At 25.0% G+C, this 54,156-nt stretch overlaps 2 protein-coding genes across 4 annotated transcripts; one reads left to right on the top strand and one right to left on the bottom strand.

Moving 5' to 3' along the window:
* Window positions 1–2,843: 2,843 nt before the first annotated feature.
* On the top strand, window positions 2,844–38,990 carry LOC129971591 (C2 domain-containing protein 5-like). 3 transcript variants are annotated; one of them, XM_056085503.1, is made up of 31 exons: window positions 2,844–2,936; window positions 3,837–3,931; window positions 4,037–4,123; window positions 4,980–5,020; window positions 6,066–6,196; window positions 6,316–6,411; window positions 7,505–7,660; window positions 8,510–8,570; window positions 9,235–9,351; window positions 17,137–17,696; window positions 18,530–18,609; window positions 19,733–19,841; window positions 21,439–21,553; window positions 23,196–23,441; window positions 24,917–25,021; window positions 25,151–25,240; window positions 25,334–25,391; window positions 25,851–25,904; window positions 26,529–26,603; window positions 26,727–26,792; window positions 27,295–27,390; window positions 28,891–29,007; window positions 29,837–29,959; window positions 30,649–30,732; window positions 31,372–31,461; window positions 33,558–33,645; window positions 33,861–33,926; window positions 34,013–34,065; window positions 35,454–35,579; window positions 36,466–36,612; window positions 37,554–38,990. In XM_056085503.1, exons 2-31 carry the CDS (start codon window positions 3,842–3,844, stop codon window positions 37,677–37,679), a joined length of 3,453 nt encoding a protein of 1,150 aa, XP_055941478.1. In that variant the 5' UTR covers window positions 2,844–2,936; window positions 3,837–3,841; the 3' UTR covers window positions 37,680–38,990. The 3 variants fall into 3 exon arrangements, with proteins under 3 accessions (XP_055941478.1, XP_055941477.1, XP_055941479.1); XM_056085502.1 differs by having other exon boundaries at window positions 2,848–3,168; XM_056085504.1 differs by having other exon boundaries at window positions 2,850–3,168; window positions 17,551–17,696; window positions 37,554–38,986.
* Window positions 38,991–39,568: 578 nt separating this feature from the next.
* Window positions 39,569–53,481, bottom strand: LOC129972979 (putative RNA polymerase II subunit B1 CTD phosphatase RPAP2). Its single transcript, XM_056087313.1, has 11 exons — window positions 53,286–53,481; window positions 52,792–52,894; window positions 51,818–51,916; window positions 48,027–48,089; window positions 46,992–47,122; window positions 44,748–44,924; window positions 42,465–43,158; window positions 41,182–41,321; window positions 40,942–41,022; window positions 40,049–40,117; window positions 39,569–39,814 (listed from the first exon to the last, which is right to left on the bottom strand). The coding sequence occupies exons 1-11, from the start codon at window positions 53,345–53,347 to the stop codon at window positions 39,640–39,642; spliced, it is 1,794 nt and encodes a 597-aa protein (XP_055943288.1). The 5' UTR covers window positions 53,348–53,481; the 3' UTR covers window positions 39,569–39,639.
* Between the last annotated feature and the right edge of the window lie 675 nt (window positions 53,482–54,156).

Below are 54,156 nucleotides of genomic sequence, written 5' to 3'. Positions count from 1 at the left end.
ATGCTTGAAGACTTTTTAACAATGTTCAAAAAGGATTCAATGTTCAAATGTTCATGGAATGACTTCTATATTTTTAATTCGATTTCTGTAAATTTGAAGCTAGCTGTAGAACCAGAATTTCTTTCGAAGATCTTCAACATTAATAATTCTATGTATCAAAAATTGATTATAATTGAACTCCATTATAGAACATTTAATCCAAATAACATTTAAAAAAATTATTTACGTACTTTATTTATTTACTTACTTGAAATGTGATCTCTAATAAAAAGGAAACGAATATTCAATAAACTAAATACGTTTTCTGAGGAGGCAACAAGAAACGAAACCGGAAATCGCTAATGAGAGAAAACACAGAGAAATAAATAAAGAAAAACACTGGGGGGGGGGGGGGAAGGTGCACTTTGAATGAGAATTAAAAAAAAATCAACTGTCGGTATTTAAAGTCTGGTCTAGTTAAATTACGACTCAGGAGCTTATAAATTTAAAAGGAGAGAGATATAACTTTGACCTTGAAATTAGTCAGTCAATTGTGTTCGCAGTCGGTTTTCATAAGCTGCCGTTGCTCTGACTTGCATTTTCCTGGTTTAGTGTGAATCACCTTCTTTTTTTTCTACTCCTTATTAATGTTCTTTTTATCGGCCTCTCAGTAATGAAATGCACAAAGAGCATTGAGCCTCTCGAAGTGGTAATAATAATATAATAATAAATAAATTAGATAAAAAAATAAATAATAAAAAAAACGGAAATGCAATTTTAAAGATTAATTTCAGTGTATAATGCAGATCCGCAACCCTAATGGGTGAGTTACTACTTGTTCAAAGCGGTATTGATTTCATGATCTTCTGATTAAAAGCAGCGCGCTTCAAGTTAGGTTTTGTATTCAAATTAATTTTTGCCGTTTGAAAGTAATGTCATTCTAGTTGATTTCATTGAACCTATAAAAATGCCTCCAATAGAAAATTGGCTTTAAAATTCTTTAGTTTTTTTTATTGAAATAATTATGTCAAATCTGGCAGAATAAATATAAATTTTACCAAGATTTTCATTTAAACATGATAGTGTTTTTAAAGTCATTTTTTTCTTCTTTTTTTAAAGTTTGAATAAATCTATATATCCCTGTAAAAGGAAATCATCCACTTTGAAGAAAAAGTGCTCCTTCTTCTTTTTAAGCAAAAATTTTATTCTATTTCGAAAATTTTAGCATTAACAAATAAATTTTCATAAATGTGCTTTTATTAATTATGAATAAGATAAGAAATGTTTAAAAAATAAATTTGATTCAATTGCACGTTTTTGGATTTTAATGTTATGATTCTTATCTTTTAAAGATTTTATTAAAAAAAAAGGTATTAGAATTATTTGTTTGTTTTTTTCATATTTATTTATTTTTTATCTTAATTTAAAACTGAAGGACATTTTTAATTCCATAAATAATTTTAAATGACTGCACAGTTTATGCTACTTTCAAGGATTATTTAGTTAATTATTCTCACATTTACCAACATTTTATCAGCAAATAAATTACCATATTTCATTTATCTCTATTAATTATCAGGTGGTTAATTAGTAAATAGTCTAATTTTAAATACCAATTACTTAAATAGTAAAATCAATAATTGAAATAATGATAATAAATTTGTAAATAATGAAATCTAATAATGACTAATATTAAATAGCTAAACACGTCAATTTATCTTTCTAATAATAAAAGCGAATGTGCGTTGGGTCTTTGTAGGGCAAATCCTTTGATTTATAGGTACTAAAATTGTTACAAATATCTTTGAAAGATAAAAAAATGCTGCGTGGAGAGATTTTTCTGAAATTTATTTAGAACTTTAATTAATAAAAAAATAAAAAAGATTTGGGAGTGATTTCGTAATAATTCCCAAAAATATAATTACAAAAAAAAAAAAAAATTAAGAAATTGCCTTTTTTAAATATCAATTTAGTTGTCAAGAAATTCGTTTCTCAAATTTGGCAATTTTTTTAAAATATTTTTTTCTCAGTTTTCTACAATACATTTATTTGTTAAATAGAACTCAAATTATTTTAATTTCTTCATCAAATATTTTATCGCAGAATTTTCTTCTATTATGAAAAACGAAAGAAAAAGATTCTATTTAATCGCTGTTTATTGTACAATAGGAATATAAAAGTGAATTTACATTACCCCGAAAGACAATGTGAAATTAAAGGTGAAAAATTTCGGTTTTAATCATAGAACTGGCTCTATGGTTTAAATAGTAAGGTGGGTTCACATGCGGCCAAATAGAAAGTCAAGCCTACTTCAGGAAAATCACGTAACCGCAATGGGACAATGGCAAATGGTTGTCGGGACAACCATTTGCCATTGTTCCACCGACGTTTTCTCAACTTTCGTACAAGGACAATACAGGGACAACAGTAGAGAGACAATAACTGCGCGCAACCATTGGCCTCGTGTGAACCCACCTGTGCTATGATTTCATAGGACTTGATTCCACGAAGATGATTCATGCATACATTGAACAGAACTGATGTAAGTCTATTAAAGTAACACTGATTTAATAATCTTCTAAAATTAAATGGGTAAAAATACTTTGTTGAAATAATCATGTGATCAATTTATGCAAAATAATTTAATTAAAATTAAATGGAACTAGTATTTTCGCCGAACCAACTGATCACCAAAGACAACAATTACAAGAAAGTGCCGCAATTACATTTGAAAAATAATAAGAAGAAGATGCTATCTGCAATTATTTCATGCAATGGATTACGTCAAGGCCATACTAAATTATCAAAAGCTATAACTTAACTGGGATTGTACCGGTTTGAGACGCTGCATTAAAATAAATAAACAAATCTTTCCTTTTCAGTGTTCTTCCTGTTTTCTGTGTCAAAAAATGGGAACTTATTTCTCCATTTGAATTTTAGTTTCTGCAAACATGCATGTATGTTTTGCTCTATCATATCTTGCATGACTTCTCCAATATTATACTTTGTTAAATACTATATGTTTCGATTATACAGTATTCATTTTTCCTTTTTTTAAAATAAAAAATATTACCAATTCATTTCGCTTTCAATGACATGAATTATGTTAGCTACCGAAGTACTGAGAAAGGAGATAGGACTGTTCACAGTCATGCAATTGTTCATTGAATCTGTGGTAGAATACATTTGGTAAGACTTGTTATTACTTAAAAAAGTTTTATAAAAAATTTAGGACAATTCTAATAACCGAATAATAATTGAGAAATTTTATAATCTTTTTAATTGTATGCCTATAATTCCTACTTACTACATATCTTGAATTTTATATGCATTTCTAAATTTAGATTTTATATGATAGTGAAGATTTTAAAATTTTGTTGGAATAATTTTTTATTAGTACTATTAATTTTCATTTATCATGAAGCTATATTCTTTTATAAAATATATAGCCAGCTTTGTTATGTATGAGCTTCTTTTAATTTTTAGTAAATAATTTCCTGACTGTAAGGCTAATGATTTTAAAGCCTTTTTAACATTTTCCCTAAATCTGTGATGAAATGAAGTAATAAAAACTTATTATAATGTTTAGTTGAAATATGGTATTTAAAAAGTCTTTTCCAAATCACTATGAGAAGTACAAATCAGACTTGTTTGATATAATTCTAGGATTTAAAATATTTTCTTATTTAACATCTGAAATCTACTGCAAAATTTTTTCACTGTGTTATTTTACTTTTTTAATATCACATTAATCAGTTTAATAATATATTTATACAATTTAAATAATATATTAATTACTATCATTGCTTGTAATTAAAATTCTTGAGAATAATTATGCTAATATGTTTGTTTTATAGAAAATATGCCTGGAAAAGTTAAAGTACGAATTGTAGCAGGAAGGAACCTTCCTGTTATGGATAGAGCAAGTGATACATGCGATGCATTTGTAGAGGTTGGCATTTATTTTAAATTTTATCATTAAATTATATATAATTTTTTCTAAATATCTTTTGAAATTTTTAAAAAACAGAAACATTAAATATTGTTTTATTTGTAGATTAAATTGAGCAACACAACCTATAAAACAGAAGTTTTTAGGCACTCTCTTAATCCTGAATGGAATTCTGAATGGTTTCGATTTGAGGTATGTTTACTAATAAAGTTTTTTTTAAAATCATGTTATTAAAATAGAAATTTTATTGACTGTTTATGACTGACAGCATTATGACTGTTTTAATTTTACTATCAGTATTTAGAAAATTGTCATTGTTTTAAATACTGAACCATTCTTTAAGAATATTTTTTTGCTTTCACTGCCATTTTTACAGTATAATTTTATGTTGTATTTTTTAATTTCAGATTCCAATTTCCAAATCTTTAATATTTTGCATTTTAGATTGAAATTCATATTTTATTTATATATCTTTTATTTGATAAATATTATACGTATGTCTGGCTAATGACAATATATTTGTCAACTTGTAAATCGAGTTTCATTTATTTTATTCTTTTTTTTTTTTATACTTTTTAAATTGGCCTTTAAATTATTTTTTTAAGCTGAATTTTATTCCATGAAAAAAACAAAACATTAATCCTTATGTACAATAATGTGTTTGTTCATAATATACTGAATGCCACTTTGTAAATTCTGCTTCTAAAATTAAGGTGCAGTCTGTTTTTGATGCCTCCATTAAAAGAAGGAAAATGAAGATAAAACAAGATTTATATGTAAAATCATGCATGAAAATAACGAGCCTACTAGTAGTTCTGCTTTATCCTTTTAAAAATAAATTTTTATAAATTATTATGTACGAAGGAGAAATAATTCATGCATTAAATAATTAGATAGCAAGCAGATAAACTAAATACCGTTCTTTTATTTACATTTGTTTGTTAAATGCAAAAGGAGAAGAAGAAAAAAAAAAAAAAAGTAATGATTTTTAGAAACTATTGTGTAGATATATCTTTTTATATAATTATTTATGACTTTAATTCTTTAGGTTGATGATGAGGAATTACAAGATGAACCATTACAGATAAGGTAATCATCTATTTCAAAATATAACATTGTCATTTTTTTTAAAAAAGCCTGTTATTAAATTAATGGATAAATTTTGAATAATTTTGTTTCAACATTGAAATGAAATTTGTTGCATAAGATGAAATTCTGAGATGAGGTTGTTTCTCCATGAAAATAAAGTAATGATAAATAAAAATACATTAAAATGCATTTATTTTTCATTTTAATACAAATTGCTTCTCATAAAAATGCATGTATGGATGAAATAGGAAAAAATGGAACAATATGATATAATTTCTGTATAGGACTTTAAAATATTATTCATTTGCTAACTATTTGTGAAAATCTTTATAATATCATTGTTAAATAATGCTTTTAGTTTAATTATAGATTAACTTAATAATTTATAATATAAATATATAGTACAAATTTTGTTTCATAACATATGTGACAGATTTTTGAAATTGTTGAATGTAGCTATTTATGATTTAAATAACTAATTATACATGCTATATATTATAAATGCATGTTCAAAAGATCCATTATCTCTTTTTGTGTCCATAAAATTATTTGTATTGTTTTATATTTTATTATTTGTTATTTGTTTTGATAATTTTTTAAATGTATTTTGAAATAAGAAAACTCTTTAGATAGTACATTTATGTATAGCATACTTATTTATCTCAAGGTTTCTTGAACTCTTTTTACTTGCAAACTATCTTTGAATGGAAAATAAATGTATCTCCATCTTCCTCAATACATGATGATACTTCAATACATGATACTTCCTCAATTTTGATGCAATTCAAAAATTGCAAAATGATTAAGAAAATGAAAAATTAATTTATGGTTATTGAAATCAATTAAAAATGGTTATTTAGCATTTACAGAACTTCTTAAGGGAAAGATGATTAAAAGAACTTTGCTATCTATGATATTAACTTATTGCTGATAAGAAACAACAGTGTATAAAAATTATACTTTTCAGTTTTTTTTAAAACAGCTTTCTGAAATATACTTTAAAAACCTTTATATAAATTAATGTTTCTTAAAACTTTTGTTTTAGAGTAATGGATTATGATACATATAGTGCTAATGATGCTATAGGAAAAGTTTACATTGATTTAAATCCTTTACTATGCAAAGAATCAGGGTCTTTACTCTCTGGCTGGTTTCCTATTTATGATACAATGCATGGTAATTATATTCTTACATTTTGTATTTACTTGTATCCTTGTTTAATTTAGTAATATTAATTTGCTTTTGTGAATCTGTTTTTCATATAATTATTCATATATTATATTTTTATTTTCTAGGTATTCGGGGAGAAATAAATGTGATGGTTCGTGTTCATTTATTTAGCGATTCAAATAAATATCGAGAATCATCATGTGGGGTGCAATTTTTTTACAGTGAGTATAAATTTACTTAAACATGATTGTTATAATATTCTTATTTTCCATACTCTCTTGAGCTGAATTGGCAATTAAAGCAATACATTATAATGATATTGATTAATAAGAGTTAATGGCAAAACTGCTATTTAAATTAATTCTAAATAAATCATCTTAGAATTATTAAATGTATTGTGGAAATTTTACTTCAATTCATTTTTAAGAATATAAACTTTCAAACTGATAGAAAATTTTCAATTCATATATCAACAATTATTTACATCAGAATAATTTTTAAAAAATAATAAAATGCTTATTGATTGTGTATTTCATTTTGTAACCATTGCCTCTTAAATCAAATATACATATTAACAATTGGTTAGTACTCTAGAGCACACATGCACACACACACACCTATTAATCTAAACATATAGTTGTATGGACATTTGCACATGTCTTAAAATAGAGAATGAATTATATATTGTAAAATCATGAAATTACATAATCTGTGCAAATAAAATCATAAAAATAATTTAAAAAGTAAAAAAAAAAAGGAAAAAGCATACTTTTTTTTTAGATATTACTATTACATCAATTTTATTTTTAGTTTTAGTGTTTCAAATTTATATCTTTTAATATAATGCTATTATTATTTAAATTTCCTTTCATTTCATACTTGATATTTTATGCTATTTATATTATTCAAAATTAATAAGAAGTTAAACAAATTAATATCTGAAGAAATTAGAAAGTTTTAATTTTCAATTGTTGGAAAACTAGAAAGTTTTTGTTTTCCCTATTTATTCCTTATTTCCTTATTTCACGTATATATTAAGATATATATCATGAGAAATAAGTAATATTTATTTTGTTTTTCTCTCTAATTAATCATTTTACTTCTAAATTTTGTTTGAGGAAAAACTTTTGAACACATTTTCTCCTATTAAATGTAAAATCTAACAGCTTATTAAAGTGTCTTGGATTCAAGAATAGTATATCTATTCTTATCTGAAGTTTATTAGTTCTTTATTACATTATATAACTAATAGTATTCTTCTGTTAAAAAAAGGAATTTTATTAAATATGTTCTATTATTTTTTGTATCTTTAAGGCAGTAGCATTCCTTGGGGCTTCAAAGCAAAAGCCATTCTTGGTTTTGTTGAAGAACTTGTTGTTAATGATGATCCTGAATACCAGTGGATAGATAAGATTCGCACACCCAGAGCTTCTAACGAAGCTAGACAAACTCTGTTTTCTAAGTTGTCAGGTAAATGCACTTTAAAATATTATATTATTATGAAGTTTCTTAAAAGTGAAATAAGCATATTAATAAACATATGAAAATAAATTTTAGTTAATACTTTTGAAATTAGTATATGCTTTTTGAAAGATGAACATCTCCTCATTCCTCTTAATCCTTTCTGATTCTGATATTTCTAAATTTTTATAAGAATCTACAATTTGATTTTTTTTTATTTATTTGATTGATGACTATATCTTTATTCGATTTTTTTAAAAATTATATCAAAATGTAAAAATAATCATTGATTTGATATGTGATTTTCTTAATAGATATAATTTTTTGATTTAAGCTTAAGAAATCTTGAATTACTATCCAAAGCTACTATCATCCATTAGTCGTTTTTCTTTTTATATTTGTTAATGAAAAAGAGTAGTGAATCGATGTTCAAAGTAAAATTAGTTAATAATTATTTAATTGGTTAATTTAGAATAACTTTTTTTAAAAGTAAAGTGTTAAAAAAACAACCTTCTACTTTTTCATAGAATTTCTTTGATCTTCTCCATTTATTTCTGTTAAAAAATATTTCTTTTAAATGGAACTTTGAATAGAATAACGGTATCATTGTGTAAGTTTTATTTTTAAAAAACTTGTTTATAAAATTCTAAAATTTTTTTATATTTTTTATTTAACAGATTCTGTTTTTGTGTCAATTAGGAAACTTTATTTCCTAAGTCATTTCCTAAAAGTACTCAAACTAATTTCTGTGTCATATGTTTCTTAAGATGATCAGCTTTTTTTTTATCATTCTCAAAAAATTTGTGAAATGCATTTTTGAAATATTCTTTTTATAATTGTATGTTTATTTTTATTTAGGTGAAGTTCAAAGAAAAATAGGATTGAAAGCCTTAGAACTAGGAGGCAATGCTGTTATAGGGTATGAGTAAATGTATATATTATATGTACAAAAATAGTTCTGTATGATTGTATGTATACAACAATGGTTCTGTATGATTTTCTTTGGAAATCAGAATTCAATTTTGCTGTACTTGGTGTTGTTAATTTGTATCTAGACTAAATATTTCTTGTATATCATTGCATTGTTGTTCCATTTGGAAGGAGAGAAATATTTATTTACAAATTAATGTAGCTGATATAAATGTAGCTCTGTAGCTCTTATTTGATTTATTTTTAAAATGATTATCTATGTTGATCTCCAACAAACTTCAGTGCTGGGTTTTTTCATAGAAAATGGTCTGAAATTTTAATAATGGTGTCGCAATTACCAACTGGCATCACTTTTCTATATTAGGTATTATTCAGTTGAATATTAAAGCATGATTTATAAAACCTTTTGATTAGAATGTGTATAGAATTTCAAAATTTCTCGCATTATAACATCTATCTTATTTTAAGAAACGGATTCCAACAATATTATTGGTAAGTACAGCCATGTGTTGCAATTTGGTGGTATTGTAGACAGTTGAACTTTTTACTATACCTTAATATTTATAACTTGTTATTCTATCATAATTCTAATAAAGTGCATCATAACTATTTCATCATAATGAATTTAAATTATAATGTTTCTGATATTATAGTTATCATCAATGCTTTGACTTGGAAGGAGAGTCTGGAATTGTTGTTCGAGGGATTGGGACAGCTGTGATATTAACAGAAAATGTAGTATCAACTTCTCAAACTGAAGCTTTGAGAGAGTAAGATCATTTAAAAGATATCTTGAATTTCTGATAAGATTTTTAGTGTTAGCATAAATTTTATTTTTTATATCTCCTTAACATTTTTATATAGGAGTTCTTTGATCAAAATGTTATGCTTTTTTAAAAATTAAAGTTATGTTTATTTTATAATAAATCACATTTTTAAAATTCTTTTTACATTAAGTTTTTTATTACATTAATACCTAAGTTAAGACATTTCGTTAGTATATATATTTTATGTGTATTTTAGGAGATTTTTTTTTAAATTTAAAGTTTTACATTTGTTTATGAATATTTATAAAAAAAGAGGTTTAGAAATTTTGCTATAAAAATATCGATTACTAAGTTTTACTTAGTTCAGAACGAAATAAAAAAATGCTAATAGTGTTAATAATGCATTGCATTATGTCAGTATTTATTTTGATTTTTTAAAAAAAATATTACATGCCATTGCATACACATATTGTAGGTTTTGTTATATGGTTTACAATAAATGTGTTCCTAAAAATTATTCACTATTATTTAAATATCTTTTATTTAACAAAAGTCTCCAGAAATGTAGTCATATGAAAATATGAGCTATATCAAGCCTTAATTAGTTTAAATTTTCATCACTCATTAGTCTTTAAATGCGAGTCTCCATTCATTAGTACATCTTTGAAGCAAAATGAATTTTCATAAAACAATTGTCTAAATCAATCTATACTTATCACTCACATCTGTAATATTTCATGGTTCGCTTTAATTAATACTTGCTTACAACATTATGTATTATGTCTAATTTTTCACTCTAAATAAATCATTTTATATAAGAGTTTTTTTTTTTTTTTTTTTTTTTTTTACAGAAGAGATGTTTTGAATTGTAATTCTCTGTCCAAAGTATGATTATTTCAAATTGCTTAATTTATGGTTTTATTTTTGTCCTTTGTTTATTTTAATTGCATTTAGTATTTCTGAAAAAAAAAATGTTACTTTAATCTCTTAAAAATTTTACCAAGACAGAACTAAGCAAATATTAATAAATCACATTTATTTAAAATTTTGCAATAAAGATTAAAAAAATATCAGAAGCTCTTGCACATTTTCCTTAATTTGTAGGCCATTTTCCCACATTGTTTTTATTTATAATTATCTTTTCAGCTCGGATTAATTTTAATCATTGAACTGTAGGGAACGTTTAAAAAAAATTAAAAAATATTTTGAATATTCTTTTGATGATGTTTGATCTTTCAAAATTTATTTTTTAGGTATGCATTTTCATCAAGTGTAGGACTTCAGAATAGTATTTGATATTTATTACATCTAAAACTTAAATCAAAATTAACTTTTTTTTGCTACTTTTTAAAAAATGCCAGCTTAATATTTTCAGCTTATGAATATAGAATAGATGTATTTCAATTCATTATTTCAATAACATATTGTAATCAGTATTTGCTTTTACATCTTAATCATTTTAAGCATTAATTTGATGCAGTTCAATGCATCATTTTGCTGATCTGCACTAAGACTAAAAACATTAATTTATAAGGTAAGTAACAAATGTTCTTTCGTCGCTGCTGCTTGAATTGCTTTTGGATCCATTAACACTGGTATTGGAACTTCTGCTTCGTAGAAGAATTTGCTACTTTTCCTCCATTTATGCATGAAAAATTTTACTACTTCTATAGTTACAAGCTGCTAGTGTGAAAGATAACACTCTGTTTATGCTGCTAAAAGAATTGAGTGGTCTTTTTGAACTGTAGACTAATTTTTAATTAATAATAACCATATTCTAAAATTTTTTATAAAATAATAAATGAAAATAAAATAATAGTACTGATGGTAAACAAAGGATTTATATGAGTTCTTTCATGCAAAATTTAAATGTATAACAAATTTATTGTTCCATTATATCTCAATTCTTCGAATCAGTACCAAGTCCCAGATCATCTGTTCTATACTATTCTGTATAAACAAGTGTATTGGCAAGGTTTTAAGTTAATAAATATGTTAATTTTTATGACTTTAAACTGTGAGAATTTTAGATAAGGATTTTAAGAGTATAATTAATAAATTATGCTAATCAATTATTTAAGACTGTATTGGGATAATACTTGGTAAGATTCTAAATAGTTCTTTAGCTTTAAATAAAAGGCCATGTTAGAAAAGACTATTTTTTTTAAAAGTAAAGTGGATTTCAGTGGTAAGAAAAACACAGTTATGCAAATGTTTAAGATTATGGTAATTGAATGGACAAAATTTAAAGTTGCCCAATCATTGTTTAATTATTATTCTGTACACATTTAAAAAGATAAATATTCAACTAAACCATTATTTTATGATTCTGTAATAATTTATTTCCAATTGCAATTCGTAATATGTTAATTTCTTTGTTCATTTTCAGAATTGTTCATTTTCTTTGTACATATGTTGATCAAATTTTGAATGGCAATTTTAGGCAATGATAGTTTTGGTTAATTTTCAATGTATTCATAATGATCATGTCATTCTATATATATATATGGCAGACCTGTAACTATTAAGTCCATTTTTTTAATCTTAACAAAACCAGATTTTAGCTAAGTATGACAAGTGTCTTATATTCTGCAAGTGTTTAGAATACTAATTTTTACAATCCCTAAAAATTTAATAAAAATCTTTTCGTTTAATCTTTTTGTTTAAAAAAATGGATGATTTCCAATTAAATGATTTTGATAATATTTATAATAACTCCCTACTTTCATCATTTTATTAAAATTTTAGATAAGTAAAATATGCATATGCAATTTTCTTTATTTTCATAATTGTGATTATATGTCTTCATTTTCCATTCTTGGATATAAGGAATGTGGGCCAAAATGCTAACTTTTTTCAAAGATCAAATTGTTGGTTATGAAAAGGGCATATTGTATTTTGGATCATCTAAAGAAAATTCAAATAAACTGTATATATATTTACATAAGAAAAAGACAATAATAATCAGAGATATATTGGAGCTTTTTAGATTATTTGAAAAGGATAAAACAATGGTGATTTATGAACGATTGTATTTTAATTAAGAGGATTGTCTTTCTACAAAATGATTGCAATATGGGCTAATTTACATGATTTGATAATAACTCGTACTTCATCTATATTCATTTTATAATTAGGTGACATTTTTGGTTTCTAATTTTAAAATTTTCTCAACAAATGCAAATATCATTATTTCATCCTTTTTTTTTTTTTTTCATTATTAGATAAAAAAAAAATAAAAAAAAAAATAAAATAAATAAATAAATAAATAAATAAAATAAAAAATAATAAATAAATTTTTAAAAAAGTAACATTTACTAAACTAAAGGCACAATCATAAATAAGGAAAGGGTATAGATTTTATATATAATGCATTTTAGTTTTGAGAAGTTAATTATTATACTTTAATTATTATTATGAAATGATTCAAGCAAATTCTTATGGCTGTTCACTTTATAATATTGTTCTGAAGAAAGTATTCATTTTTATGAACTGTGGTTTCTAAATTTAAATTAAGTTTGCATTACTCTGTTATCTTTGAAAAGTATTTGTTTTTGTTAAATTCTTTTAGCAATGGTTTCTTATTTTAAATCAAGATTTAAAAAAAAAAATGGTGTGTTTAAAGGGCAGTTTTTCTTTCCTTTTGTTTGAATTTACTTTTTTGTAATTAATTTTTATATTCAAAAGAAATGAATTCAAAATTAAACAAAATAATTTAAAAACAGCTTTGCAATATATTTCAATATGGTGCCAAGTAAGTATTTTCTGCCTTTTATTCAGCATTTTTTACTTACATTAGAAAAGATATGCATCTAATAAATCTTTTGGATTATAAAATATTTTAGTTTGGGAATGCATAGGATAGATTTTTATTACCATTTAACTTATTTAAAACTCAATTTGTTATGCATATCTATTGATTCAGTAGAAAGTTCAGTGAAGTTCGAATTTGTGCATGTTTTACTTTTTATGATAGTTTTAGAATACTAATATGTTCTGCTGCATCTGAATTTGTATTTTATAACATGGAAAATCACATGCAAAATGTTTGCCCAACTAATTTTTTTTTGAAATTAATCAAATTATTATTTCATTTTTTCTTTTATCTAACTGAATGAAAATTGTTTTGTAGTATTTATTTAATCATGAAGGGAATCGGTTTTCTGTTTAATAAATGGTATTCTAGTAATGTTGAATTTAAAAAAAATCAAACCTCATTTTGTATTCTTGGTAATTTGATAGCTCTGTATACATAAGATTTGTACTTATGAGTTTTGGTATGATTGAGGTCATTTTATATTCTGACTTTATTCTATCAATTTACTTTTATATTAATTTACATCTAGATTTGGCTTTTTTTTTTTTTGCTTACGTTGTTGATTACTGGTATTACATGATAGTTTTTGTATTTGGCCAAATGCATAAAAAAGCTCTTTTCAAAGTAATCACTTAAAAAGTGGAATTCTTTTTAATCTTTTAGTATATTGAATATTATTATGAATGTTTTTGTATTATTACTGAAATTCTGATCATTAAACTAAAAAAAAAAAAAAAAATCAAATTAACATAGTTGAATTTTTATATTTTTCTTAATAGAATGTTTGAAAAAAATAGTGTACCAAAATATTTCAACTTTTCCCCTTTTATTAGTATTCTGGATATACAAAACATAACTGAAATTTTTTATTGTATTAATTAAAGGAAAACCCTGCTATATGAACTTGCGATAAAATCAAAATTCAGAAGTTCATAATTAAAAGTATACCAAATCAAAAAGTGAATGGGCATTGAAAAACTTAATAAATATGCAATAAATAAACAATTTATTATTTTCTTAATAGATAGTGCAAAATTTGTAACAGCATTGCATTAAAAATTCATTAATTATAATTCAGTAATAAAATATGATTATGAAATATACCATTTCCATATAATTCCTTTCCTCTCTAAGTTTAAATAAATATATTTTTTTATTTTCTTTAAAAAATGTATTTTTAAATTTTTTTTATTCTCATATTCTATGGATATATTTCTTCTGATAAACTTTGATACCTTAGTTATAATCTTATCAGCTATTGGGAAAATTTTTCATTTTTTAAAAATGGATCATATATTCAATCCATGTTATTTACTTAGGTCAGTAGTAGTTGGTTTTGCAAAACTGTATTTAATCTGTTAATTTTTATTAAAATTTTTTAAATATTGTTAAAAGAAGGAACAAACGATTGGCATTTGTTTGTTTATAGTAAGCTGATGAATATATCTAATATATTAATCCTTCATATTAAGATTAATAGTAAAAAGAAATTAAAAAAAAAATTAAGGTTTCTAATTTTGCATCTATTTTTTTTTTGTCTCTATTTTGAAGTAAATTGTTTGTGGTCTATTGGATGATGTTACGAAACTCTAATTAAAAATGATTGTAGGTTTGAATATTTTTTTCTTAAAATGACTACATTTCAAAAGAAGAAATACAAAATAATTCTTTATTTCATATTTGTTAATTTTTATCTATTCATAATGTTTTGACTTTTAATTATAAAACTCATTAATTAAGGCTGTATTTTTCTAATACTTAAGCGATAGAAATAATATATTTCATTTTGAAATATAATATTTATAAATGATTACTGTATTTTGAATTGGTATTGTCACATAATATTATATTGTTTTAAAATCTTTCTGCTTGCCTTTTATGATATGTTTTTTTGCATCACAAGTTTGCTGTTTTCTAGTTTTAGAATATTTGAATGCATCATTTGCACTATCATTTCTAACAAGAGTTTTTGCTGCGCCTAGATTTATTTTTCTGAATCATATGATTTTTAAACTTATAAATTACATCAGTAGCACAGTTTTGTATTTTATATCTCTTACATAGAATTTCATTGGTGCTTGCCTTTTCTGATGAGTTGATGAGAATGCCTTTAACAACCTTGCATGAATTTGGTAAGCCTCGTAGCTGCACACGGCGAATATTTTTGGCTTGTCTTTCATTTAACTCTATTTCATTGTTGTGGGAGATGGAAGGATTTAGTTCTGCATTCATTTTCATTTTTGTTAGCTTAGTAATATCCTGAGTAGAAAGAAATGCAAATTTAGTGATTATTTGTTGTACATTTCTGTAACAACAGTAAAAATATACAGTATCTGTTCCAACCAACCTATCCTTTTTTTTTTCTGTATCTGTTTAGCTGTTTATAAAACAATAATAAATAAAGTCAGTCTTTTTATATATCTGACAAAGAGTAGAGTAAAGATTAAACTCTTGTAGAATTTTTTATTGTCAGCAAACAAATCAAAATATACATTTATATGATTAATGACAATCTTAATTTGCCAATTAAGTAGTGAAAGAAGAATTGTTTAATCAATGAATTTTATTAACAACTAACCGCTCTTGGCAATCACCTGTTTCACTAGGAATATTGATTATATTTAAATTCAGATAAATTATTTAGATATAACAATATTGATAATTCCATCAAATTACATAAGAAATACAAAGAATTACATACAAATTACAGACATAAAGCTATATTATTTTAATTGTCTTACATATGCTCTTTAATTTTGCACATGAATCTTACTTACTTTAATCCCATGAATCTTACTAATCCCTGACATCATATTAAAAGCATAATAAGAGGTTCATTTATCTTCTAAACTTCGTGGTAGTGTAACTTCTTTTTATTATTTGTCTTGTAAACTACACAGATATTAAACAGAATCCTTTTTGGGTGGTCAACAATGAGAGAAATAAATATTTGATGAAAGAATTTTAGGACAATATAATCTATTATTGGAAATAAACCACGAAAAATTGCTAAAATCCAGAATATTTGTATGACGATTAAATTGGTACCATTAAAAATTAATTATTAAAATTTTGAAAGTGTGTAAAGTTAATTGCACGAAAATGATCTTACTGGAAGTTACTGCTGAAAAACGCCGAAATTCTGCTTAACTTTTAATTTAATTAAAATTTTGTAAGATTCCTACGAGGTGCACACATCATCTAGGTTTATATATGCGCCAAATTTGGTAGCAGTAGATCAAACAATCTGGCCTGTAAAGTGCCAACATTCATCTTTATTATTAGTAGAGATAGAAATTATCGATTAGTTTTTGTTATGCAAATTTTTTATTCATTGTTGAACATATTTTCTAAAGAAATGGCATTGATGTTAGAAAATTTTACTACCCTTTCGTCTACAATGCCATGCCTGACACGCGCATCGAATTATTGAATTTTTAATTTTAAATCTGCATTCAAGCCGGTTTTAAATATTTAAAAATGCAAAAGTCACTTAGAAGCGCTTCAATATCTTAAATGCCACTTATATTGTTAGAGGAATCAAATTAACAATAAATGTCCAAAATAGAATGTGTCATCTAATTAGAAATTTAAGTAAATTCGTTAGTCTTGGGGTTAAGCAGGCAAAATTATGCAGAAAGAAAAAATGTCGTCTAAAAAATTTTTCCTTAAAAAGTACGCTCTAAAATTTTTAATTGCAAGCATAATGCTTTAAATTTAATTTCAATAGAACAGTCAGTTAGGTTCTGTTTCATCACCTTAAATGCTTGCTTAAGCTTCAACACATTTTTTTTTTACTATGCTGTTCTTTTTATATTGTTTTAAAAAATTTGTTTAGCAGATTTCTTTCTTTCTTTTTTTTTTACATAAAAGAAATCCTCGCTTATGCTATCTGTCTATCCTTTGTTCTTTTTTTATTCCTGATGTATTTCTCTCTTTCGAATACTTCTTCATTGTTCTACCACAAATAGGCATTCACCTTCCAGAGTAGCCTTACGTAGAGTGTCGTCTAGTACTTCTGTAGCCTCTGTGCAAGGCTGTGATCCTCGAAGCTCTCGCTTATTCCCCCTTCTTGGCCCTGCTCAAGTTCGCTCACGTTCTCCATCTCCTATCAAAATTGGATTATCTCCGGGCCCCTTTAAGATAGTTCGTTCAAATTCTTCTGTCTCGCCGAAGAAAATGGCTAAAGCCAGATCTGAACTTTTTTCTCCTGTTTATGAATCTGAGTGTGCCGTTTGTAAAGACACCTCTCAGCCAAAAGAAAAGGCACACCAATCTTTGCGCTGCAGCATTCCTGCTCAACTGAAGCGATTTGCTTCTTTCAAGTCTAGTCACATTAGTATGTCTCAACTGAAGCGAATTTGCTCTGATCCCCTCTACCCCAGGTCCCCAGTGTTAGAAGAACAGATTGCAAGTTCTGCCCCAGGTCCCAGTTCTCCTACTGAGAAAATTTGCCATTCTCCAGCAAAAGGAGCTATTTCTGCGGCACACAGAAGGTCTTCAGACTCTGATCTAAGCACAACTCCGAAAGGTGAGTGAAGTAAATTTTCTTTTAAACAGAAGTACTTGTATATTAACTGCATGCCATTGGCGAATTTTGGGCTTAACCACATGTTTTTGCCAAACATAGTCAATAGATTAATTTGATATCTTTGGTGACTAAATTCTGGCACATGATTAATATACAAGCACCTTAATAGAAATTTTAATTGATATAAAATTATTCACTAAAGTTTCAGCATCTATTTTTTTGCCAGATGCCACTTATTGCAACTCTAAAAGTTGTTTTTTACCATACCACTTGTTTGCTACCATATCTTACAACCATCAACGATGGACTACTTTTGGTGAGTTTTTGAGAATTTGGCACGGTTTTGGCGTGTTTGTTGGGATACCGGGATTGTCGCTATTACATGTGGCAATTTCTGTCCACATGTAATTGCGACAATTTTTTGTTGTATTCCTAAAAGCCGTTTCTTATCATTTCTAGTGTCCATTCAAGATGGTAAATTTTTAATACGTTTTATTTCTTTTTTTCCTTGACATTGACATGGTTGGCGCGAAACCTTACATTAATCTTAAGTTTTACCAAATTATATTTGTCTGCTATTTCTTCCAACTTTTTTGCCTACTCCTTAAGAAGTTTGCTTATCTCTGTTTTAACTGAAGAGATTCCAATAAATTGAAGTATTTTCTACATTTGTTGAATATTCTTTCTTTTCATTATTGATTTATAATGTTTTTCCTTCTATAAAATATGGCTTTAGTAAATTATATCTTATGTAAAGCTTTCCTTGTGTAAATTAGAGCCATAAAAATATATTTTGGATTGAATGTCTATTTTTCTTTTCTTTTGAAATATAGGAGGAAGTTTTGGTGATAATGGTGGTGGATTAAGATCTTTTCAAAGGCCTGCTGTTGCACAAGAAAGTCTGAGCATGCTGGTTTGTAAAATTATTTAATTTTTTTTACTTAACCATGAATTTTTAATTTTTTAAATATTTAATTTATAATTATGTGTGTGAAATTGATAAATTTTGAATATATATTGGACTTAATTTTTGCATTTTTAGTTGAATTCAGATTTATCAAAGAAATTCTTGTTTTCCTGGGAATTTAAATGATTCTTCATTTAGTTTTCATTTGTTTGAAACCACATAGGCCTAATGACTGAGTTTTTTCTTTATAATTTAAGGTTCAAAATCACATTCCATTGAAGAAATTATATGTATGTGAATTTAGCCCTAACTGAATCTGACATTGAGGGTCAAATCGTTTCCTATTTGCATTGTTCTGGTAATTCTGGATCTAAAACAAAACAGTCAATTATCTGAAATTTGATGTCTGGCAGAGTGTTTTTATTCTTGCTATTGTAAATTATCCAATTGGTTTTGAAAATCTTTATTATTTAACTAGAGGTTTGTAGCCTGATATATATATAAATACTGTTTATAGATACAGTTTTTATCATTCTCCTTTTTTTTTATGTTTATTAATTTTACTTCAGTATCACAATATCTGAAACATTGGAAGGACTTAGTAATCAAATTTCTAAAATATTTTATTGATTACTGTTACAAACTGTATTTACAAAAGTGATTCACTTAAAATAAACAAATGTGATTTATGTGGATATAGTGAGATATAACATTTCCTGATTTTCATCTTCACTTCTGTAAAAGTTAATAAAAATTATAGTTAAAATTTGAATGGAAATGATGCAGTGTTTAATGATCTACCATCTCAGGGCTGAGAATGGTAATTCTATTGCAAATTGAGATGGAAATATTCCAAGTATTAAATAAAATAGGGGAAAAAAAGAAAACTGAAATCTTCCAATAAATTGGAAGTAATGAGATTATTTTTGGCTTTTCAGAATTGCAAGACTATTTCACATAATATGCTGCCTTTTAAAAATTGTTTATATTTCTGCTTCATTTCAGAATTTTTTTTCTCTATATTAAATTTGTTTTGATAATTTTGTCTCTTAATTAACTCTTAATGTGCATATAAATCTCTTATTTCTTTGAATTTTTTTCAATATAATAATATTGAAATTTGTTTTAGGAATATCCCTTCATTACTATGCGTCAATTTCCAGTTGGATTCATTCAACATATAGGAGGGGTAGTATCAGCCCGTTCAGTCAAACTTCTTGTTCAGATAAATAATCCAGGTATGTAGAAATTGTAATTTTATGTGTAAACATGTTTGTTCTTCCCATCTACTTTAAAAAAAATATATAAAAAATTAATACATATGCATTTAATTTATATTCAGGATTTTTATTCCTTTCATGATCCAGTAGCTAATTTCTAAACTTTATAGATAATACTTTAAATGATGGTCAGAATTATACTTTATAATATTTGAATGAATATATATATATATATATATAATATAATCTTATACTTTACATGCTCCTCTATTCCTGTCTGTTCCGTTTTCTGTTTCAGAATCAGAAGTGTTCAGATTATAGTTGGTGTAATTAATCTTTCAGTGAAAACATCTTATTGCTCACACAAACAGTTTATTTACAGCTCTAATATGTACACTCTTTGCTTTAAGTCACCAAATAACTGATGAAAGAATTTATAGCATAAATTACACTTTGTCCTCTCATTGCTTGAAATCAAAAAATAATTCTCGGGTAGTATTTATAGCTTAAATAATACTTTAAGTTTTCTTTAAAATCGAAAGTAGCTGAAAAGCCATATCTCTGCATGCATACACAAACTAGATTGCTGCCATTATAATTTTAACTCACTAAAATATCAAAGATAATAATCAGGTAGAATATCAATCTGACACTTTCCAGTCATGTTTAGAAAATCCTTGACATTCTGAAATGTATGAAAAGAAAAATATAGCGTGTCATGTCTAAATTGACCTAATTATAGCTGTTTAGCCTAACTAGGAGTTACATACAAATTTATTTTAAGGAACAAGAAAAAGTAAGACAACAGTGCAAAATTTCAGTTTGCAAATGATCTCTTAAACTCTTTTTTGGAGCCTCAAAATTATCTATAAAATTCATTTAAAATAGTAATTTGCAGTTTTTTTTTTTTTTTTTTGTCGATCAGTTTCAATTACAAAACAATCTTAATTTTTAAAAAAAATATATTACTGTATCAAGAATATTTTATACTGTGTCAAGAATATTCCAGAATATTGATACGATAGGGAGTCCATATGAAATATTAAAATTCGTAATGATTTCAGAAATGCATTTATTGGCTCAAAAAATTAATCGCATTATAAGGCATTTTTTTAACTGGAATTATATATCTGTCTTTAATGGTTTAGAAATTAATGATTGGGAAACGATAAGAATGTGCACCTTGTATATTTCTTTTTTGAATTAGAATGTTATGGATTTAATTTTATTTGTAAAAAGATTTTTAGATTGAAGACGTGCATTATTTAAAAACTATACAGATTTCTTAATTATATTTTAAACTGCATTCAATAAACAAAATATAATTTATGTAATAACTGTATTTATAAAATTTTTTATAATTTGAATATTAATACAAAAATATATGGTTTTTAAAAATTTTGATTTAATAAAAAGAAGTTGATTTGTGCTTCTAAAATTAGTATGCGGATAATTTTATTGAAAATGCTTAAATAGGTCTTTTTGTTTTCCAATATTATTCAGATTTGATATGTTTGTGCTATCACAAGAAATGTGTAAAGTTAAAGTAAAAATATTTTTCTGGAAAAGAGTATCACATCGTCCTGCGTCTATTTTCTTAAATTTGTATTTATAGATGAACCTGAAACAAGAGATGCCTGGTGGACAGAACTGAGGAAAGAAATTCGTTCTCATATTCGAGCTCTGGGGTGCAATGTTGTTCTTGGATACATGGAAACAACAAATATTAGGCAATGATTTTTTAAAAATATGTTTTTAAAAAATAAATTGGATTCTAGAATCTCGCTTGCATTTTTGAAATAATTCTATTCATTATAATAACTGTTTAGATGTATCGCAATTTTGATTAGTTTTTTTTTCCTTTTAAATTATTTATTGATTTTAAAAATCCATGCAGATTGCAAAATAAAAAAGTTAATTGAAAATTGTTCTTAAAGGTACACTTTTATTATGCTACTATATTGTATCTTTTTTTAAATTTAACAATTTTCTTCTTTTTTATCTTCAGATCTGTAGTTTCTCAAATTCAATGCCAGATGATGTCATTAATACCGAATCAAAATTTAATTATTGATTAATTAATAATTAAGCTTTTGAAAATATTAAAATAGCATATTGTCATCAAAAATACGCAGATGTAAAGAATTTCAAACTTCTAACACATACTGAAGTTATAAATTACAACCTTATGATCATGAAACAAGTAAAGTTAAATAAAAGTGTTTAAAAGCACCAGAAATTAACTGTTACAAATTTCAGAACTAGTAGCTTTATAAAATTGCAGATTGTTTATGATATGCCAGAAGTAAAACTTTCAATAAAGAATTTCAATATTAAATCAATTGCAGATTAAAAATCTCATCAGAAAGTATCTGTTAATTCCAACAAATCTTTAGATTTGAAATAAAATTTTTCTAGATCAATTTTTTAAATGTTAAAATTTTTCTAGATCAGTTAGTCTGAGACTTAGCCATACCTTGATCTAAGGCTTATGAAATGTTAACTGATTTGTAAATCTGAAATAGTAATTTCCTGGTAAATCCTTTTTTTTTTTTTTTTTTTTTTTTTTTTTTTTTTTAATGCAGAATATGATTTTTTACAAAAACTCAAAAGTCGGCTGAACTCTTCCCGAAAATCAATCGCTTATAACTGTCTCAAATCATAATTTTTATTTTGCTTCATTGGTTTGGTTATAATAAAGCCATCTGATTTTTTTAAATGATTATTTTTTCCCCCAAATCTTGTAGTTGATTTAAAATTTTTGAGTACTCTTATATTTGAAGATATTTAGTTAACTTTTAAACTATAGTGGCTTGCCTATTTAGACTATAAGGTCCCCCCCCCCTCTTATTGTTCTTGACAATACAAAATTACTTCATATCACTAAATGACTGATTGAAAAACAAAGGTCCTATTTCTTCCATTGAATTTAATGGTGATTTGTCAAAGATTTATGCAATCCAGGTTTAGTACTTGGCTTACTGTTTTCTTATATCCAAAATTAAATTCTCTTTCTTGTTTTTTTTTTTTTTGCTTTTGCTTTCTGTTATTGCTATTTTATACTTTTGGTTCTGCATTTATTTCATTTCTTAAATACTATTTAGATGATCACAAATTTTAAGCTATTAAAAAATAAAGTTTTTTAAAAAAAAAAAATCGCATTTTATTTATATTCTGCCGAGAAAAAAAGTTTTGCAACACTGTGCTGATGAGTCATTATTGATTTTCAGCTAAATTATGTAATCTTGTTAGTTTAAATTTAAATTCAACTTAATTACAATGAGGAAGTGCCCAATTCATGGAATAAAAAAAAAAAAAAAATCCAAAATCTATGATTCTATCATCTAGAATTCTGTAATATTTATTTTTCAGTGATGATATCTGTGTACTATCAGCATCTGGAACTGCTGCTGTTTTAAGTACAACTGATCATGAAGCTGCACATTTGAGCACACCTCCAGTCCTTTCAACCAGTCTTCAACCTCGTCCTAGTGTGGTTACAACAAATGTAGCATCTGAGCATGAAAAACTTAAAGAAGTCCCCAAAGAGAAAGAAAAACCATTGAGAATTGATGTCAACTTAGCTAATCAAATGAAACATACTCATTCCCATGAATGGTATAATTATTTTGATTTCTTTTTAATATTTTGAAATAATTTTCTGAAGTTCTTTTTGAAACTATATATCTTTATCATTTTTCTTATCTTTTGACAGAGTATTATTAAATTTTAATAGAATTTGTAAGTTATAAGTCACTTAATTTCTAAAAAAATATATATATTATTTAAAATTAAGTGAATTATATATTTTTTAGAATTTAAGTGAGTTTTGGTTAGGCTAAGCCCTCTAAGGTCTTTTAGACAATTCAAGTTTCAAAGTCTTCTTCACCTACCTAATTTTAAAGATAAGATTTTTTTAAATTGATTTTATTTTAATTTTTATCCAAGCAATTTTTAAATAACAAATATTTTGACTCATTTAAATAACAAAGCATTTATTTCATATGTCAACATTAAAAAATAGATATGAAAATATTTTTAAAATTTTAAAGTAATTTTAAAAAGAATAAAATCTTAAAAAAATTTCTTATTATAATCTGAATACACTAACATAAACTCTATTAGATTCGTTCTATTCTGTTAGATAAACTCTACTCATTTGGGAATCAGTCAGTTTACTACTAAAGAAATTTGATGACATTTGTCTGTAAGCCAATTTTATCTCCCATGAATTATTCAAAACATGAAATTCTGAAATTCAAAATTTTTTTATTTTAATTGAATAAATTCATGTACATAATATTTTGTGCACATATTGCAAATCATATAAAAGAATAAAATCCTATAGGCTTAGAATTACAATGTAAATAAATAAATAATAATAATAATAAAATTCTCAAGGCATTTGGAATTCCTCAAAATCACAAGATTGCAGGCAATCATCTATATTGCTATCTTACGATTCAGTCTTGAATCATAATGAGCTCATGTTTATGTTTTACTGACAGTTTTGTTGCTCTATTTAGTAAGATGTAGTGAGTAGCATAATTTTTTTTTACATTAATATATGAGTATAAACTGCTTTTCTATTTGCATAAAGTTCTCATTTTAAAATTTTTTGTTTCTTTGGAATTTAAAGTGGTTATATGGAATCATAAAAAATTCTTTGATAAATATTTAATATGCATTTTATTCAGCTGATATTTAAACATTTTTAAAAGAAAAAGGGTTATTGATGAAGATAAAAAGTTGAACCACTTTTATAGAAAATACGTTATTTTAAAATCACGGCTTCTAGAAAATGGCTTTAAAAACATCACATCTGGCAGTTTTAAATCCAAACCATCCAATTATTGTAAACAATTACACTGCCATTATTCTTTTAGCCATTTGAGACACTGCTATGAAAACTTAACTTCTCTATGATATATGGTATTGTATGTCCTTTACCCATTATGGTAAATTGTATGACATATGGTTTCTGAAATGCATATTAGGAATATAGTACGTCATATTGTCTTTATATTTTATTGCTCTTTTTTCTGAGAAATTCTAAAGAATTTAACATAGAAATGTTATTTGAAATCTTACAGTGTAGATGATTCAAACAAGCAGCTGGGGTGTAAAATCTGTCACATTCCCTATTCTGAATCCAGCATACCATTTCCTACAAATTTAGTTCGATGCAATGTGTGTAGGTAAAATAAGAATTTTATGTTCCTTATTTAAATATGTGTTTATTAAAATTATGTACAATAAATTGAAAAACACCAGCTTCCACTAGTAAATCTATGATTTTACTTCTAAAATATCATTTTCTTTCATAGAAAGGGTAAGGTGCCTGATATCTTATTTATGACTATTGAACCACCTTCAAATGTGCTAGTAAATGGCAAAAGTTGCTTGTTACAAGCAAGGTAAAGTTTTATCTTATCAGTTGATATCATTAATTAGTGGACATAGTGATACTATTAATTGCTACTTTTGTAACTTGATATTTTATATTCTAGAGTTTGTAAAAGTAAAAGAGACTGCAAAGGTGAACAAAATGCCAAAGAAATAAGTGATGTATGTTTTGTCCATTTCATTTTAATATGTTACTAAAAAATTTGAATATGATATCTTTATAATATCCTTATAAATGATATAATTGTAATTAATAATGTACAAAAGTTATAAAAATAAAATAAGTTTTTAAAAATAAAAATTAAATGGTTATTTCATGCAGAATTTTTCATTTTTAAATCTCGAAAGGATTATTTAACTGTAATCTAAAACGATGTATTACATATTCAAGTTTGTACAATGAAGTTTGTAAAAATTTGTGCATGTGTCTAAAGTTTGTTTTGATCATTAAATAATATTTGTAGTTACTTAAAATGCAAGACTGAATTTTAAAGTTAATAATTAACATATACATAATTTATTACTCACTATGCAATTATTTGTGACTTTAGTACTTTTAATTTATAATCTAAAATTTTGTTTTTCCATATTAAATTAAGCAATATTTCTGTCTATTTACAGAGTTTACCTTTCCTGGAATATGAATTGCATCGTCAACTACTCAATAAGTTAAAAGTAATTGTGATTTTGTGATATAGTTTATTTTTAACGTTTTTTAAAATTAAAATCAGAAATAAAATGAAGTTTTAGTAAAAACTTTTGAATTATGATTTTTAAAGATAATAATGATCATACCATGACTAAGGCAATATTACTAGCAGAGAAGTTAGTTTTTTCTGTCATTTTTCCGGTCTAAACAAAATGATTGAAAAAGGTTTTAAATTCAGTTACAGCAAGTACATTTGATATTTCTAGAAGTTTGCCAAATTTTTAAAATAATTTTTGAAAAATAACTAAAACAATTAAATTGCAAAAAAAAAAAAAAAAAAAAAAGCTTTGCTTTATGTTTAATTTTAAAACTATTACTTTTTTTTTTATTTTCTAAATATTTATATGAATGAAAATAAAAATCAATAACTGTATTATTTATTATTGTTAAAGTATTTTTATATTATATTTAAATTAGTTTTTTTACGTGTTTAACCAAAATTAGAATTTTAGACTAAAATCATTATTTTTTTTGTTATCACTTATTATCTAAATATTTATCAAACTCTTTTTTTTTTTTTTTTTGTATCATGTACAATTTCCTTGTTGCTTTGGCCTATGGCAAAATATATTGTATACATTCTATGGCAGGTTAAATGTATGAATGCTATCTTTGGTCTCAAAGTTCAGGTTTCTGTTGGTGACAAATTAATCATTGGAATAGCAGTGAGTATACATCTTCTAAGTTATATTTCTTTAAAAAAGTAATTTTGTAATTAATTTTTTATTCATTAATATCCTTTATGATCTTGCTTTCTGTAAAATTAACTAATTCACTTTTTGCATTAGACTGGAACTGGTGCATATTTGTCAGCATTGCCACCTCCAAGTATTCCAAAACTAGCATGTGGAAAGGTAAAAATAATTTCAATTGTTTATTTATATATAAGCATCAAGAGAGAGAATATTTATATTTAAAATGATTTATTGGATTGAAAAATAAATATTGTATAGTTTTTAATTGAATTATATGATAGTGCATGGACAATGGAATTAAGCAATACATAAAAATTAAACATTTATTCCCTATTTCTTTTCATGAAACATTATCAATTACAGTTATTAAAATTCTTAAAAATAAAATAAAAGTAATTTATAGGTAAACTTTATTATTAATGCATTCATAAAATAGTCAAGCATTTACTATGCATTTTAAAAAACCACATTTACTTTTATTTAACTAAAAATAGTTTAAAATATTTTGTTAATAATTTATATAAGACTTTGATTATATTAGACAAAAACTGTCAATAATATAAAATAAAATTACTATGTAGAAAATTTTATAACCTAATACTATATTAATATTTATAACGATGAGTTTTATTTTAAGAAATATTCTTTTAATACTCTATAGGTAGCAGATGATAAGAGAATGTCAGAAGTTCAGAAGCAGATCCAAGATGAAATGGCTAGAAATAAAGAATATTTTGGAATAAGATTGCCATCAATGGTAAACTTTTTTTTAAATAAATTATTCTAGTGTCTGAACTTCTCTCTCTCTCTTTATATATATATATTTTGTAATTACTTGCAATGATATTAATTGTAATTATAAATTACGCTGAATTGTTTTATTGATAATTCCATTGTTGTGATATAAAAAATTATTGTACGTTTAATTTCTTATTTGATATTTCTATTATTATTTTATTTTTTAATTCAGAAAATGTGATATTGTGGTCATGAACCAATGATCTCTTTATGTACAGTTTATTGATCAGAGGTGCAGTATTCATTAGGCAGATTTAATATTTTCTTATATTTATAAGGGCTTCATAATATTTTCTACTTAACTAATTTTAGAGAAAATTAATTTTTTAAAGTAAAAATTAAAAGGAATTGCCTTTTTAATATTCATAGATAATGTAGTATTATTATAAGTAGTAGTAATAATGTAGTATTATCTATTTCATCAATGATCGTATTTAAAAAGACAACTACTCATTTCTTTTCCATTTTCTTATTTAATACCAAATAGCATCTTCTTTAAATAAATTTAGCTTATATAGTTTATGAATAGGAATAAATTGAAATTTTCAAAAAAGTATCGAAATTTTTAAAATACCTTTGGATATTAGCACATGATAGTTCTTTTAAAATTGTAGTTAAATTAAAAAAAATGTTTAAAAGTTACTGATGTAGGCAAAATGACTTTAAAGAAATTAAATGAAAGGAATACGATATTAAATTATGCCAATAATTTATAATCATAATGTTAATTAGCCACAGCAAATAAAAGATATTTGGTTAGTGATTTTCTGTCAATATTAATATTATTGAAAATTAGATATTCAGGTAAAATATGAATAAATAAGGTTTGTACTATGAAATACGAATGAATGCAATTCCAAGAAAGAGTAAGTGCTTATAAATGTATAAGTGTAAAATGTGTCCAATATATAAACACAAACATCTGAGAACTTATAATATTTATTTGTTTTATATTTGGACTAACATTACATTTTAAGCATCAAAAGATACATTAAGCAAGTTTTTTACCCTAAGCTTGAGTCTCAAATCCAAGTTTATTCAAAATGTCCAAATTGGAATCTATTGAAAGTGTAAGATATTGCTAATGACACTTACAAAGTTATTCGTTCAGTTATTCAGTCTTACAATTTAATGAAATAGATTTTAACAATTCTCTTATTTCTTAATAAATTTAGGCTGAAATACGTCTTCAAAAGTATTAAAATAAATTCAACTTTATGATTGAGAATTTCAATCCTAAAGTTGAAGATATTTAATGAATCAATCATTAATTGTTAATTGTTTCTTAAAATTTAAATGCTGTATGACTAATGAATGGGATTGTTATCACCAGTTGATTTTATACATTAGTTATATTTATCAAAACTTATAACTCTGTCCACATCTCTTCTTGTCCATAAATTTATGTTGTGTTTGCACGTGAAAAAAAAAACATGTACATTGCTTATTTCAATTATAGGATAATCCCTCTGAATCGTCTATGACTAGCAGAAACGAAGATGGAAATAGCAGTGGAGATGAAGATTTACCCGATCTTGACCTTTCTGCTGGCAATAAAGATGCTTGTATTTTAGAGGTAATAATTAAGGAGAAAATTTTTTTAAAGACTATATTTTCTCTGATTGTGAACACTAACCCAAAAATATAATGTACAAGAATTGATACCAAAAATTGAAGCACAAGAATTGATAATTAGCAATAAGATGAATTTAATTTTAAAATTAAGAGGGGTTGGTAAAAAAGGTTGATATGAATATTTTGCAGTTATTTGTTACTATTTATTAACAATAGAAAATTTCCATAATAATGAAATCAATATAGTCATTTATTTTTGTTGAATATTTAAATATTAGCTGATTATTTGTCTTATCCCATTGTTTTCATGTTTTTAAAAATTAGTTAACTTCAGTTTTCATAAAGCATCGGGCAGAACAGATTATATATTGATATGTGAATATTATTGTTTTTTTCAGTTTATTTATTGTGTAATTCTTACTTTGATTAAGAAATTTAAGTTTTTAACCTAATTGGTGATAATTAAGCTTTTATATTTGAGAGCATGGGGGAAAAAATGAAGGTTAAAAAGGTCAAGTCAAAATTTATCTCAGTATTATATTTGCTATCTATTATTAAATTACTTAGAAAATCATATTGTGTACTATTTATTATGTTCTTGGATGTGGATTCATTCCAGAACTAGAAATACATTTCCTTGAAATGAAGTATATTATTTTGCTGAAAAGCAATAATGAACTGATTAGCATTTTATATAAGTTTATTCAAAACCTCAAAATATCTACTTCAGATATAAATTTTGATTTTTATATTCTTGCATTTTAAATTTATGAATAATATATAGAAATGTTTCATTGAGATATTTTTAAAAATAGTATTTATTTTTATAGGTAGACGATGCAGATGATGTTGATATAATTGCCCAATTAATAGATCCTAAAGTTCCTCCCGGCTTTGATTTATGCAATACTGAAACATTGCCTGGATTGGATAATTTTGCTTGTAATTTACAAGTAAGTCAAAACTTATAATTTCTTTTTAAAATTAATATTAAAAAAATGGCATAAGGCAGATGTATTATTAATTCCTCCTGATCTTTTAATCTTGTGGAAGCTTTCAATCAAATAAAAAAATTGTCAGGTATTCTTAATGAAGATTATTTTTTAATTAAGTATGCTTTGTTATAAATTATTATTTTGCAGACATTTTTTTATTTTATTGACGAATATTATTCTGTAATTATCTAAACAGTAAATTATTGGTAATTTGATTCAAATTTCACTAATTTTGCTTTTTACCCTTATGATTTAGATTTTTTTTTCAAATCTAATATGTAATATTAAATTACATATTTCTTTAAAATATAAAAATAATCAAAACCTATATAAAATTGTTCAAATGTGGCATAATTTCTGATAGCTGATTCCCTGATTGATAAGGTTTTCACAAGGGTGATTATGATTGTTAAAACTTTATAATATGTAAGGAGATAACATTATTTTATAATTAAATTACTCAATAATCAATAGAAGAGGAATTTATAGTTTAAAGTTAATTTAAATAATTGCTTAATTTTGTTTCAAATGGCTGGATAATTGTAAGAATCCAAATTATAAATATGTAGACAATATTATTACTTCTGATAAATGTATTTCCTGTACTGTCTTTCATGAATTTTAAACTTTTATTTTTTTCTATATAGATGTTTACACGTATCTACCGCACCAAATTTTCTAGTCCTCCCAATGGAACCCAAGTATCAAAGACTTTTGAGGCTGTTATAAAAGTAAGTTTTAACAGAAGATATGAAATTAAGATTTTGTGCAGATAATATTGATTTACCTTTTTTTATATAAATGTTTCCTAATGCAATTATTAATAGATATTGGTAAATTAAAAAAAACTTTGCCAATTTCTTATATAGATCTATGCCTTTTACTTTTATAATATTAATTTAAATGATTAATTACATTAATTTTGATTTTCCTTGTTTATTTGAAATAGTGTATGAAATTACTTAGGTATAAAATTGCATATTTTTAAAATTGTCTCCAAAGCAGTTATTTTTTTAAAATTATGAATATACTTATTTCTTGCATCATTTGATCATATATATATGTTAACACTTTTCACATCTCGGCAGGATTGTTATAACAGCAATATAATGTTCAGTCATATGTTTGGTAGATTGCTAAAAAATTATTGGTGAATTTTCTTGCATTCAAATGTTAGAAAATTAATAAACTAAAATTAAGTTGCTGTTTATTTAAAATTTATTCTTTTCCTTTAATGATCTCTACATATAGAATGTTTTTTTAATTTCTATTATACAAAATTTATGTAGATATCATTAACTGTTAATTAATAGTTAATTATTTTAGTTTCTATATGAAATGTTTACTAAGAAACACATTTATTCTATTAGAGCTTATTTGTCAAATTAAGAAGATTGGTACCATGTTGTTTGACAAATCTAAGTTTTCAAGTGGACCTTGTTGAACAAGATGAATTACAGGTACTTCTAAAATTTAATTATTTTCAAAAAATAATTTTTTCAACTGCAGTTGCTCAATAATTAATCAACAAAGAAAAGAGAACATGTTAAAAGGTATAAGTAAAATAAATTATTGATTGTTAAAAAAAATTGCAATACAGCATTTTTTAAAATTATTTAATAATAGTATGGATTATAAAAGATCAAATAAATGCTACATTTTACAATTTAATTGTTTTTATAAAATATTGATTGTTAATTCTTTTTTTAAGGCATCTATTCCATTTTAAATAAAGCAACTAGAACATTCTAAATACATAAAAAAAATTATTTAAAATAAAGAGAATTTTTTACACAATTCAGAATTGTATTTGAATTAAAATGTAGTAGATATATAAAGAATGCAATGATTTCATTTATATTAATAGTGATGATGAATGTGTGTATTGGCACTCTACAGGCCAGACCATTTCATCTATAGTAACACATGTATAGTTTGGAGATCGGTAATATGTATTTCTAAATGAATGTTTTTGAAGTTTTTTAAATTAATAAAAAATTAATCAAAATTTTAGGAAGTTGAATTATAGTTTTGTTTTCGTGATAATTTCTGAAAATATTATCGCACAGAAATAAATTCAACATTTTAAAATTATATATAATATCTTTTTAACAATACCAGTCTAATTGTCAACTTAATTTTCATCAATAAATTATTCTAAAATTCAAACAATATACATTATTTCATCTATTATCACATGATTTTCTTCTATTGTTGAATGTTAAGGAAAGATTATGAAGATGAATAAAAAAGTGAAGTTGTTATATAAAAAAAGTTATAATAAAGTTCAATATATAAAATTAGAATAAATACTTGAAATTTTAATAATTAAATATTGATGAGATAATATTGTAGATGGGTAGAAGACATATTTACATTTTTAATAGCATTATGATGTGATGGTGGAATTGGTCTCTATTAAAAAAAAGTTCATATATATGATAACCACAACTTAAGACAACACAGCTTTAATATCTCACAATATGGCTGAATTGTAGACATGAATTATATTTAAATAATTCATTTAAAATTAAATTTAATTAATATTTCCTGGTTGCTAAGTGCAATCTCTACTTACTCAGAAAGTTGAATGTTAGTTTGTGTGTATTGATGCTCTACAGTTTAGATTGTTAGAGTTACTAAACTTGGAACACATATAAGTCAATCTTGGAGATAGAAATGTGCACTTCTTTGGGGCGATTTTTTAAAAAAAATTAATTAGAATTGATTAAAAATTAAGTAAAAGTTTGGAGTTTTTTTGCAATAACTTCAGAAAATATTAATGCAAAAATAATTTTTACATCTTAATATTAAAAAAAAATTATCTTTTCAATGATAGCAAATTTTTGATGTATAAATCAATTAAAATATTTTAAGTATATTTTTCTATAAGAATTCCAAACAAATATTACATCTATCATGGATAATAATAAAACTTAAGATTTCTAGAAGAACACCAAAGTTATTGATAAAAGTTACTATTAAATTTGGAGATATTTTTCGTTTTTTTTTTCCTCCAATGTGAATTATCTTGTCCTTAATACAAATCATTATTGGCAAAGGCGAATTCAGGAAAGTAAATAAAATATTTTGTTAATTCTAGAAAAAAATCTGAAAAAATATTTAAATTTACATTAAAAATACTATTAATATTATATTATACTATAGTTATAATATTAAGTATTATATATTATAACTATTAGCATTATTAGAAAAATTCCAATTTTTATATTGTTTTATTAGTTAGAAATTATATTGCTAAAAGGCTTGAAGTAGTAAAATATGTTAATTGATTTTTAAAAGCCTTCTAATATAGCAGTATATTTAACAAAATTTGTAGCCATTGAGACTTGCATAAAATACTCTTTTTAAACTTTTAACGACCATTAAGCCTGGTGAACCAGCTTATCATAAAATAGGATAAAAATATATGCATACAACATATTTTAGTGAGCAATTATTAATGTGATAACCTGAAAATGTATAACTAAAAGTTGATTTGTTTAGAAGAAATGAAATCTTGCATATGTGAATTTGAAATATATATATTTGTCAGGTTACAGTTCTTGGAATAGCTGTTGGGCTCGGGGAATCTAATTTGCCATCATCCTCTAATATTTCAGGATGCAAACAAAAGAAAAATAGTAAGTTTGTGATTTTTTTTTTTTTGTTAAATATTTCCAAGATCCACAATTTCAGACAAGATCCTAACTAGTTATTTTTCTTTATAAATTGGGTTACTAAAACTATTATTTTAATTTTAAAATTTGAATGCAAATAAATATATTTTTTTAAAGTTGAAGGGGAATATTTATATAGCAGTTACACTAAAATATAATTAGTTTGCAAATCCTTTCAGGCACTGATTCCGAGTTAATGTTTCATATGGATGATGATAAGACTTCTGAATTATCATGCTCATCAGGTATTTCATCAGATTGCTTTAGTTTCTAAAAAAAAATAGATATTTTGAAAAATTCAAACAGTAATTATTTATTTCCAATTTTATAGGTCGAACTAGAAGATTGTCTCTTCAGTCTAATGATAGAAGTTACTGTTACCATGTAAGTAATAATTTGTATATTATCAAATCACTCTTTATTTAATAGATAATTTTTAGATAATTATCCTTATTTACAAGAAACAGATGAATAATTTGTTTTTCAGAAAAGTATGCAGGCTGAGGTTTTCTTGTACTGAAAAAGCTCCTCCTCTAATTATTTTTTAGATGCTGTCTTTGCTAATCTAAAAAAAATAGATTTTCTTACATAATTTAATAAAGGCTGTCTAACAGTAATTGTGCCCAAAAAGCTGTAGGATGTGTTTTAAAGGTAACAAATTCTCCATTTGAGATGACAGAAGTATTGCAAGTTCTGTTATTATTCTGTCTTGCATTGTAAAGACTGATACAGATGAGTCAAAGAAATTTTTTCATCTGTAAATATAACATTTCAAGGACACCATCTATTTAGAAAAACCTATAGTTTATTTTAAGAATGACCAGGATGATTCTAAAATATCTGGCGCAAATTTTATAGAATGTGTGTAATAAAATCGGATAGCAGAATGTATTGTCATAAATCATTATTCCTGTCTTAGATTTGGAACAGTATGCATTATCACAAGAGCAGAGCTTACTGACATGCATTTTAAGCATGGACAATTTTTTTGGTTGATGATGAACAAATTCTCAAATAAATGACTGTGGATTATCAAAACAATGATGCATATTCATTAAGTAGTTGAAACTGAGTCCTTCGCTATTTGAAATGCGATGTGGGTTATGAACAATATTGTAAAGCTTGTTTGGGAACTACTAACTACCTCAGATATAGGAATGAAAGTCATTACTGCTTTCCTGGTAGATATAATAATGGTACCAGGTTGCTACCTCAATTATGGATCATATCTCTGTGTAAGGGGTGAATGCCAAAACTGTCATAATGGGATTCTTGAGTATTCATCACAGTACTTGTTTTAATTTTCATGAGAACTTGATAATTCAGATTTTTCCATGACATAATTTGATTAGAATTCTTTCGAAGCTTTACAATATTAATTACACATAAGGATAAATTGCTAAAGAATGTTTCAAGATCTTTTTCTAAATAATGACAATTATATATTTTTTCTGGAGACACATCATGAGCATACCATCAATTCTAATTAAAGTCTAATGGCCAAATTTTTAATTACTGAAGCAAATATGTGTGAAATACTGGATATCTTTACTAGATTATGCCAATCCATGTATTAATCTTATATTACTGCTACAATAAATTGAACCTTTATGTCATCTGAATTTATTTGTGGTTCATGTTTTCTATACACCATTTACCTATAAATCTGCAACAGATATTCTAAATTATTATACTCAGTTTTTGAAATATTTGTTGAATTATTATATTATATGCCTAAGTTAAGTGATCAAAATATTATTTGTATTCAACAGTTGTCTTTAGGTGAACACAATGGAGTTGACATAACTCCACTCAGCTACATTCCTGGAAAGAAAATTGAGCAGTACCTTGGGGATTTAGATTTCTTTTTTATACGAGAGAGTAGCAGTATTAGAGAAGTAAGACCATATGTCATAAATATGTATTGGATGTAAGAAATTCTTTTAATGATATTGATTTCTGTTTCCCCCTCCCCCCATTAGATTAATTGGACAGAAGTCCATTGGCATGCCATTGATACAGAGTATCTAACAATTTAATTTGCTGATTTTTATCTTGTAAAATCTTTTTAACTGTGCTAAAGCTTTAATTAGCCAGTGATTGCTTTTGTAATTTTTGCAAATATTCATACCAAGAAAGTCAATGAGAAAATTCTAAATTATCCATGTAATATAGAATTATTGTTAAAATACATAGCTGTTTTTTGTATCATAATGGTACATTGGATTTAATTCTTAAATCACTCTATGAAGTCTTATATTAAAGAATACTATAAGTTGATTATTAGATAGGCATTTCCATTGGTTCTGCTTTTGTTTATATTACTTAATTCTTTATGTACATGTAGACATACATGACTCATGGCATCTTCAAAATTTCTTTTACATATTGTTATTTATTACTTAGTAAATAATCATCAACTAAATTGATGTATATTAGTATGATGAAAATATTTTATGAGCATACTCTAATTTTGGATAAGTTGTATTATTTTTGATTTGAAAAATTAAATGCTTATAATTTTTTCTTTAATGTCTAAAGACCTTGCAATCCTCAAGCAGAGTCTCGTGAAAATAAAAGAATCCTTTTACTCTTTAAGAGAAAAGTCCTTCAAAAGTGTTTAGTTTGCTTTTAATCTGCACATTCTGCTTGAAGCAACATTAAGAAACAAAGCAGTAATTTCAATCCATATAGCTTTTTACCCAAAGACTAGATTTATTAGTGTATCTTGGAACATGAAATTCTTAAATATTAACAAAAATAAAAAATTTTCTTTCCTTTCAGAGTGGTGGTTTAAATGGATTTATACAAAGCTTTGTCGCTGAAACACTGGCTATAGTGAGGGCTCATGTTTCTGCTCTTGGAGGTAATGCCATGGTTGGTTTTCATATGACCCAATGTATTTTACTGCACAACCCACACAAAAATCAGGTAAGTGTTATATCTCAAATCAGTACTGGAAATTCAAAATAATATGGCCTTAGAATAATTTTTATTTAATTTTTTTTTTCTGCTATAAAAAAAAATCATCCCAACCATAATATTTACCTCAAAATAACAAATAGAATGTATAAGTGCAATTACATATGACAAATATTTCTAAAGCAGTAATGAAATATATTAAAAACACAAATTAAAACTTTAACTGTGGCATTATTAATTGTGAAATTAATGCAAAGAAATGGATAGACAGCAACTTAGATGAGATGCAGGTATCCCTTCTTCATGATGCATTGAGAGAGAAAAATTATTTTTCATTTCGAGCTATTGGAAGTTGTGGGAAATTATGATTTCTGAAGCAACATGCTTTAATAGTCATCAGCTATTATATTAAATGATCATTATTTAACTGTTTAAGGTAGATCACGAATACAGAAAAAGTCATTTTTCACAATAAGACATGAGATTACAAGCACAAATAACACCTTCTGCAGGAAGGGCTTTGTCAATGAATTGAATAAAAGAAAAAGGTACACCAGATAAATTGTATAATACTGATTCAATAGAATATAATATATTAAACATAAAATAGATATTCAAAACTCGTCATCTAAAGCTATAAGTATTTAAAAAGATTTTTTATTGATACTGCATCTTACTTATCATGTAATCTTTTTTTTTTTTTTTTACTTCACTGATTGACAACCGAGCCCACTGCATTGTAAAAAAGGACTCATTTCTTAAAGTTAATAATATAGACATACAGAATATCTGTCAATGCTATTGCATATTTCCGTATTAACATGGTGTGATGTTAATTGTTGCTATCAAAAAATTTAATTTTATAGATATTTTTGTAAATAAACCTAAATAATATTATAAGTCTTTGTACACAAAAATACTGAACTAAATAGAAATTACGTATATTCTAGGGCCAGTGCTTAGTAAATGTTGCTGGTGATGCTGTTTTTGTTCAAGTGCCTCCAGCAGCACAGTCTGTTGATACAGAAGAAGGAAAAGTTGCACATTTTGAAGTACAAGATTCATATGGACCATGAAATAATCTTTGTGTTCATCTCTATGAAACAAATAATACACACATTTTCTCCCTTCTAATCATTATTTATATGTACAATTTTCTCCAAAAATGGAACTATGGAAACAGTTTAAAGGCCTTGCTAGATATATTAAGCTTACAGAAAAAGATTAAAATATGTAAATAATGTATATATGTTAGGTTTAGAATAATTCAAATTGTGATATTAGTATTTTTATTCAATTTTTTTAAATGAATAATTTTACTTATCAAATGCAAGTCTTTAAAGCATTTTATGAAAACATGTGTATCATTTTTAATTACAACTACTTCATTCAGAATATAAATTAAAGATTATTTTAAAAAATACGTCAATGTTTTTTTATGATTTTGTTAGCAAGATACTTTAAAAAATAAGATATTTACTAACCCAAACATTAGATCAATAACCTGTTTATGATTATTTATATTAACTTTTAGAAGTTTTTAATTGATTAGAACAAACGTATGTCAATCTTATCAGAGATTAAAGAATTCTAGGAATCGAAATCTCCATAAATGTATGTAAAATACTTTTAAAAAATATGCAGCTATGTTTGTGTGCCTGATCATTAAATCAATGAACACATAAATGTTTATAATCAAATCTAAATGTGTTGTGAAAGAAATTTTTACTAGTATTATTTTGTTTGCATTTATTTCATTTTTAAAACTATTTATTATGAGCTTAAATGCTAAATCTTTTTTTTTTTATATCAACTATAGCTATTTCATTAAAGTAAATTCTTTATTTTCTATCCAGAAAGATATCAGGGCATTTCTTTTCACTCTTATATTAATTTTAATAATAATAAAATTAGATTTTACACATACTGATATCAACTCAGATTTCATAAAATTGTATATAATGTATATTTTTTAGTACATTTTGTCTTAATAGAGCAATTTCTTCCACTACTTATCAAGGTTATTTTATTATACAAGAAATAGAGAGAGCGAAAGGTAATATTTCTCTCTATATTAATGAAGAAAATGACATATGTTAAATAACATTTAGTTTATGAGTATGAAACATGGATGCTTGTTAATGTTCTGGATCATATTCTTGACAGTTTATGTCAAGAATATGAAACTAATTAAGTATATACATTTTAACTGTAAATAGATGGTATAAAATATATTCATATAGTAAATTCAATCAATGATGATATTTTTAAAACTATTCATATATAGAATAAAGTTTCTAAACTTATACTGAATAAAAAGCCTTTAAATCTAGTCATTATTTTTAAATAGTATTAGTATCACGACTTTCCACCGTATTTACTATTTTTTTTTTATCTTACTTAAAAATCAGTAAATATCTCATAATACAATAAATTGGTGATATATATTTGTTATCAAATTTTATGGCTATTATTTAATAAAAAATTTGTTCATTTTTCAAATTACAAATGTGGAAATATTTAATAAATTACTTAAAATCTTGAAGCATTGTTATGTTATTTCTTATAGAAACCATGATATTGGGAATTGTTTGTATATATGTCCTATCTCAGAATGGGAAAAGGGGAGAATATTTCATAATTTGCCACACCTTTTTGCAAATGACTTATCAGCTGTATCCAAGCTGGAGTAGACATATAACTTGACAATTGAAGTAGAACAAAAATGGCATGCATGATTTATTAACAAGATGTGGCATTAGAAATAGTGCACTATTCTGTAAGAATTTATGATGTAATTAAATTATAATAGATATGAAATACATACTTTTAATTATTTGTCAATTAGCATACTCATTCTTTCGGTTTGAATATTAAATTAATGCTCTGTTCTACTACTCTCAATGAAACTTCCTCAAGAATGAAAGTGAATTAGTTTCATAAATTGCTACCGTACACTCAAAAATTATGCGCTGACTGTTTATTTTACATAATTATTACAGATGTAATGGATAATAATAATGTTTTGAAATATATTCAAACTTCATAGGATCCTTGTATTCTTTCGACTTGTTCTGGGCTGATAAGATCTGATGCAAGGTTTTCTATTTCCGAGACAGATATATTTAGCTGTTTTGTAACAGATTCACACAATTTTGAAAAGTTGAAATTTTCCTGTTGTTCAAGGTCTTGGAGTGTAGTTCTAGATAATCTGCAATATTAAATAGGACAAAAAAAATCATATATAAGCATTAATTGCTAAATAAAACATTTCAATCACTAAGTCTTTCATAGACTGAAATTTTGATAATTACAAAAGCGAAATTAACAAATTTTGGTTGCTGTATTGTTAAGATTACAAATTATAATGTTTAAAAAAAACTGTCTCTTCTGTGGTAACATTTGATTTTTTCTTAAGGATGGAAAAGTAGTAAATTCTACTTACATCCTAAAGAGAACTAATGCGATACACTTCCATTCTTTGGTTTTATAATACACAGTTGATGGAGTAAGACTGCAGAAAGAAAATAAATACTGGATTATTGAATTTATTTTTTACAACGTTTCAAGTGGACACACACAACAAAAAATGCAAGATTTTGAAGGTAAAAATATGGTAAGCATAGTGACATTAACATTATTTAATAAAATCTATTTTTAGAGAATTTTTTAACGCAATAATACAATTTATCCATAAATGATTATTTAATGCATTTCATTAAGTGTTTTATCTATAAGGTTGATTAATTAATCTGAGTTAAATTGTTTAAAACAATGTAAAAATTCTAAAAGGAAATTCAAAAAAATATTTCAACCATAAACTTTATGCTTATACTACCATACAGAGTATTGTGATAATCATATATTCCAGTTTCTTAAAGGATGGAAAAACAACAATTCATTATTGAAGAAAGGAACAAATAAATCTTTCATATTTTTTTCAGGATTCCTTAATTCATATAATAATTTCAAACACTTCTGGAAAAATATAGTTCAATATTAATAAATCAAAAAAGTTTGCTGTATCTAATATAACTTTTTTTTTTTTACTATATACTCACAGTAACATAAACATATACATTATTCTCAGTTATTTAAATCTATCTCAGGTAAAGAACTTAAAATTTATCTGACATAAGTTTTCAGAAAATAATCACCTTTTCAACCACAAATATATATTATAAAGAAAGTAAATGATCAATATATTTCCTGTTAAGAACAGATAAATAAATTCTGAATAGTATAAAAGAAATTTTAAATTCAAAATTCTAAAAACTAATATAGATAGCATTCTCTAGCTTACTAGAAATGATAATAATTATCTTTTGAAAACATTACCTAAATGTTTCTGCAATTCTCATGACACCATCTCTTATGTCACGATAATGTAATCCAATGATAGGTAACATATCAAAGTACCTAAATAATGACATAAAAGATAAAATATTTAAAATTGAGGATTTATTATAAAATTAGACAGCTACAACTTAAAAATCTAGTTTATAAAAGTAGATCTTGAAGTTTTTAAATAAAAGTTTTTTTCAGGAATATGTAACCATCAAAAACCAAAATACTTACACTGTCTTTAACCTGGAAATTACTAATTGTTTTCTGAGAGCATTCTGTGATACAGAATCAATTAATGGAAATGCAGGCTCTGGCAATGGATCATTGCTTTCTGAAGATGCACCACAGTTATTTGCTGAACTTTCAAAATCCTAGTTAAAAAAAAAAAAAAATTACAGATAAAAATTAATAGGCAGTTACAACTTTGCAAATTAGATGATGAAATTTCTGAATAGGTATTTAATCATTACCCCCCCCCCAGAAAAAAAAAAACTTTTTACTTTAAAGAAGTTGTTTTTCAAACCAAAAAAATCAAGCATAAATCAAATCGAATGATTCAACAAAATTTTAAAAAACAACAATAAAAATATTTCTACTTATATCTTTTATAGACACATTAGGCTTATTCAAATGACTTATTTCAATTTTTTTTTTTAAATTTCTTCATGGAATTAACAAGGAAAAAAAGAAAAAAATTCAAAATTACAGCAATTTCTAAAAATAATTAAAACATCAAATATTTGATAGAAATTACTTTTAGCTTTGCAAAAAAAAAAAAAAAAAATTATAAAAAGGTGAGTGGAAAAGATGGGTGTCAACTTCACCTCAAAACCTATGTTTTAACTTTCTGTACCCTCAATTATTTTAATTTTACCCCTTTCAAGATAGAAAAACTAAACCTTTTAAAGCAAAAAGGATAGAGTTTTTAGCATTTAATCACATCTGTGATACCTTAAAAATGTTTTATCCTTGAATGTTTCTTAAAAAAAAAATGTATTTAAACTTGAATAAGCCTTTTGAAATGAACGTGAAAAAAGTAAAAAGCCAGTTCTGATGAAGTACAAATATCTTTTTGATAACATTAAACAAATTTCATTTTCCAATATCTGAATGCAAATGAAACTAAATATTACAAGTTTAACAATAAATAATATTGAATAAAATACTATTGAATATTATATACAGAAAACAATCTTTTTTATGCATTAGGAATACTTCATAAATATTAATCGTTATTAAAAAAACCCCACTAATCACCATATTTGTTGAAAAAAAGCAAGCACCTATTAAAACTGTTTTAATAGAATTTTTGTTATTAAAATTATATGAAAGTTAATGCTTATTGCAAGTTCAGGGAAAAAATGTATAATTTTGTTACTTTCATGATAATATCTTAAAGGGTGACTGATCTTGAAATCCAGGAACTTCATCACAATGCATGCTTTTTTTGCAAGTTTCTTATTAGTATGAATTTTGTTAAACAAAATTATTATTAAAGAAATATGAATACTAGCCTTGATCATATCTTCAAAAGCTTTAGGTATCTTTTTTTCTTCCTTTTCAATCTGTTCTTTAAATGACACTGTTTTTTTCTTTCCTTTTGATTTTCTTTTTGGTCGTGGTTTTGGTGCAGATTTTATTTCAGGAATACTTTTAATACATAAGACTTCAGGATCAGTTTCTTTGCTTTTTGATGAATAAACATCTAATATATCTTCTTCATCTGAATTACTAATATCATCATCATCTTTGAGACTATCAATTTTTAGACAAAGTTCAATATATTCTTTTTTAATTAATGACAATTTACTAGAACTTGGTGCCTCCTCAGAAGAAACCAAAGTCTGTAATAACTTATCTGCTTTAATAGAATAAACCTTCTTTTCTCCAAGAAGATATTTCATGGTATCTTCTGTAAACCAATTTTGGAACACATTATTAACTAATTCCATAGATACTTTAATAGAAGGAGATTCTGGAGAGCTGACAGGTTTTATGGGAGAGATAACAACAGTTTTCTTAGTTTTCTCAGGGATAGGCATGTGTTTGTTTGACAGAACAGCAAGATTGACATAGTCAGGAAACAGGTTTTTTGTACGATCATCTTCAAAATCCTCATCCTCATCTTCTTCACTAGATTCTGAAAATAAATTATTCTCATCTTTAGCAGATTTTTCTTGTTTCATGGAGCCAAAAACAAATGGTTTTCTGAAAAGAATATACACAGTTTATAATTAGAAAATAACCATAAAAATTGATATAATGATAATAATAAATATTTTACCATTAAACATGCTAGTGTTATTTAAACAATTTTCAACCCTTTGACTTAAATATCTCCCCTCAAGCACCATGCAAGATGGTGCCTCATTTTGATGCTTTTATTTATTTATTTATTTTTTAAATTTTGATTGTTAAGAATACCTACAGAGGAGTAAAACGATGTAGACAAATTTTTCGGGGGAAATTAGCTAAAAACTGTTATATATATTTATTTTCTGGAGCAATAAAAAAGTTCTTATATTAGATGAATAATTATACTTTGAGTTACTTTTCTGAAAGTAAAAGATTAAAATCACAAAACTTAAAGTATTTTACACTGCATTCAACATATTAATACACACATAGATAGTAAAATGTTACATCGCGTTATGTTGTGCTCACATAGCTTTCTGATTATAGCTCGTTCCCCCCCCCCCCATAAAAGAAACTGTCTTTTAGCGTTAAGTTAAATTAAGTTTTGCAATTTGATTTATTGTTAATTAAGCATCTCATTCTTAAAACAAAAATGCTAAAATGTCTACTAAAGGATGAGTGTTTAATTAATAATATTTAGATATTACACAACATGTACCAGTCATTATTTAAATTTTTAAAAAAATTAAATTAATTCATTCTAGAAGCATACAAATACAATAATTTCATACTATATTTATATATATGTTATAATAATACAATTTCATATTTCATTTTTTGTGAGGCATTAAAAAATTGAATAATATTGCCTTATTACTGTTCCTTCTTAAACAGTAGGCCAAGCCTACTGATATCAATCTAATTTCAGATCAGTATAAAATTATCTTAGACTGATCATTTGCTGGCAATCTCTCATTGCTATAAAAGATCCTTAAAAATAGAATATAATATTAATTATTTTTCACAACCTTTATACAAATTCCAAATCCTCTTGATATCAATACAATTTTATATGATCCTAGGTAAATAAATTTTTCTGATCTCCTCGCACTTCTACAAAAGATTATTAATAGTAGATGGTATTATTACTTTTCATTGAGTTGGTTTTACGAATTGCCTGATATATGAAAATATTATTATTATCCAAATAATATGTTCAGAGTCATAGCAGCCTGGTAGTAAGGTTTATTAGGCTTCAAAGGTGGAGGATTCCAGATTCAGAAATTTGATTTCACCAGTACTGCTGTGTGACTGGGTCTGGTGCTAGTAAAATTCATTGGGGCAAACATCTTCTCATTGGTGTGGTGCAGAAGTTTGTAGAAAGGGTGCTAACTTGGATGTTATCCTCCTTATCTGATCATGGTTCAAAATTACAAGGTCACTCCTAAGTGTTGCTTTGCACTAATATAACTAAATAAATCAAATAATATATTAACAACTTGTTCCCCATATGTATTCTCTTTTACTATATCTGAATAAAATAGTAAATATTTAAACCAATGGCATCATTTTAATTGCAATGTGGAGGTTAATAAAAAATTAAATATATTTGATATCACAAGTGAAATTTAATAATTTTATTCAATATCATCAGTACTTACTCATACACCTTCTCAGTAATTTTTAATTCTGCAAGCTGCTGTTCCCAACCCTTCACTTCGTTTTGCAGAATGTTTGATAAATGATTATTATTATCAAATATTTCTGGAGGTACAGCATTTTCAACTTCATCCTTGCTTAATGAACGACGGAATACCACTTCATCTCCTGCACTACCCCTAATATGGAAAAGGAAGGAAGGGACAATTAATAATTGATTAAACAAATATTTATGAATTAATAATTTCACATTGAGAGAGATCTTATTGAAAATAAATAAATAAATAAGCAGGAATAAATACATGCAAAAAAAATCTACTGCTAATTGCAAATAGATTATTCTTCACTTATATTTGATTCCACTTTTCAATTTAGTTTCACCGCAAGAAATGGAACTAAAGCTCTTGATAACATATTATGTTGATTCAAATATTCATCTTCTTCATAAGAGATGAATTTTATGTCACACATATAATTGTATAATTTAACTAGCAAAATTAACTAAAAGAATTAAACAAATTATGGAGCACATCTAATAGAATGTTAACTGAATTTATATTTTCTGATAAAAAAAAAAAAGTATTGAAGAATCACAAGCATAATCTGTCAAATTTTGGATATCTTATACAATGTCTTAAAGAATTTTGTTAACACCTTGCGGAAGATGATTGAAATAAAATATGAAAATAAAAATGAATGATTTTGAGAAAAAATATGAAAAACTAATAAACTAAATATAAAAAAAAATTAATAAACTAAAAACCATACTACTGAATATTTGCAGAAAGAACAAAAAGAATTTCAATTTCAATGTGGTAATGAAAATTATGGAAGAAAATACTTAAAAAAATTATTTATTAATTAATAAAAATTAATACACATAATTATTTTGACACTTGAATTTTAAAATTGAATAAAAATCATAATGTGACAGGATATTCTTGGAAAATAATGCAAAAAAAAAGCCTAATTTGCTATTAAATTGTTATTTTTTAATTAATGAAAATACACACGTAAATTTAAAGGAAAAAAAAAAAAAAAGAAAAAAAGATTGCCTCAGAAAGTACATTTTCTTCCTACAAAGTACACAACAAATTTGACAATTCTTAACCCAAATTAACTACTCTACAAATAGCTAATAAAAAGAGAAATATATTCTTGTTTATTAATATTAAAGCTACATTTAATTGATTATTAGTTTTTTAGAACTAATTCCTACCTTTTCATAAATATATAAGTGTTAGTTATTTAATTTATGAAATAGCTGTAATTATGCAAGTCTGTTTTTTATTAAAAAATCATAAATAAAAATTTGAACTGTTTATTTCAAATTTTAGAAATTTGACTTGAAATAAAGATGTTTTTAAGACAATTTTACTTGAAGAAAACAATAAAATAAATAACAGTTTTATTAAATAATAATTATTCAAAATTAATTTTAAAAAAAGAAGGCATGAAAGTAAAGATTTCTAACAACATTCAAAACAAACAAGTGCATTTTTTTACTGTATATGACAAATAATATTAAAATTTGATGTTGATTTATATTTAATTTATGTTTAAATAATGGTATAAATTATTTTCTCTTTATTCATAGCATATTTTTTAAAAAAAATAAGTAACTATTAAAATTTCAAGTTCTCAAGAATAATACAAATTATGTTAATCACTTAAGAACATTGTTATAGAGGAATGCAGAAGCAAAATAAATTTGGAAATTTAATATCAATAGATAAAAAAGATGTCCAATGCACTATACTGGAAAAAAAACCATTCATTCAATTTTGAATAATTCTATATGACTAGAATAGAATAGATGCTGAAATTCATTTATCGATTACTATGATGTATGCTATATTGCATAAAATTGTGCACTCAATTTTAAGTAATATTCTGCATGATTAGAACAGAATGGTGCAAAAATTCATGTCTGCTAATAATAAGTATAAATGTGTGCGTCTATAGACTAGGTAATCTAACATATAGCTACTAAATTTAGTATTATATATATATATGAGAGCAGAAATGTGCATCTCAGAGCAATTTTTTTTTTGAAATTATCAAAATGTAAATTAAATTTTTATTAATTTTGGTGATTTCTATGATAATTTCTGGAAATATTACTGTATAAAAGTAAATTTTCTACTGTTGCAAAATTAAAAAAACAAACAAACAAATCCTGACCTTAAATATTAATTTCAATATTATGAGACAATTCAATATTATATAGCAATTTTAAACTTTACTTGTTATCAGAATCACACAACAACTGAAATTTCTTTAATTCTGTTTCAGTTTTCCTCATATATAATGGCAAATCGGCCAACTGAGCTTTAATGAAATTTGAAGCCTTAAAGCATTCATTGCAACAGAAACACTACAAAAGAAAAACAAAATGTAAGAGATATGTCAAAAGTGCAATTTTCTAAATAGAAATAGTTTTTATACCTCATTAACTGATATTTAAAAATGATTCATATCTTAAATGAATATATTTACAAACATTTACTGTACTTTTTAGAAAATCACACACATGAAAAAAAAATGACAACTGCAATCAAATTGGCATTTTAACAAATTTAGAAGAGTAATTCATATCAAAAAGTACAACAAATTAGAAACCAATTTGTATAAATTTATCATTAAATTAAAAAAAACAACAACACAATTAAGTTCATATTTAAACAGTACAAAAATATTAAAAAATGCCATATTTATCATTAAAGATTCAAAACATTTTGAATCGGCTATTATAAAGGATAATGAACATAACATAATTTGAGCATAATTCTAGAGTAATTTTCTGTTAATTAAACTGCATGGCAACCAAAATACTTGACGATGACTTTATGTAATATAATTTGCCGTTTTTTCACAAAATGTATACTGCAAGATTAGCAATATCAAATTATTAATTTTAGGTATTAAAACACCACCAAGTGTGTAAAGATGGCTAATAAAGCAATAAAATAAATTGTGTCTGATTAAAGTATATAAGTGAAATTTCTGGAAATTTGTTTCAACATCACTTAATCAACATTTTCAAAAATTAGAAATATATATATATTTAATTTCATAAAATTTTTCAAGCTATAAGAAAAAAGATTCCTTTAAGGTAATGTCTCAGAATGAATATTAATAAGGCCACTTCAAATAGAAATCGAAACGGATAATTTCTAAAATTGTATATTTATTATTTAAAAAAATATGCAATATTGTATAAATATTGCTAATTTTATTTAATAATATCCATAAAACTAATAGTTTTATAAATTATTTACCTTTCTCTCTGTTATGTCATACACTTTGTTTGTAATGGTAGATATGTGATATTGCTTCTTAATCTAAAGAGTAAAATAACAGTATAAAGTTGGTCAAATATACATAAAAATTATACAAAATTTGATTGGATATAAATGACAAGAAAAAAATAGCATTTAAGAAATTTAGTGTTTCATAAATAGACTGAAATTGATTTTAAAAAAATCAGAAAGATTAGCTAGAAAATATCCTTGCATAAACTTTTGGAATATGAAAAGGAATTAAAATTCAGAATGGAAAATTATCAGAAAAATTTTAAAAAAAGTAAAGTACAAGTGGTAAATAGAGTATCTTTAATTCAATAATGTATTTCAATTTAATTATAAAAAATAAAATTCATTTGACAGACTGTATTAAAACTTAGATAAATGTCTCATATTTACAATTTTTATTTTTTTAAATCTTGGGTCAGTGTGATAAGCATCTTTTAATTTTTCTCTTTTTAAGAGAAAATTAGACTGAAGATAAAACTATAAAGTGTGGATGTATACATCATGTTATAGAAAGAAAAGATATAAAATATATTATAATTTGATATTTTTAGAAAAATAGAAATTTTATTGTTATTATTGAATTAACATGTACATGTACTTGTGCATTCACACACACAAAAAAAAATCTACTAACCAAACAAACATTTCACATCTGCTCATTTCACTTATTATATGACAGATGTGAAATGAATTTAAATATATAAAAAGTGCACAAATTACTTAGAGATATCAATTTTAAAGTATGCATCTATTTTAAATTTAATTTAGGCCAGATAATTTTTATGCCTCAATTACTGGTAACTTGAGTGGAGTTTTTGCCAACAAATGCCACTTTTCTTAATGCTTAGATGCCAAAATAAAGTAACATTTAAAAAATCACATGTTTGGTAGTATAAGACTACTATTCTTTAGTTGTAATCAATTTTATACCAATCCAATTACTGTTATTAGTTTTTACGGTTTGAAGAGCTATATAAGTCTCAGAAAAATTATATAAAAGTAAAAAAAGTTTAAAAAACACCAGGTACAATAAAAATTTTCTTGTTACAATGAAACCAATAATAAAAAAAGCAATAAAGTAAAGTCTTATAGAAATAAATTTTAGGTTAAATCTTAGTTTAGTGTGTCTCTTGCCTCGCCCATTATGTCTACAATGCCAAATCACCAATCAAGATGGCAGATCAGATAAACAATTCTGCAAAATGTTACAGTTACCCATTTTCTGCATTAAAATTATGATCTTTACTGATAAAGACTTCTTATATTATTTTATAAAGAACACTTCCTATATAAAACAACACTGATCCGTGTTGTTTTATATAAGAAGTCTTCTTTTCGAACCTTAATGTGTCACTATTGCTGATTATCCTTATAATTCCAAAATAATAATAAAAAAAAACTTTTGCAAACTGACTGTGCTGGTCTGTTATTTAGAAAATAAATTTTCAGAATGAAATGTTTTGACATCTGAAAAGACGCATTAAGTAGAATTTCTTATTAAAAACAAACAAACATTCTACAGCTTTGTTGGCAGTGGGAGCTGGAAACAAGAAGCCTCGACATCACATTGAACATTAAGAGCCTAAGGATAATAGGAACAGTAAAACGTCATAAGAAAAAAAAAAAAAAAAAGAATGTTGTTTCCTAGTAGCTTTGCTGATGTTTTTCATAAGAAATTTTAAGGAATTAATGCACTTACTTGATTCAATTAATTGCTCATCTTGAGAGAGAATGCTTTGGTTATTCCCTTGGAGAAACAGCAAACTTTTTCAAGAATACAGACATTATTTTTCCTTTGGCATACATATTCTACCATGCAACCATCGAATTCTCTGGCTACATGGCTTGTTCAATTGCACTCCAAGTTCCCATGATGGAATTTGTATGAATTTCTGTACTAAGGTTTTTAAATGTCAGAATATGGTTGACCGTCAAATGCTTATAACCATCATGAGGGAGGCAGTTATAAGATAACCAGCAGTCGGTAATTATAGTGGTACTCAGAAGAATTCTTCTTTTAATAATTTTGTGTAACACATCAGCATTCCTTTCATTCACCACTTCTAAAAAACAGTCATTTGAATACCTTATTAAGCCTTCAAACATATATTGACCTTCTACTTACTTCACTCTACTCTATTTTCTCTTTCCAAACTTACTACCATTAATTTCAATTACCTTTTCCATTCCATCAATTTTCCCATCAAATGTAAAACAAGCATCCTCACATATAACCTCGCATCTTCATATTATAACTTACTGTCACATTATAATTATCACATAAAGGACAACCACAAACATGTTCAATACTTCTTTCTTGGATCACACCAGCATAATCTTGTTTACACAATTTTGCAAAAATAATCCAATCAGTTCTGTTCACATTCAAAATCTGCAAAAATTCAGCCAATCAGTCATCGTTTATTTTACAACATTCACATAATTAATAATACTCTTATGTCCCATTTGGTTTAGCCAGAGATAATAGAATATATAACATAAAATTACACCCAAATACAAACGACTTCTATCAAGCCATGTGCCCTTCCTTACAGATCTTTTAATGTCATGTGGATTCTCTCCTTTCTTTCAGTAATATCAGACTTTTCCATTGATTCTTTCTTTTAAACCAATCAGCTTCATATTATCACTACACACTGGATAAATGCACTTGAAAGCAATCAAACAAAATTTCAATCCATACAAAATTTCAAACCCCTTTCCCAACTTCATTGTCATGTATATGGGGGGTGTGAAATAATATTTAAAAATCTGGTTTAAAACTTCCTAATTTTTATCTTAGTTTAGCTTATGCTAATTTCATTCTAAAATGTTCTCTTATTTCTTGATCCAATTCCCACTTTTTATTTAATTAATTCTACACATGCTTTATAAAACGGCTCATCTCAGCATTTTTTCATGTTCCGATTGAAGAGATAAAAATGCCTAATGCTTACAACATTCTTTTTGCTAAAAATACATGTGTCCAGGACATCCCTATTGGGATCTCATAGTAAAATCACTGAAAGGGAAAATTTCGGCCAATTTTGTCCTTGCAATGCAATGTAAATGGACAACAGTTTTATCGTCACTTCTTGTACATGGAATGCCTCCCATAGTGAAATAAATCGAAATTAAAATTTCAAAAGCTTATTTCATCTATTCAGCCATACAACGGCTAAAATATGTTTACTTATACAACTTACATTAATCGTGCAAACAATTTCGAAAAGTTAATGCTGATAATTTTAATTCAATTCTTTAAATCAGTAAATAAGTGATTATTTTTCACTTTAAGTTCCAATAAAATTTGTAAACAGGCAATTTTAATTAAAACACATTTAATAAAAACTGCAAAAAATAAATATCTTTTGTTTGCCTTCAATTAAAAATAACATTACAATGTTTTATTGGTCATAAAAATTTATAATTATAATACACAATTTAATTAAACTCTTTAATTGATATTTATTTGTTGATTATTTTAAATTTAACATCTTTCATAAAATATAGCAGTTTATGTACAATTCAACAAGCATAAAAATTAATAAACAAATTAGCATTAAGATTGCTAGAAGATCACTTCCTTGGGTTACCATATAGGTGATAAAATTGGAGGCATACTAAACTAGGATTCAACCAGATTTCCTAATTTGAAATAATAATACAATAATGCATAATTTATATATATATATTATTTATGTTAATACTATTAAAAATTAATTTTTATCATGCAATTATTATGCATTATAACTTACTGTCACAATAGGATTATCACATAAAGGATAACCACAAACATGTTCAATACTTCTTTCTTGGATCACATCTGTATAATCTTGTTTGCACAATTTTGAACACTAAAAATTATAAATAAATGACATATATTAAAGAAATATTTAGATATTATATTATTGAATAAATTATTTCTAACCAAATATATTTATTTATATTCTAATAGATTTCCATTAAAAAGTATATACTTAAAAGTAATTATATATTTTCTGATTTTTTTTCTTCGTTAAAATATAATATGTGAGAAAATGACAAAAATGTAATTTAACCATTGAATTTACAATGAATATATATGTATATTACAACCACTGTGAACAATCAGCTATTATTAATACTAACTGGTTTTCTTCATTATTAATAATGACTGGTTAGTATTAATAATAATCGATTATTCATATTGACCATAACACGCACATACACACATATATATATACCTAACTGGCAAGAGAAACTATGATTTTTTTTAAATAAATGCATTTACTATAAATACAATTTCAAATGAAATTAATAAAAAATACTGGGAAAAAAAGGATGAGTTAAAATTTTTTTTAAAAACATGAAAAACTACAAATTTATTCTAGAAAATATCATTTACAACTAACTTATTATATAATCAATTTAAAAATATAATCAATATTCAATTGCAATTAGTTCTTATTAGAACCGTTCAATAATAGTCAATTTTTAGCTAGTTAAATTCAGCATTAGATAAGCATATTTCCAAAAGACATTCACAAATACATATTTTTACATTTAACATAGCATGCTTTATAACATGCTTAAAAATAATTTATTAATTAACTTCATCAATAAACTTAATACCTAATAGCCTATTTGTTATAGATTATAAAAGAATTGAAAATTATTATGATAAAATATTATGTTAAGAGGTTAAAAAAACATCCAAAATTATTAATATTATTCCAGATTTTGAACTCACATTTTCTAAAAACCAGCTTTTTGATACATTTTCTTCAAGCATTAGCTCAACAGTCTGTAGAACATCTCGTTTTATTTTCATTACTTTTTCCTTCATTGACAATCTGAAAAAGTTAGAAAAATCCCCAATTTACATCAGTAACACGTTCATCCTATTAGAGAATTTAATTTTTAGAATGAATGGCAGCAGATTCATACATAAATTATTATGGAGCTTGAAATTATTATACTAACATTTTGATAAAAATTCATTCTACAGAATTTTTTTTTTTGCACACACACACACACACAAATAAATAAATAAATAAATAAAGTCCGTGAAAATATGAAATGCTTGGAAAAATTAAGAAGACATAACATGCATATAACAAAAAGTAATGAAAAGCCAAAAATGAAAATTAATAAATTTATAGCAACATATTAATTTTCTGCACATTTGATAAAAACTAGAGCTTTCAAATTTTTTTAGAATATGAAACACATATTTATTCTTACAAATTCTTGTCTTTTTCAGTCTGTTTCTCAGTTTTCGCTTTTAGTTGCTTTTTTGGAGGCATGATGTATTTTATTAATAAACTATATGAATTTTTATATGATTTGTTGATCTTTCAACTTTTACAGCTAACAATTATATTATGTATAAATTAAATTAAAATACCCCACTTTGCACAACACAGTTCCGTTTTGTTTATTTGCATTGCATTTAATCAATTCAATTCAGTTCTGTATACAGTTCATTTCAGTTCCGGCAATTCAATTAAGTTCCGACCGAATATCAATTTTTTTACTTCTTATTTATTTTTCTTTATTTAATTTTTGAGTTATTTTCCATAGAACAATCCATGATCTACAGTAAACAGTTTGGATTCAGTTCCTTAAAAAAGCATATAGGACATTATGCCTGAAATCTCACCTTTTAGGATAAGTCCTTCTTCCTTCTCTCCTACATTTAAAGATTTGACAACCAAGAATAACATAGCAGAATAGGTATATTCTCTGCTATGGAAATATCAGAATCAAAGAAAGAAAAAATATTTTTCAATCGCGGTAGAATAAAATAATTTTTACAGTGGTTAAATGCTTGGATTGCGTATATTAAGACATGATTGTAGGAAGTGGAATGATATATTAAAAAAGATCTAGCAGTCTAATGTTCACAAATGTACAAGAAATCTTCAAAATTGTAACTACCTATGTTTTTATTGTTATGGAGGTTCTAAGAATAAACTCTTTTAAATAGTCCATAAAAGAAATAATAATTAATTCCAAGGGTATAAAATCAGGTAATCGCTGTGGCCATTTCATCGGATCTCCACGTTTAAACCATCTTTTTCTATACTCCTTTTCCAAAGATTCCATGGATGTA

This window comes from Argiope bruennichi, chromosome 6 (genome assembly GCF_947563725.1).
Source record: "Argiope bruennichi chromosome 6, qqArgBrue1.1, whole genome shotgun sequence".
Taxonomy (NCBI): Eukaryota; Metazoa; Arthropoda; class Arachnida; order Araneae; family Araneidae; genus Argiope; species Argiope bruennichi.
This window is presented reverse-complemented; position numbering and strand designations above follow the sequence as displayed.

Coding starts and splice junctions, on each gene's coding strand:
- LOC129972979 (XM_056087313.1), bottom strand. CDS start 53,347: ATGCCTCCAAAAAAGCAACTAAAAGCGAAAACTGAGAAACAGACTGAA. Junction 52,895..53,285: donor ACTGAAAAAGACAAGAATTT/GTAAGAATAAAT, acceptor TAACTTTTTCAG/ATTGTCAATGAAGGAAAAAG. Junction 41,023..41,181: donor ATTTCCAGGTTAAAGACAGT/GTAAGTATTTTG, acceptor GTCATTATTTAG/GTACTTTGATATGTTACCTA.
- LOC129971591 (XM_056085503.1), top strand. CDS start 3,842: ATGCCTGGAAAAGTTAAAGTACGAATTGTAGCAGGAAGGAACCTTCCT. Junction 25,905..26,528: donor AACTACTCAATAAGTTAAAA/GTAATTGTGATT, acceptor ATTCTATGGCAG/GTTAAATGTATGAATGCTAT. Junction 34,066..35,453: donor ATAGAAGTTACTGTTACCAT/GTAAGTAATAAT, acceptor TGTATTCAACAG/TTGTCTTTAGGTGAACACAA.